At 40.5% G+C, this 72,089-nt stretch overlaps 1 protein-coding gene and 1 long non-coding RNA gene across 25 annotated transcripts; both read left to right on the top strand.

The window, feature by feature from the left end:
- The first annotated feature begins 28,896 nt into the window (after nt 1-28,896).
- On the top strand, nt 28,897-47,731 carry LOC125972514 (uncharacterized). Of its 22 annotated transcripts, none has more exons than XM_068651294.1 (12): nt 28,897-28,978; nt 30,208-30,227; nt 31,389-31,436; nt 31,810-32,154; nt 32,343-34,262; nt 34,380-40,104; nt 40,207-40,287; nt 40,397-40,522; nt 40,664-40,773; nt 40,851-45,581; nt 45,657-46,070; nt 47,472-47,731. In XM_068651294.1, the coding sequence occupies exons 5-6, from the start codon at nt 32,421-32,423 to the stop codon at nt 39,270-39,272; spliced, it is 6,735 nt and encodes a 2,244-aa protein (XP_068507395.1). In that variant the 5' UTR covers nt 28,897-28,978; nt 30,208-30,227; nt 31,389-31,436; nt 31,810-32,154; nt 32,343-32,420; the 3' UTR covers nt 39,273-40,104; nt 40,207-40,287; nt 40,397-40,522; nt 40,664-40,773; nt 40,851-45,581; nt 45,657-46,070; nt 47,472-47,731. The 22 variants fall into 22 exon arrangements, 21 of the variants coding, with proteins under 21 accessions (XP_068507395.1, XP_068507393.1, XP_068507391.1 ...); XM_068651292.1 differs by having other exon boundaries at nt 32,332-34,262; XM_068651290.1 differs by having other exon boundaries at nt 31,810-32,210.
- A 709-nt stretch (nt 47,732-48,440) lies between these two features.
- Nucleotides 48,441-52,384, top strand: LOC137840434 (uncharacterized). 3 transcript variants are annotated; one of them, XR_011087078.1, is made up of 4 exons: nt 48,441-48,728; nt 49,116-49,462; nt 49,985-50,016; nt 51,615-52,384. It is a non-coding gene; the product is annotated as an uncharacterized lncRNA (long non-coding RNA). The 3 variants fall into 3 exon arrangements; XR_011087079.1 differs by lacking the exon at nt 48,441-48,728 and having other exon boundaries at nt 48,921-49,219; nt 49,349-49,462; XR_011087077.1 differs by lacking the exon at nt 48,441-48,728 and having other exon boundaries at nt 48,921-49,462.
- Nucleotides 52,385-72,089: the final 19,705 nt, after the last annotated feature.

Below are 72,089 nucleotides of genomic sequence, written 5' to 3'. Positions count from 1 at the left end.
CGAACCGGAAGTGACCTTAGGTAAACAGGAAGTGACCTTAGGTAAACCGGAAGTGACCCCAAATCAAACCGGAAGTGTCCTTTTTAAACCGGAAGTGACCTTTTTAAACCGGAAGTGACCCCAAATAAACCGGAAGTGACCTCAGCTAGACCGGAAGTGCCTCTAATCAAACCGGAAGTGACCCAAATAGACCGGAAGTGACCCAAATCAAACCGGAAGTGACCCCAAATGAACCGGAAGTGACCTCAAGCAAACCGGAAGTGACCCCAAATCAAACCGGAAGTGACCTTTTTAAACCGGAAGTGACCTTTTTAAACCGGAAGTGACCCCAAATAAACCGGAAGTGACCTCAGCTAGACCGGAAGTGCCTCTATTAAAACCGGAAGTGACTCAAATAGACCGGAAGTGACCCAAATCAAACCGGAAGTGACCCCAAATGAACCGGAAGTGACCCCAGGTAAACCGGAAGTGACCCCAAATCAAACCGGAAGTGACCTTTTTGAACCGGAAGTGACCTTTTTAAACCGGAAGTGACCCCAAATAAACCGGAAGTGACCTCAGCTAGACCGGAAGTGCCTCTAATCAAACCGGAAGTGACCCAAATAGACCGGAAGTGACCCAAATCAAACCGGAAGTGACCCCAAATGAACCGGAAGTGACCTCAAGTAAACCGGAAGTGACCCCAAATCAAACCGGAAGTGACATTTTTAAACCGGAAGTGACCTTCTTAAACCGGAAGTGACCCCAAATAAACCGGAAGTGACCTCAGCTAGACCGGAAGTGCCTCTAATCAAACCGGAAGTGACCCAAATAGACCGGAAGTGACCCATATCAAACCGGAAGTGACCCCAAATGAACCGGAAGTGACCTCAAGTAAACCGGAAGTGACCCCAAATCAAACCGGAAGTGACCTTTTTAAACCGGAAGTGACCCCAAATAAACCGGAAGTGACCTCAGCTAGACCGGAAGTGCCTCTAATCAAACCGGAAGTGACCCAAATAGACCGGAAGTGACCCAAATCAAACCGGAAGTGACCCCAAATGAACCGGAAGTGACCTCAAGTAAACCGGAAGTGACCCCAAATCAAACCGGAAGTGACTTTTTTAAACCGGAAGTGACCTTCTTAAACCGGAAGTGACCCCAAATAAACCGGAAGTGACCTCAGCTAGACCGGTAGTGCCTCTAATCAAACCGGAAGTGACCCAAATAGACCGGAAGTGACCCAAATCAAACCGGAAGTGACCCCAAATGAACCGGAAGTGACCTCAAGTAAACCGGAAGTGACCCCAAATCAAACCGGAGGTGACCTTTTTAAACCGGAAGTTACCTTCTTAAACCGGAAGTGACCCCAAATAAACCGGAAGTGACCTCAGCTAGACCGGAAGTGCCTCTAATCAAACCGGAAGTGACCCAAATAGACCGGAAGTGACCCACATCACCCCGGAAGTGACCTTATTCCAACATTAACTGCCCTAAATAGCTACATTAGTCGCTAACTTTTGCATTTTTTGTCCAATTGAACCCATTTCAACATTTTAACTCCAAAAGTGAACCTCCTGAAGCTATTTATTTTCGTTTTGTTCCAAATTTCAAAATATTTTGGCGCAATTGCTTTTTCTTTTAATTCCCATTCATTCTCTATGGAGATTCAACATTTGCTCTCACGTCTACATTTTTTAACCGATTCAACCCGTTCCAACATTCAACTGTTCATCTTTTGCCTACCTATTCCACAACCTCCCACTTACCACAAATTCCAAACTTCAAATTTGAAATTCAACCAAATTCTCCAAAATTTAGTATTACACTTCTATTTTCCACATTTCTCAAGAAATTCAACTCATTTCAACATCATTCGCCATCATTCCCCAAGAAGTGATTCAAAGTCTTCGCCTTCACACGCAATTTCTCCAGAAATTGCATTTTCTAGTTATTATTATTATATTTTATTCTCCACACTTTTTTGTCCCGCTTCTTCTTCCACATAATTCATCCGATTCACTCCGTTCCACTTTTCACGTATTCCAAATATTCACGAGATGAGCGCTTCCATTTTTCTCGTTCCGAAAATTTTCCGATTTCGCAAAATTCGCGAATTTACGACAAATTTTTCCCCATTCATTCTCAATGGCAGATTCTACATTTCACATTTACGTCATTCCCCTTTTAAATTCACCTCATTCAGCACATTCAAACCACATTCGGAATGATTCTCGACATTCCCAAAATTCCCAAATTCAAAAATTTCACGTTTTCACGTTAAAAATTCCGACAAAATTTCACGAAATTTCGTTTTTCACCTCTAGTTTCTACATTTTTCAACCGATTCAACCCATTCCAATTTTCAACTGTTCATCTTTTGCCTGCCTATTCCACAACTTCTCACCTACCAAAAATTCCAAAATTTCAAATTTGAAATTCAACCAAATTCTCCAAAATTTCGTTTTTCTACTCTAACTTCTACGTTTTTCAACCGATTCAACCCATTCCAACTTTCAACTGTTCATCTTTTGCCTACCTATTCCACACCTTCCCACTTACCAAAATTTCCAAATTTTCAATTTTGAAATTCAACCAAATTCTACAAAATTTGGTTTTTCTACTCTAATTTCTACATTTTTCAACCGATTCAACCCATTCCAACTTTATTCACTTTGGTCACCTCATCCTTACCATATTCACCCCCTTCACCCCCACTTTCACTATGCTTACACAATTCAACCCTTGACCCCCACTTCCAGTGTGGCGGCCATCTTGGATTAACCCTGAAGTGCTCCCAATGACCCTAGAATGAACCGGAAGTGCCCCAAATCGAACCGGAAGTGACCTTAGGTAAACAGGAAGTGACCTTAGGTAAACCGGAAGTGACCCCAAATCAAACCGGAAGTGACCTTTTTAAACCGGAAGTGACCTTTTTAAACCGGAAGTGACCCCAAATAAACCGGAAGTGACCTCAGCTAGACCGGAAGTGCCTCTAATCAAACCGGAAGTGACCCAAATAGACCGGAAGTGACCCAAATCAAACCGGAAGTGACCCCAAATGAACCGGAAGTGACCTCAAGCAAACCGGAAGTGACCCCAAATCAAACCGGAAGTGACCTTTTTAAACCGGAAGTGACCTTTTTAAACCGGAAGTGACCCCAAATAAACCGGAAGTGACCTCAGCTAGACCGGAAGTGCCTCTATTAAAACCGGAAGTGACTCAAATAGACCGGAAGTGACCCAAATCAAACCGGAAGTGACCCCAAATGAACCGGAAGTGACCCCAGGTAAACCGGAAGTGACCCCAAATCAAACCGGAAGTGACCTTTTTAAACCGGAAGTGACCTTTTTAAACCGGAAGTGCCCCCAAATAAACCGGAAGTGACCTCAGCTAGACCGGAAGTGCCTCTAATCAAACCGGAAGTGACCCAAATAGACCGGAAGTGACCCAAATCAAACCGGAAGTGACCCCAAATGAACCGGAAGTGACCTCAAGTAAACCGGAAGTGACCCCAAATCAAACCGGAAGTGACTTTTTTAAACCGGAAGTGACCTTCTTAAACCGGAAGTGACCCCAAATAAACCGGAAGTGACCTCAGCTAGACCGGTAGTGCCTCTAATCAAACCGGAAGTGACCCAAATAGACCGGAAGTGACCCAAATCAAACCGGAAGTGACCCCAAATGAACCGGAAGTGACCTCAAGTAAACCGGAAGTGACCCCAAATCAAACCGGAAGTGACCTTTTTAAACCGGAAGTGACCCCAAATAAACCGGAAGTGACCTCAGCTAGACCGGAAGTGCCTCTAATCAAACCGGAAGTGACCCAAATAGACCGGAAGTGACCCAAATCAAACCGGAAGTGACCCCAAATGAACCGGAAGTGACCTCAAGTAAACCGGAAGTGACCCCAAATCAAACCGGAAGTGACTTTTTTAAACCGGAAGTGACCTTCTTAAACCGGAAGTGACCCCAAATAAACCGGAAGTGACCTCAGCTAGACCGGTAGTGCCTCTAATCAAACCGGAAGTGACCCAAATAGACCGGAAGTGACCCAAATCAAACCGGAAGTGACCCCAAATGAACCGGAAGTGACCTCAAGTAAACCGGAAGTGACCCCAAATCAAACCGGAGGTGACCTTTTTAAACCGGAAGTTACCTTCTTAAACCGGAAGTGACCCCAAATAAACCGGAAGTGACCTCAGCTAGACCGGAAGTGCCTCTAATCAAACCGGAAGTGACCCAAATAGACCGGAAGTGACCCACATCACCCCGGAAGTGACCTTATTCCAACATTAACTGCCCTAAATAGCTACATTAGTCGCTAACTTTTGCATTTTTTGTCCAATTGAACCCATTTCAACATTTTAACTCCAAAAGTGAACCTCCTGAAGCTATTTATTTTCGTTTTGTTCCAAATTTCAAAATATTTTGGCGCAATTGCTTTTTCTTTTAATTCCCATTCATTCTCTATGGAGATTCAACATTTGCTCTCACGTCTACATTTTTTAACCGATTCAACCCGTTCCAACATTCAACTGTTCATCTTTTGCCTACCTATTCCACAACCTCCCACTTACCACAAATTCCAAACTTCAAATTTGAAATTCAACCAAATTCTCCAAAATTTAGTATTACACTTCTATTTTCCACATTTCTCAAGAAATTCAACTCATTTCAACATCATTCGCCATCATTCCCCAAGAAGTGATTCAAAGTCTTCGCCTTCACACGCAATTTCTCCAGAAATTGCATTTTCTAGTTATTATTATTATATTTTATTCTCCACACTTTTTTGTCCCGCTTCTTCTTCCACATAATTCATCCGATTCACTCCGTTCCACTTTTGACGTATTCCAAATATTCACGAGATGAGCGCTTCCATTTTTCTCGTTCCGAAAAGTTTCCGATTTCGCAAAATTCGCGAATTTACGACAAATTTTTCCCCATTCATTCTCAATGGCAGATTCTACATTTCACATTTACGTCATTCCCCTTTTAAATTCACCTCATTCAGCACATTCAAACCACATTCGGAATGATTCTCGACATTCCCAAAATTCCCAAATTCAAAAATTTCACGTTTTCACGTTAAAAATTCCGACAAAATTTCACGAAATTTCGTTTTTCACCTCTAGTTTCTACATTTTTCAACCGATTCAACCCATTCCAATTTTCAACTGTTCATCTTTTGCCTGCCTATTCCACAACTTCTCACCTACCAAAAATTCCAAAATTTCAAATTTGAAATTCAACCAAATTCTCCAAAATTTCGTTTTTCTACTCTAACTTCTACGTTTTTCAACCGATTCAACCCATTCCAACTTTCAACTGTTCATCTTTTGCCTACCTATTCCACACTTTCCCACTTACCAAAATTTCCAAATTTTCAATTTTGAAATTCAACCAAATTCTACAAAATTTGGTTTTTCTACTCTAATTTCTACATTTTTCAACCGATTCAACCCATTCCAACTTTATTCACTTTGGTCACCTCATCCTTACCATATTCACCCCCTTCACCCCCACTTCCACTATGCTTACACAATTCAACCCTTGACCCCCACTTCCAGTGTGGCGGCCATCTTGGATTGACCCTGAAGTGCTCCCAATGACCCTAGAATGAACCGGAAGTGCCCCAAATCGAACCGGAAGTGACCTTAGGTAAACAGGAAGTGACCTTAGGTAAACCGGAAGTGACCCCAAATCAAACCGGAAGTGACCTTTTTAAACCGGAAGTGACCTTTTTAAACCGGAAGTGACCCCAAATAAACCGGAAGTGACCTCAGCTAGACCGGAAGTGCCTCTAATCAAACCGGAAGTGACCCAAATAGACCGGAAGTGACCCAAATCAAACCGGAAGTGACCCCAAATGAACCGGAAGTGACCTGTTTAAACCGGAAGTGACCTTTTTAAACCGGAAGTGACCCCAAATAAACCGGAAGTGACCTCAGCTAGACCGGAAGTGCCTCTATTCAAACCGGAAGTGACTCAAATAGACCGGAAGTGACCCAAATCAAACCGGAAGTGACCCCAAATGAACCGGAAGTGACCCCAGGTAAACCGGAAGTGAGCCCAAATCAAACCGGAAGTGACCTTTTTAAACCGGAAGTGACCTTCTTAAACCGGAAGTGACCCCAAATAAACCGGACGTGACCTCAGCTAGACCGGAAGTGCCTCTAATCAGACCGGAAGTGACCCAAATAGACAGGAAGTGACCCACATCACCCCGGAAGTGACCTTATTTCAACATTAACTGCCCTAAATAGCTACATTAGTCGCTAACTTTTCCATTTTTTGTCCGATTGAACCCGTTTCAACATTTTAACTCCAAAAGTGAACCTCCTGAAGCTATTTATTTTCAATTTGTTCCAAATTTCAAAATATTTTGGCGCAATTGCTTTTTCTTTTAATTCCCATTCATTCTCTATGGAGATTCAACATTTGCTCTCACGTCTACATTTTTTAACCGATTCAACCCGTTCCAACATTCAACTGTTCATCTTTTGCCTACCTATTCCACAACCTCCCACTTACCACAAATTCCAAACTTCAAATTTGAAATTCAACCAAATTCTCCAAAATTTAGTATTACACTTCTATTTTCCACATTTCTCAAGAAATTCAACTCATTTCAACATCATTCGCCATCATTCCCCAAGAAGTGATTCAAAGTCTTCGCCTTCACACGCAATTTCTCCAGAAATTGCATTTTCTAGTTATTATATTTTATTCTCCACACTTTTTTGTCCCGCTTCTTCTTCCACATAATTCATCCGATTCACTCCGTTCCACTTTTGACGTATTCCAAATATTCACGAGATGAGCGCTTCCATTTTTCTCGTTCCGAAAATTTTCCGATTTCGCAAAATTCGCGAATTTACGACAAATTTTTCCCCATTCATTCTCAATGGCAGATTCTACATTTCACATTTACGTCATTCCCCTTTTAAATTCACCTCATTCAGCACATTCAAACCACATTCGGAATGATTCTCGACATTCCCAAAATTCCCAAATTCAAAAATTTCACGTTTTCACGTTAAAAATTCCGACAAAATTTCACGAAATTTCGTTTTTCACCTCTAGTTTCTACATTTTTCAACCGATTCAACCCATTCCAATTTTCAACTGTTCATCTTTTGCCTGCCTATTCCACAACTTCTCACCTACCAAAAATTCCAAAATTTCAAATTTGAAATTCAACCAAATTCTCCAAAATTTCGTTTTTCTACTCTAACTTCAACGTTTTTCAACCGATTCAACCCATTCCAACTTTCAACTGTTCATCTTTTGCCTACCTATTCCACACCTTCCCACTTACCAAAATTTCCAAATTTTCAATTTTAAAATTCAACCAAATTCTACAAAATTTGGTTTTTCTACTCTAATTTCTACATTTTTCAACCGATTCAACCCATTCCAACTTTATTCACTTTGGTCACCTCATCCTTACCATATTCACCCCCTTCACCCCCACTTCCACTATGCTTACACAATTCAACCCTTGACCCCCACTTCCAGTGTGGCGGCCATCTTGGATTGACCCTGAAGTGCTCCCAATGACCCTAGAATGAACCGGAAGTGCCCCAAATCGAACCGGAAGTGACCTTAGGTAAACAGGAAGTGACCTTAGGTAAACCGGAAGTGACCCCAAATCAAACCGGAAGTGACCTTTTTAAACCGGAAGTGACCTTTTTAAACCGGAAGTGACCCCAAATAAACCGGAAGTGACCTCAGCTAGACCGGAAGTGCCTCTAATCAAACCGGAAGTGACCCAAATAGACCGGAAGTGACCCAAATCACCCCGGAAGTGACCTTATTTCAACATTAACTGCCCTAAATAGCTACATTAGTCACTAACTTTTGCATTTTTTGTCCGATTGAACCCGTTTCAACATTTTAACCCCAAAAGTGAACTTCCTGAAGCCTTTTTTTTTTCGTTTTGTTCCAAATTTTAATTATTATTTTTTCTTTTCATTCCCATTCATTCTCTATGGGGATTCACCATTTTCTCTAACTTCTACATTTTTTAAACCAATTCAACCCGTTCCAATGTTCAACTGTTCATCTTTTCCCTACCTATTCCACAACCTCCCACTTACCAAAAATTCCAAACTTCAAATTTGAAATTCAACCAAATTCTCCAAAATTTAGTATTACACTTCTATTTTCCACATTTCTCAAGAAATTCAACTCGTTTCAACATCATTCGGCATCATTCCCAAAGAAGTGATTCAAAGTCTTCGCCTTCACACGCAATTTCTCCAGAAATTGCATTTTCTAGTTGTGTGAAGGCGATGGCCTTCACACATATGTTATTCTACACCATTCTCTATTATTATTATTATTGTGTGAAGGCGATGGCCTTCACACATATGTTATTCTACACCATTCTCTATTATTATTATTATTATTATTATTATTATTTTTCTATTTTATTCCCGCCACTTTTTTGTCCCGCTTCTTCTTCCACATAATTCATCCGATTCACTCCGTTCCACTTTTGACGTATTCCAAATATTCACGAGATGAGCGCTTCCATTTTTCTCGTTCCGAAAATTTTCCGATTTCGCAAAATTCGCGAATTTACGACAAATTTTTCCCCATTCATTCTCAATGGCAGATTCGACATTTCACATTTACGTCATTCCCCTTTTACATTCACCTCATTCAGCACATTCAAACCACATTCGGAATGATTCTCGACATTCCCAAAATTCCCAAATTCAAAAATTTCACGTTTTCTCGTTAAAAATTCCGACAAAATTTCACGAAATTTCGTTTTTCACCTCTAGTTTCTACATTTTTCAACCGATTCAACCCATTCCAATTTTCAACTTTTCATCTTTTGCCTGCCTATTCCACAACTTCTCACCTACCAAAAATTCCAAAATTTCAAATTTGAAATTCAACCAAATTCTCCAAAATTTTGTTTTTCTACTCTAACTTCTACGTTTTTCAACCGATTCAACCCATTCCAACTTTCAACTGTTCATCTTTTGCCTACCTATTCCACACCTTCCCACTTACCAAAATTTCCAAATTTTCAATTTTGAAATTCAACCAAATTCTACAAAATTTGGTTTTTCTACTCTAATTTCTACATTTTTCAACCGATTCAACCCATTCCAACTTTATTCACTTTGGTCACCTCATCCTTACCATATTCACCCCCTTCACCCCCACTTCCACTATGCTTACACAATTCAACCCTTGACCCCCACTTCCAGTGTGGCGGCCATCTTGGATTGACCCTGAAGTGCTCCCAATGACCCTAGAATGAACCGGAAGTGCCCCAAATCGAACCGGAAGTGACCTTAGGTAAACAGGAAGTGACCTTAGGTAAACCGGAAGTGACCCCAAATCAAACCGGAAGTGACCTTTTTAAACCGGAAGTGACCTTTTTAAACCGGAAGTGACCCCAAATTAACCGGAAGTGACCTCAGCTAGACCGGAAGTGCCTCTAGTCAAACCGGAAGTGACCCAAATAGACCGGAAGTGCCCCAAATCAATCCGGAAGTGACCTTAGGTAAACAGGAAGTGACCTCAAGTAAACCGGAAGTGACCCCAAATCAAACCGGAAGTGACCTTTTTAAACCGGAAGTGACCTTTTAAAACCGGAAGTGACCCCAAATAAACCGGAAGTGACCTCAGCTGGACCGGAAGTGCCTCTAATCAAACCGGAAGTGACCCAAATCAAACCGGAAGTGACCTTATTTCAACATTAACTGCCCTAAATAGCTACATTAGTCGCTAACTTTTGCATTTTTTGTCCGATTGAACCCGTTTCAACATTTTAACCCCAAAGGTGAACCTCCTGAAGCTGTTTTTTTTCGTTTTGTTCCAAATTTTACAATATTTTGGCGCAATTATTTTTTCTTTTAATTCCCATTCATTCTCTATGGGGATTCAATATTTGCTCTAACTTCTACATTTTTTAACCAATTCAACCCGTTCCAACATTTGACTGTTCATCTTTTGCCTACCTATTCCACAACCTCCCACTTACCAAAAATTCCAAACTTCAAATTTGAAATTCAACCAAATTCTCCAAAATTTAGTATTACACTTCTATTTTCCACATTTCTCAAGAAATTCAACTCATTTCAACATCATTCGGCATCATTCCCAAAGAAGTGATTCAAAGTCTTCGCCTTCACACGCAATTTCTCCAGAAATTGCATTTTCTAGTTATTATTATTATTATATTTTATTCTCCACACTTTTTTGTCCCGCTTCTTCTTCCACATAATTCATCCGATTCACTCCGTTCCACTTTTGACGTATTCCAAATATTCACGAGATGAGCGCTTCCATTTTTCTCGTTCCGAAAATTTTCCGATTTCGCAAAATTCGCGACTTTACGACAAATTTTTCCCCATTCATTCTCAATGGCAGATTCTACATTTCACATTTACGTCATTCCCCTTTTAAATTCACCTCATTCAGCACATTCAAACCACATTCGGAATGATTCTCGACATTCCCAAAATTCCCAAATTCAAAAATTTCACGTTTTCACGTTAAAAATTCCGACAAAATTTCACGAAATTTCGTTTTTCACCTCTAGTTTCTACATTTTTCAACCGATTCAACCCATTCCAATTTTCAACTGTTCATCTTTTGCCTGCCTATTCCACAACTTCTCACCTACCAAAAATTCCAAAATTTCAAATTTGAAATTCAACCAAATTCTCCAAAATTTCGTTTTTCTACTCTAACTTCTACGTTTTTCAACCGATTCAACCCATTCCAACTTTCAACTGTTCATCTTTTGCCTACCTATTCCACACCTTCCCACTTACCAAAATTTCCAAATTTTCAATTTTGAAATTCAACCAAATTCTACAAAATTTGGTTTTTCTACTCTAATTTCTACATTTTTCAACCGATTCAACCCATTCCAACTTTATTCACTTTGGTCACCTCATCCTTACCATATTCACCCCGTTCACCCCCACTTCCACTATGCTTACACAATTCAACCCTTGACCCCCACTTCCAGTGTGGCGGCCATCTTGGATTGACCCTGAAGTGCTCCCAATGACCCTAGAATGAACCGGAAGTGCCCCAAATCGAACCGGAAGTGACCTTAGGTAAACAGGAAGTGACCTTAGGTAAACCGGAAGTGACCCCAAATCAAACCGGAAGTGACCTTTTTAAACCGGAAGTGACCTTTTTAAACCGGAAGTGACCCCAAATAAACCGGAAGTGACCTCGGCTAGACCGGAAGTGCCTCTACTCAAACCGGAAGTGACCCAAATAGACCGGAAGTGACCCAAATCACCCCGGAAGTGACCTTATTTCAACATTAACTGCCCTAAATAGCTACATTAGTCGCTAACTTTTGCATTTTTTGTCCGATTGAACCCATTTCAACATTTTAACTCCAAAAGTGAACCTCCTGAAGCTATTTATTTTCGTTTTGTTCCAAATTTCAAAATATTTTGGCGCAATTGCTTTTTCTTTTAATTCCCATTCATTCTCTATGGAGATTCAACATTTGCTCTCACGTCTACATTTTTTAACCGATTCAACCCGTTCCAACATTCAACTGTTCATCTTTTGCCTACCTATTCCACAACCTCCCACTTACCACAAATTCCAAACTTCAAATTTGAAATTCAACCAAATTCTCCAAAATTTAGTATTACACTTCTATTTTCCACATTTCTCAAGAAATTCAACTCATTTCAACATCATTCGGCATCATTCCCCAAGAAGTGATTCAAAGTCTTCGCCTTCACACGCAATTTCTCCAGAAATTGCATTTTCTAGTTGTGTGAAGGCGATGGCCTTCACACATATGTTATTCTACACCATTCTCTATTATTATTATTATTATTGTGTGAAGGCGATGGCCTTCACACATATGTTATTCTACACCATTCTCTATTATTATTATTATTATTATTATATTTTATTCTCCACACTTTTTTGTCCCGCTTCTTCTTCCACATAATTCATCCGATTCACTCCGTTCCACTTTTGACGTATTCCAAATATTCACGAGATGAGCGCTTCCATTTTTCTCGTTCCGAAAATTTTCCGATTTCGCAAAATTCGCGAATTTACGACAAATTTTTCCCCATTCATTCTCAATGGCAGATTCTACATTTCACATTTACGTCATTCCCCTTTTAAATTCACCTCATTCAGCACATTCAAACCACATTCGGAATGATTCTCGACATTCCCAAAATTCCCAAATTCAAAAATTTCACGTTTTCACGTTAAAAATTCCGACAAAATTTCACGAAATTTCGTTTTTCACCTCTAGTTTCTACATTTTTCAACCGATTCAACCCATTCCAATTTTCAACTGTTCATCTTTTGCCTGCCTATTCCACAACTTCTCACCTACCAAAAATTCCAAAATTTCAAATTTGAAATTCAACCAAATTCTCCAAAATTTCGTTTTTCTACTCTAACTTCTACGTTTTTCAACCGATTCAACCCATTCCAACTTTCAACTGTTCATCTTTTGCCTACCTATTCCACACCTTCCCACTTACCAAAATTTATAAATTTTCAAATTTGAAATTCAACCAAATTCTACAAAATTTGGTTTTTCTACTCTAATTTCTACATTTTTCAACCGATTCAACCCATTCCAACTTTATTCACTTTGGTCACCTCATCCTTACCATATTCACCCCCTTCACCCCCACTTCCACTATGCTTACACAATTCAACCCTTGACCCCCACTTCCAGTGTGGCGGCTGTTAGAGATTTGCTCACTCCAACTTATTTTGCAAGAACCAAAACAGGAGACAAGCAAGTTCTTTTAGACACCTGCAGGTGGAGAGTCCATTCGTCGCTGTCTGAACAGCGATTATCGAATGAAGTCTGAACTCTCCTTCCTGCGAGGGCATATTTATTAGGAGGAACAGAGTGGGGGTGAGAGTGGGGGTCAGAGTAGACAAATGGCCGAAGCCCCTGGCTGATCAAAGCACAGCAGGGGGTCCTTCACGATGTTGTGTGAACTAAACAACTTTGATTGCTTCCTCTGCAGCTAGTCACTTTGTTCTACTACTTTTGTTAAGACAGGACAGGCGAGTTTAATTATTACAGGTTACATTCTAACATAATCATAGGATCAAGATAACCTGGAAAACCCTAACATCTCCCTCCTGTTTTATCATATGATTATGTCACCCCAAACAACAAAGACAAGTAAGAAAGAAAAACATATATATATGTATAATGAAGAAAGAAGAATAGTAAAAATAAAAACAACAAACAATGATAGCAACACTTTCCAGTGAAATTGAGGCATTACCTCAACACCCCAGATCAAACTTATTGTGTAAGCGAAAAACCTGCTGGCCAGATGTTATTAGCAGGAAAATTCTTACACGGTCCCTTTGCCTTAAGGCGACCAGAATGCTATCAATAAAAACAAAAAGAAAAACAAAGAAACAGTACATCAGCGTATCCATTACTTGCGAAGCATATTTGATGGTCAAATCAACAAGTTTCCGTAATACATGCTCAACAGAACAGCATCTACGCAATCCACGTCTCATTATCATTATCACATCTGTCACGTCTAAGAAGTTGTATATGTGCTCGCATTTTCGTCAGCTGCTGATGTTCTAGTCTGTAGGTGAGGTCTGTCACACACACTGGCGCACACACTCGTGTCCAGTTGGCAGGCAGCATCGGACAACTCTCGTGACCACAAAACCATGATCCGTACTGAACAGGTACGTGCACTCATAGGATGCAGGTGAGGCAGTGCCTCTGAACTTCTGGCTGAAGTAGGTCCCGTCCGATGGTGCAGCCATGTTGGTAGTAGAGCCCTTACACCTTGAAAACGGCTCTCTCATCCTGGCACACAGCGGTGATGTCCAAAGCTCCCATCCAGTTTCCTCCTGGAGAGCAGTCGTCGTTAATGCATTTGTGGGTCCTGCAACCTTGGGTGCAACATGTGTAGTCAGCAAGACTTGGAATGGTCCCTCCCGTCGTGGCTGGCCCAGTTCCTTCCTTTGATGACCTCGATGTAGACCCAGTCTCCTGGATTGATGGGGTTGTCGACCTGTGAGGAGGAAAGATCAAGCGGCAGTAAATTTGTCTTTGACACAGTTTGAGCGTCCTGATCATATAATCTGCCAAGGACTGCTCTTCATCTGTTGTTTGCAACTCTCGTAGTCAATTGTAGTGCCCATTTAACTGGCAAATAGGAATGTTTGCGGGAAGAGTTTGAACACTTCCTAATGATTCCCTTTAACCAAAAACTATTTATGACAGGGGCGTTCCCATTTATTGCCTCCTGGTTTAAAAGAGATTGTCTTACCCATGCCTTCTTTCTCCTCACACGCTCGCATCCACACAGGGTGTGAACACACACACACACGCACACGCACCCACGCAGACAAAGAGATTCTAATCCATCTCTCATGCAGCTTCTCTTGATAGAATCTCCTATTGGTAACTGTATAGCAGACGTTTTAGCATATAATCCCATACTCTGCTCTCTCACTTCTACTTTTTCATGTCGGTGCAGTCGTAGGTGGCCCCTATTGCAGTCATTGTCTTGTTAACTGTCGCCTTGTGACTCCTATGCATGATTGTGTGAATGTCAAAAATTGAACGTACCTAACTTTCTGACCATCCAACCTCCACTGTGGTATAAAAAACCTTACTATTGTATTGAGTAGGTACATTGAGCAACCTAGCTTCCTCCTGACTGCCAAATGTCCTGTTCTAAAATTTATATAACTCGACCTCTACGTCTTAAGCTTGATGAGCCAAAATATCAGATCTTGCTCTTGTTTCCTACCGTTTTAGCCTATTTGTTTTATCCAAATCCGTTCAATCTCTGATTATAATCTGTACCCCTACGTATTTTCCAAATTTTTATTTATTTATTTATCAAATCTCCTCAGTTCTGTCAAACTCAGTGCACAATGAACCTCCCTTCCACTTTGAACCAAGCTCCACCAAATTTGGGAACGCCGTAGCAAGGAGTGCGATTTGGTTGTCAGACACTCCAAGTCCATATCTTTTTGCCGCACTTCACCCTATCAAGTTGGTGTTCTTTTGTTGTTGCTTCAGAGTGACCCCATCCATCACTCTTGAATGAGTCCATTGTTCAAATGAGTCAATTTTCATCATTGTGAGTTCCTCCGCTTTCCACTGTCTTTTCTCGTCCCCGAGGATGTTGTATTTCCTCTGGAGTGTACTTGTCCTCCTCCAAGCACAACAGCAGTCTTTTCTTGTCCTTCGCCAAAGGTCAAAGGTGCTTCAGAGCCAGGCACCATTTTGTGGTTGTTCACGGCTGCAGGCGAAGACTCGGCTTGGGTTTCAGGGGCCCTGACACTGAGAATGACAGGCTGGTTTGAACACTTGTAAGACTATCTCCAAATGTAGCTGCTTCCATCAATTTGCTGGTAATGTTTGTTTACCAAACTTCAAATTCTTCTAATAACAGCGGTCTCGTTTTTATATCGTAAATCCTGCAACTCATCCTATTTTTGAGCTACATTTTATCTATAGTTCCAATTTAATCAGACAGTATGTTGTCTTCTGTATCATTATTGAAGATCAACTCATCGAGGTCTGCTTTCCACATCAAGCCCTGATCTGTATGTCTTGACCTCTCACATGTTATTGTCATGCTTGCTCAAAAATGTGATTTAGAGTATGGTGCTGTGAATTCTCAATCTCCCCAATGAAATTGGATCTCCCCTCGTAGTTCTTATCGTTCTCATGTTCCTGTTAGCCTGCAATTGTCCAAATCAAAAATGTTTTCTTTTAACTGTCTTTCTTTTGAACCTCTAAATCTCTCGTGTTGCTAACCTATCTACACCAGAACAAAAAAATTACCACAATATAACACCAAATGTATTCGAAAATTCATTGTCATAAAGTGTTGTATTATTACTATCTTCCACTATCTGTCCTACTCACTCCCCCCCTTTTGAGGCTTGGCAACGCCCATGCCTCACACCTTGACAAACTTTTTGGGAGAATGCGTTCTTTACTACATACGATTCCATCATCATTTAATTTGACTTTCTTTCCAAAACGCTTCTCAATTTCTCAGTTCACACATCTTCTACATGTGTTACTGGTTCTCCAGTTTTTTTTCTCTAGTTAATTATCAATCCAAAAGCTACGTGTTTCTTTCTAACATTCAACCTGCTCAAAATCACTCTTTCATCAAAGTCGCTCTACTAATTTTCTATAGTAGTTGCCAACAACTTGAACCATTCAACCTGTAATTTCTTTTCATTCAGGCTATCATTCATCAATGTTCATTTGCATCTCACACGCAGTCTCCAAAAAGGAGTCTTTCTATCACATTGGTCCCAATTCATCCAAGCTCACCACACAACATTCATATATCATTTCCAACTTAGGTTTCCTGGTAGAGCAATCCACCAATTCAAAAAAGACTTAACTAAAACAACCAACTGGCAAATTAATCTGATTTTTTCCTTTGTTTTTAAATTTGAAGAACTCAATCTCTCAGATTTAGCTTGCATTTAGAATTTTGTATAATCTTATAACACAACCAATCAATTATTCCTATTAAATGTAGCATTGCAAAATCTTAAATTCACAATTTAGCTTCTTCCAATTCTTGAAAGCATGTTCTGTCATTTTTTTTTTTTTTTTTTTTTTTTTTTTTTTTTTTTTTTTTTTTTCCGAATTTCTCATGTGGGCTCGACACTTTACATGCACTAGTGTGGATTAGTTTCTGCTTGCAAACAGATTTCTTTTTCCTCTCATTTTTATCTTTCAAAATCATTTCTGTTCTGCGGTGCAAATTGGATAGACCACAGTCTAGCAAATTTTTTTTATACTAAAACTTTAGCCAATGTTCATCATTTTAACATATACGCACACACATGCACAGCTCTCGCATGCAAAAGGTAGTTCCCAGCAACAATGATTCGTCACAGGCTGGCCATTTCCTGTGGTCGATCATGAGCTGGTCCCTCCCATGCACACGAGGACAGCACATTCTAATTTTATTTATTTATCTTCTAGAAGCAAGTTGCATTTCTTTACCACTTGATTTGCATATTTTAACTTCAGTGTAACACAATTTGAGCTCTAGTCATTTGTAATTTGGGCATACAAACAGCATTGTCATACTTCTTGGATGGACAGGACTTCTAATAATCAAAAAAAATTCTAATAATCTGACAATGACATGTTTTGCTGTCATATGGGCATCTATTCTTTCTTTCTCTGTATGAGCATAAGCGGTCAAAGAGGAGGAAGCTTGTCATGCTAAACATTTGGCTTCTCCTCTGCTCTTTCCTCCACCCTTTGATTGATATTGTTTTGCAAAACGACACTCTCGTGTGAAGTGTCCTCGTCTCCCACAGTTCCAACAGTTGTCAGAATCTCGTGGGGGTTTTGAATTATATGGCGGCCTGCGACCTTGTTGGCCTCTACCTCTCCCTCTGCCTAGCTGGGACCCTTGGAAGAAGACTGTTGTATCTTCATCTAGTTCATCATCATCATTATCTAGATGAAATACATCAGAACTTTTGCCTTTTTTGATCACCTTTTCAGCATGTCTGGCCCATTGCATAGTTGTTGTCACACTTGCAACATCCACTTCCACCAAATGTTTCCTCACCAAGTTGCCTATTTCAGGGCGGAAATTAGTGAGGAGCGCATTTTTAAGCTGTTGTTGATAAGCACTCTCAGCTGTATCATTGAATGGGATGCCACTATGTACCCAGAATTCTTTTTCAAATCTCAATTGAATGGCGGCCTCATCACTTTTCAACTTTCTATCTTTTGTCTTTTGGATTTGTTCTCTTCTTTCTTGTGAAGCTTTCAACCACATTTTAGCACAATCCACTTCTTCCACATTTCAAATTTCCTTGTACTCCATACATTTTCTTCCACTTCAGCATGTATTGCATACAATTAAGAAATCTACTTGCCATGAACCTCTCGTTTTAAAGAAGAGCAGAGCAAGAGATTTACCATTCTTATTTCCCATCTTAATTTTAGTAGCTTAAGGTTTTACAATTTTTTTTCAATTTTTTTTTTTCTTTGAGGATCCTCAATGCAGGTTTAAATTGACCTTTCAACAAATTACTAGCCTGTTTTATTGCCGTGGATCAACGCTAGAACTGCTTTTTAGTCAATTTATCCTACCAGTCACACACTCAATCACACAAACGCCAGCGCTTTTTTAGGCCTATCCAGGGATGGGTGTAAAACCCTCCCAAACAGCTTTGGAAAAACGGACAAAAGAAAAAATCTACGCCCTTCTTCAATTAAGAAAAAGAAGCTCTGTTTTTCTTAGCCCGTTTCTTCCACTGGGACTTGAACCCAAGCTGTTCTTTGGCTTGGAAAAACATACAAAGAAAAATCTACGCCCTTCTTTGATTAACAAAAAAGAAGCTCCGTGTTTCTTAGCACGTTCCTTCCACTGGGACTTTAACCCAAGCCAGATCCCTCAGCTCGGAAAAACAGACAAAGAAGGGTCTACACACTTCTTCGATGAACGAAAAAGAAGCTCTGCCTTTCTTAGCCTGTTTCTTCCACTGGGACTTGAACCCAAGCTATCTCCCGTGCACCTCTATGTGTTACGCGTTTAACAACACAACACAATTTCAAGCCTTTAACTTACTTGTCCCCTGGTTCGTTGCACTGCCGGGTCCCGTCAATCCACCTCTGTCAGACGAAGGCAGACCTAAGATGCTGGCCCAGCGAAGAATTCTCTTCCCAGGACTTTCTTTTCCAGGTCCTCCAAATGGACGCTGGCTTGTCGACAATGCAGCACGTCCTCCTTCGCCGGTCAGATGGTGGGTATGAGGGTCCCGGGTTTCGGCACCAAAATGTTAGAGATTTGCTCACTCCAACTTATTTTGCAAGAACCAAAACAGGAGACAAGCAAGTTCTTTTAGACACCTGCAGGTGGAGAGTCCATTCGTCGCTGTCTGAACAGCGATTATCGAATGAAGTCTGAACTCTCCTTCCTGCGAGGGCATATTTATTAGGAGGAACAGAGTGGGGGTGAGAGTGGGGGTCAGAGTAGACAAATGGCCGAAGCCCCTGGCTGATCAAAGCACAGCAGGGGGTCCTTCACGATGTTGTGTGAACTAAACAACTTTGATTGCTTCCTCTGCAGCTAGTCACTTTGTTCTACTACTTTTGTTAAGACAGGACAGGCGAGTTTAATTATTACAGGTTACATTCTAACATAATCATAGGATCAAGATAACCTGGAAAACCCTAACAGCGGCCATCTTGGATTGACCCTGAAGTGCTCCCAATGAACCTAGAATGAACCGGAAGTGCCCCAAATCGAACCGGAAGTGACCTTAGGTAAACAGGAAGTGACCTCAGGTAAACCGGAAGTGACCCCAAATCAAACCGGAAGTGACCTTTTTAAACCGGAAGTGACCTTTTTAAACCGGAAGTAACCCCAAATAAACCGGAAGTGACCTCAGCTGGACCGGAAGTGCCTCTAATCAAACCGGAAGTGACCCAAATCAAACCGGAAGTGATCTTATTTCAACATTAAGTGCCCTAAATAGCTAAATTTTAGCTAACTTTTGCAATTTTTGTCCGATTAAACCCGTTTAAACATTTTAACCCCAAAATGGAACCTCCTGAAGCCGTTTTTTGTCCTTTTGTTCCAAATTTCAAAATATTTTGGCGCAATTGCTTTTTCTTTTAATTCCCAGTCATTCTCTATGGGGATTCAAGATTTGCTCTAACTTCTACATTTTTTAACCGTTTCAACCCGTTCCAACTTTCAACTGTTCATCTTTTGCCTACCTATTCCACAACCTCCCACTTACCAAAAATTCCAAAATTCAAATTTGAAATTCAACCACATTCTCCAAAATTTAGTATTACACTTCTATTTTCCACATTTCTCAAGAAATTCAACTCATTTCAACATCATTCGGCATCATTCCCAAAGAAGTGATTCAAAGTCTTCGCCTTCACACGCAATTTCTCCAGAAATTGCATTTTCTAGTTGTGTGAAGGCGATGGCCTTCACACATATGTTATTCTACACCATTCTCTATTATTGTGTGAAGGCGATGGCCTTCACACATATGTTATTCTACACCATTCTCTATTATTATTATTATTATTATTATTATTATATTTTATTCTCCACACTTTTTTGTCCCGCTTCTTCTTCCACATAATTCATCCGATTCACTCCGTTCCACTTTTGACGTATTCCAAATATTCACGAGATGAGCGCTTCCATTTTTCTCGTTCCGAAAATTTTCCGATTTCGCAAAATTCGCGAATTTACGACAAATTTTTCCCCATTCATTCTCAATGGCAGATTCTACATTTCACATTTACGTCATTCCCCTTTTAAATTCACCTCATTCAGCACATTCAAACCACATTCGGAATGATTCTCGACATTCCCAAAATTCCCAAATTCAAAAATTTCACGTTTTCACGTTAAAAATTCCGACAAAATTTCACGAAATTTCGTTTTTCACCTCTAGTTTCTACATTTTTCAACCGATTCAACCCATTCCAATTTTCAACTGTTCATCTTTTGCCTGCCTATTCCACAACTTCTCACCTACCAAAAATTCCAAAATTTCAAATTTGAAATTCAACCAAATTCTCCAAAATTTCGTTTTTCTACTCTAACTTCTACGTTTTTCAACCGATTCAACCCATTCCAACTTTCAACTGTTCATCTTTTGCCTACCTATTCCACACCTTCCCACTTACCAAAATTTCCAAATTTTCAATTTTGAAATTCAACCAAATTCTACAAAATTTGGTTTTTCTACTCTAATTTCTACATTTTTCAACCGATTCAACCCATTCCAACTTTATTCACTTTGGTCACCTCATCCTTACCATATTCACCCCCTTCACCCCCACTTCCACTATGCTTACACAATTCAACCCTTGACCCCCACTTCCAGTGTGGCGGCCATCTTGGATTGACCCTGAAGTGCTCCCAATGACCCTAGAATGAACCGGAAGTGCCCCAAATCGAACCGGAAGTGACCTTAGGTAAACAGGAAGTGACCTTAGGTAAACCGGAAGTGACCCCAAATCAAACCGGAAGTGACCTTTTTAAACCGGAAGTGACCTTTTTAAACCGGAAGTGACCCCAAATAAACCGGAAGTGACCTCAGCTAGACCGGAAGTGCCTCTAATCAAACCGGAAGTGACCCAAATAGACCGGAAGTGACCCAAATCAACCCGGAAGTGAACTTATTTCAAAATTAACTGCCCTAAATAGCTACATTAGGCGCTAACTTTTGCATTTTTTGTCCGATTGAACCCGTTTCAACATTTTAACCCCAAAAGTGAACCTCCTGAAGCTTTTTTTTTACGTTTTGTTCCAAATTTCAAAATATTTTGGCGCAATTGCTTTTTCTTTTGATTCCCATTCATTCTCTATGGGGATTCAACATTTGATCTCACTTCTACATTTTTTAACCGATTCAACCCGTTCCAACATTCAACTCTTCATCCTTTGCCTGCCTATTCCACAACTTTCCACTTACCAAAATTCTCTACAATTTCGTTTTTCTACTCTTTTTTCCACATTTTTCAACCGATTCAACCCATTCCAACTTTATTCACTTTGTTTACCTTATGCTTACCATATTCACCTCCTTCACCCACACTTCCAGTGTGGGGGCCATCTTGGATTGACCCTGAAGTGCCCCCAATGAACCCAGAATGTACCGGAAGTGCCCCATATCAAGCCGCAAGTGACCTTAGGTAAACAGGAAGTGACCTTAGGTAAACCGGAAGTGACCCCAAATCAAACCGGAAGTGACCTTTTTAAACCGGAAGTGACCTTTTAAAACCGGAAGTGACCCCAAATAAACCGGAAGTGACCTCAGCTGGACCGGAAGTGCCTCTAATCAAACCGGAAGTGACCCAAATCAAACCGGAAGTGACCTTATTTCAACATTAACTGCCCTAAATAGCTACATTAGTCGCTAACTTTTGCATTTTTTGTCCGATTGAACCCGTTTCAACATTTTAACCCCAAAGGTGAACCTCCTGAAGCTGTTTTTTTTCGTTTTGTTCCAAATTTTACAATATTTTGGCGCAATTATTTTTTCTTTTAATTCCCATTCATTCTCTATGGGGATTCAATATTTGCTCTAACTTCTACATTTTTTAACCAATTCAACCCGTTCCAACATTTGACTGTTCATCTTTTGCCTACCTATTCCACAACCTCCCACTTACCAAAAATTCCAAACTTCAAATTTGAAATTCAACCAAATTCTCCAAAATTTAGTATTACACTTCTATTTTCCACATTTCTCAAGAAATTCAACTCATTTCAACATCATTCGGCATCATTCCCAAAGAAGTGATTCAAAGTCTTCGCCTTCACACGCAATTTCTCCAGAAATTGCATTTTCTAGTTATTATTATTCTTCTATTTTATTCTCCACACTTTTTTGTCCCGCTTCTTCTTCCACATAATTCATCCGATTCACTCCGTTCCACTTTTCACGTATTCCAAATATTCACGAGATGAGCGCTTCCATTTTTCTCGTTCCGAAAATTTTCCGATTTCGCAAAATTCGCGAATTTACGACAAATTTTTCCCCATTCATTCTCAATGGCAGATTCTACATTTCACATTTACGTCATTCCCCTTTTAAATTCACCTCATTCAGCACATTCAAACCACATTCGGAATGATTCTCGACATTCCCAAAATTCCCAAATTCAAAAATTTCACGTTTTCACGTTAAAAATTCCGACAAAATTTCACGAAATTTCGTTTTTCACCTCTAGTTTCTACATTTTTCAACCGATTCAACCCATTCCAATTTTCAACTGTTCATCTTTTGCCTGCCTATTCCACAACTTCTCACCTACCAAAAATTCCAAAATTTCAAATTTGAAATTCAACCAAATTCTCCAAAATTTCGTTTTTCTACTCTAACTTCTACGTTTTTCAACCGATTCAACCCATTCCAACTTTCAACTGTTCATCTTTTGCCTACCTATTCCACACCTTCCCACTTACCAAAATTTCCAAATTTTCAATTTTGAAATTCAACCAAATTCTACAAAATTTGGTTTTTCTACTCTAATTTCTACATTTTTCAACCGATTCAACCCATTCCAACTTTATTCACTTTGGTCACCTCATCCTTACCATATTCACCCCCTTCACCCCCACTTCCACTATGCTTACACAATTCAACCCTTGACCCCCACTTCCAGTGTGGCGGCCATCTTGGATTAACCCTGAAGTGCTCCCAATGACCCTAGAATGAACCGGAAGTGCCCCAAATCGAACCGGAAGTGACCTTAGGTAAACAGGAAGTGACCTTAGGTAAACCGGAAGTGACCCCAAATCAAACCGGAAGTGTCCTTTTTAAACCGGAAGTGACCTTTTTAAACCGGAAGTGACCCCAAATAAACCGGAAGTGACCTCAGCTAGACCGGAAGTGCCTCTAATCAAACCGGAAGTGACCCAAATAGACCGGAAGTGACCCAAATCAAACCGGAAGTGACCCCAAATGAACCGGAAGTGACCTCAAGCAAACCGGAAGTGACCCCAAATCAAACCGGAAGTGACCTTTTTAAACCGGAAGTGACCTTTTTAAACCGGAAGTGACCCCAAATAAACCGGAAGTGACCTCAGCTAGACCGGAAGTGCCTCTATTAAAACCGGAAGTGACTCAAATAGACCGGAAGTGACCCAAATCAAACCGGAAGTGACCCCAAATGAACCGGAAGTGACCCCAGGTAAACCGGAAGTGACCCCAAATCAAACCGGAAGTGACCTTTTTGAACCGGAAGTGACCTTTTTAAACCGGAAGTGACCCCAAATAAACCGGAAGTGACCTCAGCTAGACCGGAAGTGCCTCTAATCAAACCGGAAGTGACCCAAATAGACCGGAAGTGACCCAAATCAAACCGGAAGTGACCCCAAATGAACCGGAAGTGACCTCAAGTAAACCGGAAGTGACCCCAAATCAAACCGGAAGTGACATTTTTAAACCGGAAGTGACCTTCTTAAACCGGAAGTGACCCCAAATAAACCGGAAGTGACCTCAGCTAGACCGGAAGTGCCTCTAATCAAACCGGAAGTGACCCAAATAGACCGGAAGTGACCCATATCAAACCGGAAGTGACCCCAAATGAACCGGAAGTGACCTCAAGTAAACCGGAAGTGACCCCAAATCAAACCGGAAGTGACCTTTTTAAACCGGAAGTGACCCCAAATAAACCGGAAGTGACCTCAGCTAGACCGGAAGTGCCTCTAATCAAACCGGAAGTGACCCAAATAGACCGGAAGTGACCCAAATCAAACCGGAAGTGACCCCAAATGAACCGGAAGTGACCTCAAGTAAACCGGAAGTGACCCCAAATCAAACCGGAAGTGACTTTTTTAAACCGGAAGTGACCTTCTTAAACCGGAAGTGACCCCAAATAAACCGGAAGTGACCTCAGCTAGACCGGTAGTGCCTCTAATCAAACCGGAAGTGACCCAAATAGACCGGAAGTGACCCAAATCAAACCGGAAGTGACCCCAAATGAACCGGAAGTGACCTCAAGTAAACCGGAAGTGACCCCAAATCAAACCGGAGGTGACCTTTTTAAACCGGAAGTTACCTTCTTAAACCGGAAGTGACCCCAAATAAACCGGAAGTGACCTCAGCTAGACCGGAAGTGCCTCTAATCAAACCGGAAGTGACCCAAATAGACCGGAAGTGACCCACATCACCCCGGAAGTGACCTTATTCCAACATTAACTGCCCTAAATAGCTACATTAGTCGCTAACTTTTGCATTTTTTGTCCAATTGAACCCATTTCAACATTTTAACTCCAAAAGTGAACCTCCTGAAGCTATTTATTTTCGTTTTGTTCCAAATTTCAAAATATTTTGGCGCAATTGCTTTTTCTTTTAATTCCCATTCATTCTCTATGGAGATTCAACATTTGCTCTCACGTCTACATTTTTTAACCGATTCAACCCGTTCCAACATTCAACTGTTCATCTTTTGCCTACCTATTCCACAACCTCCCACTTACCACAAATTCCAAACTTCAAATTTGAAATTCAACCAAATTCTCCAAAATTTAGTATTACACTTCTATTTTCCACATTTCTCAAGAAATTCAACTCATTTCAACATCATTCGCCATCATTCCCCAAGAAGTGATTCAAAGTCTTCGCCTTCACACGCAATTTCTCCAGAAATTGCATTTTCTAGTTATTATTATTCTTCTATTTTATTCCCGCCACTTTTTTGTCCCGCTTCTTCTTCCACATAATTCATCCGATTCACTCCGTTCCACTTTTGACGTATTCCAAATATTCACGAGATGAGCGCTTCCATTTTTCTCGTTCCGAAAATTTTCCGATTTCGCAAAATTCGCGAATTTACGACAAATTTTTCCCCATTCATTCTCAATGGCAGATTCGACATTTCACATTTACTTCATTCCCCTTTTAAATTCACCTCATTCAGCACATTCAAACCACATTCGGAATGATTCTCGACATTCCCAAAATTCCCAAATTCAAAAATTTCACGTTTTCACGTTAAAAATTCCGACAAAATTTCACGAAATTTCGTTTTTCACCTCTAATTTCTACATTTTTCGACCGATTCAACCCGTTCCAACTTCCAACTGTTTATCTTTTGCCTACCTATTCCACAACCTCCCACTTACAAAAAAATTCCAAATTTTCAAATTTGAAATTCAACCAAATTCTTCGTAATTTCGTTTTTCTACTCTAATTTCTACATTTTTGAACCGATTCAACCCATTCCAACTTTCAACTGTTCATCTTTTGCCTGCCTATTCCACAACTTCTCACCTACCAAAAATTCCAAAATTTCAAATTTGAAATTCAACCAAATTCTCCTAAATTTCGTTTTTCTACTCTAACTTCTACATTTTTTAACCGTTTCAACCCGTTCCAACTTTCAACTGTTCATCTTTTGCCTACCTATTCCACAACCTCCCACTTACCGAAAATTCCAAGATTCAAATTTGAAATTCAACCACATTCTCCAAAATTTAGTATTACACTTCTATTTTCCACATTTCTCAAGAAATTCAACTCATTTCAACATCATTCGGCATCATTCCCCAAGAAGTGATTCAAAGTCTTCGCCTTCACACGCAATTTCTCCAGAAATTGCATTTTCTAGTTGTGTGAAGGCGATGGCCTTCACACATATGTTATTCTACACCATTCTCTATTATTATTATTATTATTATTATTCTTCTATTTTATTCTCCACACTTTTTTGTCCCGCTTCTTCTTCCACATAATTCATCCGATTCACTCCGTTCCACTTTTCACGTATTCCAAATATTCACGAGATGAGCGCTTCCATTTTTCTCGTTCCGAAAATTTTCCGATTTCGCAAAATTCGCGAATTTACGACAAATTTTTCCCCATTCATTCTCAATGGCAGATTCTACATTTCACATTTACGTCATTCCCCTTTTAAATTCACCTCATTCAGCACATTCAAACCACATTCGGAATGATTCTCGACATTCCCAAAATTCCCAAATTCAAAAATTTCACATTTTCACGTTAAAAATTCCGACAAAATTTCACGAAATTTCGTTTTTCACCTCTAGTTTCTACATTTTTCAACCGATTCAACCCATTCCAATTTTCAACTGTTCATCTTTTGCCTGCCTATTCCACAACTTCTCACCTACCAAAAATTCCAAAATTTCAAATTTGAAATTCAACCAAATTCTCCAAAATTTCGTTTTTCTACTCTAACTTCTACGTTTTTCAACCGATTCAACCCATTCCAACTTTCAACTGTTCATCTTTTGCCTACCTATTCCACACCTTCCCACTTACCAAAATTTCCAAATTTTCAATTTTGAAATTCAACCAAATTCTACAAAATTTGGTTTTTCTACTCTAATTTCTACATTTTTCAACCGATTCAACCCATTCCAACTTTATTCACTTTGGTCACCTCATCCTTACCATATTCACCCCCTTCACCCCCACTTCCACTATGCTTACACAATTCAACCCTTGACCCCCACTTCCAGTGTGGCGGCCATCTTGGATTAACCCTGAAGTGCTCCCAATGACCCTAGAATGAACCGGAAGTGCCCCAAATCGAACCGGAAGTGACCTTAGGTAAACAGGAAGTGACCTTAGGTAAACCGGAAGTGACCCCAAATCAAACCGGAAGTGACCTTTTTAAACCGGAAGTGACCTTTTTAAACCGGAAGTGACCCCAAATAAACCGGAAGTGACCTCAGCTAGACCGGAAGTGCCTCTAATCAAACCGGAAGTGACCCAAATAGACCGGAAGTGACCCAAATCAACCCGGAAGTGAACTTATTTCAACATTAACTGCCCTAAATAGCTACATTAGGCGCTAACATTTGCTTTTTTTGTCCGATTGAACCCGTTTCAACATTTTAACCCCAAAAGTGAACCTCCTGAAGCTGTTCTTTTACGTTTTGTTCCAAATTTCAAAATATTTTGGCGCAATTGCTTTTTCTTTTAATTCCCATTCATTCTCTATGGGGATTCAACATTTGCTCTCACTTCTACATTTTTTTACCGATTCAACCCGTTCCAACATTCAACTGTTCATCTTTTGCCTGCCTATTCTAGAACTTTCCACTTACCAAAAATTCTCTACAATTTCGTTTTTCTACTCTTCTTTCCACATTTTCCAACCGATTCAACCCATTCCAACTTTATTCACTTTGTTTACCTTATGCTTACCATATTCACCTCCTTCACCCCCACTTCCAGTGTGGCGGCCATCTTGGATTGACCCGGAAGTGCCCCCAATGAACCCAGAATGACCCGGAAGTGCCCCATATCAAACCGGAATTAACCTTAGGTAAACAGGAAGTGACCTCATGTAAACCGGAAGTGACCCCGAATCAAACCGGAAGTGACCTTTTTAAACCGGAAGTGACCTTTTTAAACCGGAAGTGACCCCAAATAAACCGGAAGTGACCTCAGCTAGACCGGAAGTGCCTCTAATCAAACCGGAAGTGACCCAAATAGACCGGAAGTGACCCAAGTCAAACCGGAAGTCACCTTATTTCAACATTACGTGCCCCTAATACCTACATTTGCGCTAACTTTTGCCATTTTTGTCCGATTAAGCCCGTTTCAACATTTTAACCCCAAAAGTGAATTTCCTGAAGCCGGGTTTTTTTTCCGTTTTTTTCCAAATTTCCACGTTTTGGCGCTATGTTTTATTTCCCATTCATTGTCTATGAGGATTCAACATTTGCTCTAATTTTGCAATTTTTGTCCGATACAATCCTTTTCAACATTTGAACCCCAAAAGTGAACCTCCTGAACCCGTATATTTGTATACGTATTCACGTATAGACGTGAACATTACATTTATTCCGGTGTTGCCGCTGCTACGTGACGACGGTAAGTCGCAACACAACGCCCTAAGAATTCAAATGGCCAAATGTTCTCAATAATGGTCTAATCTACTATAAACTATTATGTTTACGTCCATATGTTTGTCTGCCTGTGAGTGTAGGAAACCTTGCCTCAAACGGTCCTCGCGTCTTCATGCTATTGTTAGCACGCTCAAGTACAACCGGCAAGACGCATTCAAGTTTGCTCGAAGAATCAAAAACCCGCTTCATTGTATTCATCTCTGAATACAGACAGCAAACAAGAAACGTATCCACAATGTACCCAATCGAAGTGCATGTGCGTCTATCGTTAAGGGTAGATAACTGATAACAGCCCAAGATTATTATTACAAAAGTCGTGTCCAAAACAACCACAGACAACACTGCCTCGCCACATTGCAAAATTATCACAGAATTGTCCAAACTCTACTTTTGATGTTCAACCAGCAGCACATCGTCATTTTTGTGACTAGATACGTGGCTCAAAACACGGTAATTTAATAAGCTTACCCCAGGGACTTGAAATTTTGATTTTCCCATTGCCTTAAATGCCTCACGAGCGCATGTACGCTTTACGACGCGAACATTACATTCATTCCGGTGTTGCCTTTGCTGCGCGACAACGGTAAGGTGGCGACACGACGCCGTCTTAAGAATTCAAATGGATAAATGTTCTCCAATATGGTCTAATCTACTTTAAACTATCATGTTTAAGTCCATTTGGTGTTTGTCCGCGCGTGTTGGCAACTTAGCTTCAAACGGTCTGTGCGTCTTCTTGCTATTGTTAGCACGCTAGCATCTGCGTTTGTTACAGTTAGCTTGTTAGCGCGCGCGTAAACAACATTCGTATATTCTTCAACCGTTGAGCGTTATAGTCCTTGCGTCCTAAGACGCTTTAACGTGAGGGGTGATTAGACTCAGCAAAATAAGGACGATTGGTGTCATGTTTGTACATTGTAAATAAGATTGGTTCAATGTCCATTTGTTGTTTAGGTTGCCTTGTGTTTGGTTTATAAAGTCATCATACGCCCCCCATTTAAATTTCTTTACGGCAAAAATGTATGGCGTCTTTCTCCCTGAAGTTATTCAATAACAACGGGGAACTCAAGATTTGTTGAGTTACTTCTGACAACCTGGTGTTTTTATTAGTGTCAAAGTAATTTCTGTTTAGAAAATGAGGCATTTGAGGCGTGCTAACTCAGTCATGTATTCACATTTATTGAAAATGTTCAGTGGCTCTATACTTATTCATATACATATAAATACACACATAGTTTTTGGGTCATAACAAAATATTTGTTTTTACATGCACGTTTTTGGTTGAATGATTTTTTTTTGAAAATATGAGACTCAGGCGATTCGGAAGTCTGTCTCATGTTCGATAAATTTACTTTTGTATGCCTCATTAAGGCATTGCTATCTGTATGATTGGTCTGTATGTGTGCAGTGAGGTTCTCACCGTGAGAACCCTGAAGGCGATGATGAACGATGATGAATCGTGATAGAGTAGTTTAATAATGTATTTGAATTGCACCAATTTTCATGAAAATTGGCTGATCATGATAGGAGCATCCCTGGTTCTGACCATTTTGCGGATGTGGTAAAAGTGTGTTGTGGGTTCTGTGGAAGTTTGAACATTTTCTCCAAACAAGAAAATTCACGTTTTTATGCTGTATTGTATCTTTTTGTTTGGGAGCGATTGTGTGCAAGAAGTATTAAAAAATTCCAATCCCAAATATTTTTTGTAATTAAAAATGATAAATAATGCATTTTAAAACATTTTTTACATTTGATGCAAATTTATGTTGAAGTACAGTAACTGATTTCTCTCTCTCTCTTCCTCTCTATCTGCAGCTGAATTGCTTTGATCAAAGGTAAGGTGTGGATTATGATTTAATTTCACGAATGGCATCAGACTTTTTCAGACAGATTTGTAGTTTTTATCGTCAACAAAATACTCCTTCATGCTCTTTATTTTTACTGGATTTTGAAAATACACGACTGAAGAGGATTGCAAAGTAGGTATTGGTGTTACATAGAAAGTACCCTGACAAAATATCACAAAGATTTGAGGTTTTTTTTGTGGGGGATATTTGTCATGTATTACGTTTGTTGTTGTGGTGCTTGACGTACTGTTACTTCCCAGTTTGAACACTAAGTGTCACCCAAGTAACATTAAAAACGGATGCGGTGCTGTCGCTCCGTTGCAGCGTAAACAATAAATGAAAAAAGCAATATAAGAATAATTATTGAAATTACTGCAAGTGTCAAACTTGTTTGTCAACATCATACATCAACCCCTCACATTTTGAAACATTTTACGGCCATTGAATACCTGCCGAGCTATACTGCAATGAAGACGAGGCGGGGAGTGTCTATTTTTCATCGCCACTGCAAGTCCTTTGAAAACAAGTGGCAGCTTGTCCAATTTTCAACGACTTTTATGAGGCAGCTTTTTTTACTTCTGCTATCATTATAAAGCATGTATAGATCCGTTCCCGTTTATTTTCTTTGAGATGCTGATGAAAGCCAAAGCAGCGCTGCAGAGACACTGCGTATCGTGTTTGTAGCTATCGCCACTAATAATGCATCACGTGGTGTAATACATTTGCTGTATTACGACGAAAGGATGTTAATGCATGTTTTATGTGTGTTTATGTTACCATTGGTTGAATATGTGTCATATTCAAATGTAATATTAAGCTAACCCTTTGGGTTTTCTAACAAATTGTGACCTTCAGTCGTGTTGTGTGTGAATAGTGACTATTCCTCTAATTTTTTGTATCATTGGTTTGTTTGGTGACATCAGCATCCTTAGTTGTGACCACTGTGTGGATGTGTTTGAAGTGAAGAATATTCAAATTTGTATGTTCTGTTCTTGCTTAATTTTGATTAAGGAGATTGTGTGCTAAAAAATATTTAGAATATCAAAATATTTGTATATTTTAAATAGTCCTGCAACATTTTGTATGATTTTTGTACGCAGATGTATGTTCAAGTACAATAACTGATTCTCTTTTTGTCTCTGTTTGCAGAGTTCATTCGCTTTGACCAAAGGTGAAGTGCGGATTGTATCCAGCCAGGTAACCATGCTTCCACCCATTAGGCCATAAATAAATGCTATTGTTAGGAATATAACTACAATCTTTAAGCATTTACTGCTGTGCATTTTATCATTCATTTTATGTGGCCACATAATTAACATGATTTTCTATACAGAATTGCTCGTCGAATTTCACATTTTATTATAAATTGTCATGGCAATTTAATTTTAGTCAATTTCTCATATACGGCGGGTCAGTGGTCACAGTACAAATAAGACTGCAGTGCTACAATTTTTTAAAGCTGACCTGAATTATAAGAGTGGTAGGAAGATGGTACCGTTGTAACAACTATTTGAATTATGTGGTTGACTTGAATTAATGCTTTTATGCTTTTTGTACCCCTTCTCTCCAGGCTGTCGACTGAGTCCCACCCCAACCCTCTTTATCGCTGCTCCACCTTGTGTCTCTGACTTCTTTCAATTACTGTCCCTCTCGTGGTGTTGATAAGACGATTTGTGGTGTGGATAAGACAAAACCCCTTTTTGGGCTGTTCATGAAAAAACCCTTTTTGGGCTGTGCATTGAAAGATATCCCCTTGCATCGGGGCCTGACTCTTGAGACTTCTTTATTACCTGTTGTGCGGAATCCAGTTGAGAAAAGTACAACACACGAGCCATGCCACGCAAAAGCAAGAAGGCGCAAGCTCTCAAAGTAAGCTGGCAAAAGCGTAAAAACAACACAGACTCTGGAAGTGCAGGTAAACCAACAGCCGCCAAAGAATTGATGGCCATTGAACCTGAAAACTCTATGGAGGTAATGATGTCTACATCTCATGATCCTGTAACATGTGTTTTGGCATCCTACAGTCAAGATCATCCAAAGTATACTGATTCCAGAAACAGTCAGTGTGCTGCAAACTCTGTTACATTTCTAGCTTTCCTGCAGGAGACAGACAATGTGACCAGTGCTCACCTGGACCTTGTGCTCGATCGAGGCAATGAGCTCTATGTGGCTACTGTGGCTATGCTGAAAGCAGAAGGACGGTACGAACATCATCATTTGGCAACCGATGAAATTCCATCCATTGTGCGTGGCTTTCACAAACAACATGTGTTAATAAAGTACCAGTCAATGTATGGTCTTTTCAATTCCTCTATTGCTGATGTGGCATTTATGATGCTCCGTGACGGACTTCAGTGCCTGGTGTCAGAGGTAAATTGTGCTCTTTTGGTTATGAATTCATTGTTTATTGCAGTTTTCCAAAACCAAGGAAGATATGGCTATTTTGATCCACACGCCAGAGAACGTGATGGGCTCCCTCTGCCCGCCGGTGCACCACATGGTACAGCTGTCATGATGCTTTTTACACGTTTGAACGATCTGATAGATAAGCTCATACAGGTTTTCACTCTGGCTGGGGCCGCTCCCACTACTCAATATGAATTGATGCCGGTAAGTTTTCAACCTATTGACAATCCAAGTGACCGTGAAATGGCGACTGATGGAGAATCGTCTCTTATGAGAACACACAATGATGATGCTATGTTAAGCCAGTCTGCTGCTGAGATGACACAGCGTGTGGTGACGGGTGAGTCCAGACCATGTGCTAGCAAACACTACGAGTCCATTGAGGAGGCGCATGACAACAGTAAGGTGGAATGTACACAACAAAAACAAACACGAGATGTGTTGAAAATTGCGAAATCCAAAAGGAAAACATTTGAAAGACGAACTCAAGCCCATAAGATAATTGATAAAGCTATGGCGAGAGTCACAAAACAAGAAACAAGGCGAATAAACACAAACCTGAAAAAGAAGGAAAGTTACAGCCAAACTCCAGAGATTAGACAACGTAAAAAGTCCTACATAGTGACTCGCTACCAGCAAGACCCTAATTTCCGTGTGAAACAAAAGTCGTTTGCAGTCGACCGCTATTGCAAACATGACACAATTAAGATGAAACAGCGTTCTTATAGCAAACAGAAATATAGTCATGACGATGAATATCGAGCAAAAAAGTGTTATTCTATTAAACAGAAATATAGTTATAATGTTGAGTATCGGACCAGAAAATGCTCATATATCAATCAGAGATATGGTCATGACGATCAATTTCGGAACAAACAACGTTCCTATATCAAGCAGAGATATGGTCATGACGATCAATTTCGGAACAAACAACGTTCCTATATCAAGCAGAGATATAGTCATGACGATCAATTTCGGAACAAACAACGTTCCTATATCAAGCAGAAATATGGTCATGACGATCAATTTCGGAACAAACAACGTTCCTATATCAAGCAGAGATATAGTCATGACGATACATTTCGGAACAAACAACGTTCCTACATCAAGCAAAGATATGGTCATGACGATGAATTTAGGCGTAAACAACGATCTTATATCAAAGAACGTTACGCACTTGATCCTGTATTCAGATCCAAGCAGAAAGAAAACACGAGTTTGGTCTGGAAAGCCAAACATGATTCATCAATGAAGGCAAATGCAAATCGCACTGCATTGAAACTGCTACAAAAATACAGAGTCATCAACAGATTATGTAAAGAGAGAAACGACTGCGCAATCATGAAAGCTGTTGCGCTATTCCAAGTTCAGGTAAAAAATGGACCGACTTTTGTTTGCACAGTTTGCCACAGAGCATTATTTCCCAATCAAGTACGCCAGCTGATCCAATATAAGAAAAACAAGGACGTTGTTGCAAGTTGCCTTACACGAAGGTTTGTTCATGATTGTGATCGTGAATGTAACACATGCTGCAAAGTACCGGATGAGAGAAAAATGGAGTGGATATGTCACACCTGCCATGCACATCTCAAAGATGGTAAAATGCCAGCACTTGCTGTAAATAACAATCTCCAACTTGCAGACATTCCCACTGAACTGTGTGATCTGAATATTCTGGAAAGACATCTTGTTTCAAAATGCATTTCATTTGCCAAAATTGTCCCTCTGCCAAAGGGTCAACAACGAGCCATTCGTGGGAATGTTGTGTGTGTACCATCTGAAGTGGAAGAAACGGTCAATGTCTTGCCCAGACTAAGAAGTAGGTCTCAGGTGTTGCGAGTGAAACTGAAGAGACGACTCTGTTACAAAGGGCATCAGATATTTCAAACTGTCACTTGGTCCAAGCTAATGAGTGCCCTGATAAAACTGAAACAAATTCATCCGCAGTACAGAAACATAACCATTCGCGACGATGCTGACCTTTGTGACCCGACGCTCGCTGATGACGAGAGCAGCTCTGATGGAGACGAAATGAACGAAAGTGACTACAATGAGGAAGACCTCGAGGCAATCCACACATTTGAGAGGGATGCTCTTTGTGAATTGAACAGTGACTCACAGAATGATCCTTGTGGTAATGTGCAAAACCAACAGAGTGCTGACAATGTGGAAGAAGGTGATGCACCAAACGGTGGGGTTATCCTGGAGTCATGTCTCCAACCAAATGATGTGTCAGAGGAAATTATGAGTTTTACTCAAGGCATTTACTGTGTGGCTCCTGCAGAAAGAAATAACCCTGTAAGCTTTTTCAGGACACCGAAACTTGAGGCCATGGCATTTCCAGTGCAGTTTCCAACTGGAAAAAACACCCTTGATGAAGGGAGACAAGTAAAACTCACACCAAGCAAATATTTCAAAACACGTCTGTGTTGTGTGGATGAACGTTTTGCTCGTGATACAAACTACTTGTTCTTTGCTCAGTTTGTGACTGAAATTTACCAGGCAACATCAAGCATGAGAATCCAGCTACGCAAAGGTAAACCTTTTACCAGGGATGGTCGAAGGATAAACAATGCTATGCTGCAGGACAAACGTGAAGTTGAAAAACTGGTGCGCAGCAAAGATGCCGTCCGTTTTATGACTCCCCTGAGAGGGACGCCAGCCTATTGGGAAAGAACCACCAAAGATCTCTTTGCAATGATCCGACAGCTGGGTACACCCACATTTTTCTGCACATTTTCTGCTGCCGAAATGCGTTGGGAAGAGGTCATCACTGCCATTAAAGCGCAACAAGGTGAGGTGGTGAATTTTGCTGAACTTGACTGGGCTACCAAGTGTGAGATTCTGCGCAGCAATCCAGTGACGACAATGCGCATGTTTGACAAACGTGTGGAAGCTCTGTTCAGAGATTTGATCCTCTCTCCGGCACAACCGATTGGTGAAGTCGTTGACTACTTCTACAGGTTAGAGTTTCAGCACAGAGGAAGTCCTCACATTCATTGTCTCATATGGGTTAAAGGTGCCCCTGTATTTGAGGAAGCCTCAGAAGGAGCCATCTGTGAATTTGTGTCTCGCTACATCTCGGCTCAGCTGCCGGACCCAGAAAAGGAACCCGAATTGTATAAAAAAGTCACAGAAGTTCAGATGCACAGCAAAAGTCACTCCAAAACGTGTGTCAAACACCAAGGTGCAAACTGCAGATTTGGTTTTCCCAAACAACCGTGCGAAACCACAATGATCATCACACCTGTAGCCTGTGAAAATCAAGATCAACAGAAGGAGAAGCAGGTGGTGGCAAATGACAAGCTTGTTCGTGTGCAGCGTTTGCTGAATGAACCTGAAACCTCATCCCTGACTTTGCCACAGCTTTTGGCTAAATGCAAGCTCACTGATGCTGAGTACATGGAATGTTTGTACATGACCGCCTCAAAGAGTTCGGTTGTGCTCAAGCGAGATCCAAAAGACTGCTGGGTGAACAACTACAACCGCCATTTGCTTCTTGCCTGGGATGGCAACTTGGACATCCAGTACATTCTGAATGCCTATTCGTGCATCGCATACATCTGCAGCTACATCAGCAAAGCTGAACACGGTCTGAGTCAATACTTGAAATCTGTTATTGAAAACTCACGCAATGATAATGTCAATGAGAGTGATGAAATGAAACAAATCATGCAAGCGTACTCAAAAAAAAGAGAAGTGAGTGCTCAGGAGTGTGTCGCACGTGCGTGCGGCTTGCATATGAAACAGTCCTCCCGCAGTATGATATTTGTACAAACGAGTGACAATGCGCTGAAAATGAGTTATCCTCTCTCTCTCCTTGAGGGCAAAACGCAGGAGTCTCATGAAGTGTGGATGACTGGCCTGCCAGACAAATATAAATGCAGACCCCAAACGAAGGACTTTGAAGTGATGTGCTTGGCTGATTTTGCATCAACATGCAGAATTGTTTATGGCAAACAGGTAAAAGGCAAAAATGTTTTGCGTCTGCTGAATGACATGGGGTTTGTCCAGAAAAGAAAAGAAAAACCTGCAGTCATCAAATATTGCAAATTCTCAGAACAAAAGAATCCAGAGGAATATTATTGCTCCTTGCTCAAGCTGTACCTGCCTCATCGTGCTAATTGCCAGTTAAAATCTGAACGCTGTCCCTCATATCAATTGTTTCATGATCATGCCTGTGTACAGTTACCATATAGTGACTCTGTGGAGCGTGTGTGCGAAATTGTCAAAAGGAACAGAGAAAGGTATGAGAAACACAGTAAAGACATTGACGATGCCATCCAAGAGGTGGAGGAGAGTGGGCTTGTCATAAACGAATGGTGCCACCTGGCTCCTGAGAGTGAGTTGCAAAGACTCGAATGCATTGAGGAAATCAACGCAAGAGATGAACCAAATGACAACGCAGAGGAAAATGTTCCGGACTATAACGTAAGGTCAGAAACAACAGAAATTTCCATTGTGACAGAGGCTGCTGCCATCGATCCCACAGTGTTACGTGACATGTATCGGAACCTGAACCAAAAGCAAGCGGCTGTCTTCTACAAGGTCAGAGATTGGTGCATAAAACGTGTGTGTAACTCAAAGCCAATCGAGCAGTTCTTCTACTACATCAACGGTGGCGCCGGGACCGGCAAATCACATCTGATCAAATGTATCCATGCAGAGGCTACCAAAATACTGAACAGACTACCACGGCTGGCTGAGGAGGCCGACATTTCCAAACAGACGGTTGTTCTCGCAGCCTTCACTGGCACGGCGGCTTTCAACATTTCTGGGACAACTTTGCATTGTCTGCTCAAACTGCCGAGATGTCTCAAACCCCCATACCACGGCCTGGGCAATAAACTGGACGAAGTCAGAGCCGAGCTGTCAATCGCCGAAATACTCATTATCGACGAAATTTCCATGGTGTCCAAAGACCTCTTTGCCTATGTGAATGCCAGGTTGAAACAAATCAAAGGCATCAATTTACCTTTTGGTGGCATGTCTGTTGTTGCTGTTGGAGATTTCTTTCAGCTCCCTCCCGTGAGACAGTCCAAACCTCTATGCGTGTACGATCCCACTCGGCTGGACCACTGGCGTGACAACTTCAAAAAGATCACGCTCACCACCGTCATGAGGCAGAAAGATGATGTTGCCTTTGCTGAACTCCTGAACCGACTCAGGGTCAAAGAAAAGTCTGATGAACTGTCGGAACTGGACAGAGCTCTGCTTGCCACAAGGTACACTTCTCCAGAAATGTGTCCAAGTCATATTCTGCATGTTTTTGCCACCAATAAACAGGTAGATGGCCATAACTCTGCGATGCTGACTCTGCTTCATAAGGACATTGTACAAATTGATGCAGATGACTACAAGAAGGACAAACGAACTGGCAGAATGGCGAGGCAAACTTTCCCTGTGCAAGGCGCTAAGAGCGAGCTCCCGGACTCAATCAAAGTTGCCCTCGGTGCTCGGGTTATGCTCACACGTAATATTGATGTTCAAGCAGGTTTGTGCAACGGGACGTTTGCAAAAATTGTGGAATTGGTCAACTATCCGAACGAAGCCCGTGTCCAGAAACTTGGGTTGGAACTTGATCATGTGAGTAACACAGCGCGTGCCGCTAACCGTGTGTACATTGACAGACAGGAGGAAAAGCTGAAAAAGGCTGGAGTGATGCGTCGACAGTTTCCTATCAAGCTTGCTTTTGCCTGCACGATCCACAAGGTACAAGGCATGACAACATCAGAGGCTGCTGTTTCGCTGAAAGGCGTTTTCGAACATGGTATGGGGTACGTAGCTTTGAGTAGAGTGACTTCGCTCAGTGGTCTGCATATTCTGCATATGGATGAGAGAAGACTTCATGCAAATCCAGAAATCACTGCTGCTCTTGCTGAGATGGCAGAGGATTCTTTGGAGAGCGTAATGCCCCTCCTTAACGTGATGCCGTCGGTAGATCGGGCAAATCACCTGGTTGTCATCCATCATAACACCGAAGGGCTGTCTTGTCATGTGCAGGATATCAGGTGTCACCACGAACTGCATTTTGCTGATGTTTTGTGCTTCACAGAGACACACTTTCAAGGATCTGTGGCTGATGGACGTGCCTGCTTGGAAGGCTTCACAATGTTTCACAGGAACCGAAGAGATTCTTACACAAACTGTCCTGACTTGGCAACAAAACTTGGTGGCGGCGTAGGTATTTGTGTCAAAAGTCACATCGCGGCCCAGGAAAAGAAATACATACAGGGTGTGACCGACATTGAATTTGTTGTGGTGAAACTTGAAGCTCCCCTCAATGTGTTGATTGCTGCCGTTTACCGGCCTCCAGGCAACAGTCTGCGCACATTTCTGCCAAGCCTGGGAAATCTGTTAAGGTATCTTGAAGTAATGGACCATCATCAGATCTTGGTATGTGGAGATTTTAATGAAGATATGCTATCTGCCTCATTCAAGCCCATTCTTGATTTGTTTCGCTCAACAGGTTACACACAACTCATAACCACTGCTACCACTGACAAAAACACATTGCTTGACCTAATTTTTGTCTCTCGACCTCAGTGTGCTCTTCATTCAGGTGTCTTGCAAACGTACTACAGCTATCACAATCCTGTTTTCTGTGTTTTGACCACTGAAAGGTAAGCCACAGCTAAATCATGTCGTTCAGCATTTGCAAAAAGGATGGAAATCAAAACGTGAACGTCGTCGTAAGTGTATAATATTAGTGGTGGGATGTGGTGGGTGATTTGTTGCCTTTATGGTAGATGGGATCTGGGACGAAGGTTGCTCAAAATGACAAATGAAAGAAACCATTAGATTCAAAATAAAACATAACTACAGACCTATGTATGACATACTTTATGTTTTCTGCAGATAGTATAAATGTAGCTGACCTCATGTCTATGGTGGAAAGATAGTCCTGTAGGTTGAGATGGATAGTGGTTGGTGGTTGGTGAGGAATCAAGTTGAGTTAAGGGAAGGCAAAGGCTTTTTTAAATTTCAAAAAGCCTTCCCTCAACTCAACTTTTTAATTTTTAAAAATTTTACTTTTATTTTTTTTAATTTTAACTTTGAAAACTTTTAACTTTTTACATTTTTAAATTAACTTTGAAAACTTTTAACTTTTTAACTTTTTACATTTTTAAATTAACTTATGGTTGAGATAAGGGGGGACTTTTTAACTTTTTCAATTTTACAATCAAATTTTACAGAAGAGTTAAGGGAAGGCCTTTTAAACTTTAATTTTTTAATTGTTTTTAATTTTTATTTTGAATTTTTTTGAATGTCATAATCACGAGGCGAGAACAGAAAACAGATGAGGTAAGTTGCTCGTCATGAAACATGTTTTTTCCTTTCTTTCTAACGACAGTAAATGCTGCTATTTCACTCTTTTGTATTTTAACAGTTTTTATCTTGTGAGAGCAGTTCATCCCAGAATGGAGGCCAGAGGCATGACATATCACCTTATTGTAATGTAATTATAACATTGTAACATATAGTTAAGCTTGTGTAAGCCCTCTATAGAATCATACATTTTCAATCAATTTTGCTGGATTGTCCTTTTTTCTCCACAAAGACCTTGCGCATGCAAAAACATTCATCATGGACCAATGACTCCCAAGCCAGGGTGGCAAGAAGCAGGACTTCTCATTCCTCTGTAAGTAGCCAATTATTATTGACTATTGTCACAAAACACCCTCTTTAATTTTGAATGTCTTTTTCAACTCATGTCGTCAACCACCTCTGTGTTTTTTCTTCTTCTTCAGTTTTTTATGTTGCGTGTGGCTCCACATGCTCCATTTGACCAGGCCTGTCTAGCCAAAGAAATGACCGACATTTTAAGAAGATCCATGGGACCAATGTTCTCCTTTTCTATTGACTCCAAGCAACACGTAAGTAACTGTCATTCCAAATTGAATGTGTTCATGTCATTCACTCTTTAGTAGATGGACGCAAGTTGTACATATGGCTGACGTATGACTGTATTGTAATGTGATTTTTATAAATGAATTAATTATGATGTTATATTATAGCACAGGGAGAGCCCAGCCTTTCAAAAAGACCTGTACAAGGGAGGCCAGCATCATGAAACACAAACTCCCAAAACAGCATGGTAACACACAGGACTTCTTCTTATTCTTCTGTGAGTAACCAACAAGGAACATTTTCATGAATCATTTTGCTCCTTTTCCTCAACACCTCTTTCATGATTTTTTTTAGTATGTTCTTGGGTATTGCCTGTGGTTCTACACGCATCCAGAAATGCAGACAAAGAACAGCTTGGCCTTTAACAGTTGGAAGCCTCTGATTTTACTCTACTAAGCCTCACATGCAGTCTGTTTTCTGTTCTCATTTATTCATTTATTTATTTATTTATTTATTTATTTATTTATTTATTTGTTTGTTTATTTATTTATATAAAAGGAATATTTTCATGAAGCATTTTGCTCCTTTTTCTCAACACCTCTTTCATGTTTTTTTTAGTATGTTCTTGGGTATTGCCTGTGGTTCTACATGCATCCAGAAATGCATACAAAAAACAGCTTGGCCTTTAACAGTCGGAAGCGCAGACAAAAGAACAGCTTGGCCTTTAACAGTCGGAAGCTTGTCCCTCTGATTTTACTCTACTAAGCCTCAGATACAGTCTGTTTTCTGTTCTCATTCGTTCATTCATTCATTCATTCATTCATTCATTCATTCATTTATTTATTTATTTATTTATTTATTTATTTATTTATTTATTTATTCATTCATTCATTCATTCATTCATTCATTCGGTTAATTTGTTATTTTGGCAGTGCTTTAAACTCTGAAGTTGTAACCATTTTGAGTTGCACAGTTGTTGAACATTCTATATTTTTATTTATTGCCTCAAATTATGTTTGCATTATCTTTTGTAATAAATAAAAAAAAATTGCATCCCCATGCACAAGCATGGCTTTCTTTATGGCATATTTTTTGCCCCACTGCCGTCTTTGATTCAGCTGGAAAAATAATCATACTGCATTTTTGTCCTATAAAGCACGCTTTTTCTTTTCTTGTGTTTGGTTCATTATGTTTGGTGTGTCCAATGTTTAAACGTACATTTGAAGACATTTAAGTCTTTATTCATTATTGTTTATTATTACTGTGTTTATTATTTATTGAATCAGTAAAACATTTAATATGTTTTCTATTTTTGCTATTTCTTGAGAGTTTCTAAAAGTTATATTATTTCTAGCATTACATGTTTGATTCAGCTAAAAAAAAAGAACATTGTATTTTGCCCCAAAAAGAACCCATTTTTTTTCTTTTGTTGGGCTTGCTTTATTGTTTATTTCTTCCAATATTTAAACGTGAATTTGAACACATTCAAGTCTTTATTCATTCTTGTTTATCATTTTTATGTTTATTATTTATTGAATCAGTAAAATACTTGATATATGTTTTTATTTGTATTTCTGCAGAGTTTCTGAAAGTTATTTATATTATTTCAAGCATTACTTCTTTGATTCAATTAAAATAAAAACTGTATTTTGTCCCAAAAAGCACCGTGTTTTTATTCCCCTTGTGATTGGTTTATTATGTTTTCTGTTTCCAATATTTAAACATGAATTTGAACACATTCGAGTCAAGTCCAATTTATTCATACTTGTTTATTATGTTTTCTGTTTCCAATATTTAAACATGAATTTGAACACATTCAAGTCAAGTCCAATTTATTCAATTATTGTTTATTATTTTTCATGTTTATAATTTTTTAATCATGTTATATTTTTTTATCCATCCATTTTTTTATATTTTTGTTATTTCTCGCGTTTCTAAAAGTTACTTCTATTCCAAGTATTACATAATTTTGACATTTTCTATGCTTCTTTAAACACTATTAACTTTTTTATAATGCATATCTTATTTTTTTTATTTCTTATTACCATTTTAGAGCACTGTCGATTTTTTCTGTGTGAAAGTGAAAATGTAGTTGAATAGATTTTCATTTGTGTTTTGTTTTTACTTTCACATTGTCATCGAACTGCTGAACACAAGACAGTTTCCGGGTTAACGTAATAAGTCAGTGAGCGATTGGCTAAGGCAGCGACCAATTACGTGAGCGGTTGGCAAAGGCAGCGTCCAATTACGTGACCGGTTGGCTAAGGCAGCGTAATGGTAGCCAATCAGACCCAGTGCTCTGTAAACCATTGCGTTACTGTTATTGTGGAAATTAGTATTCGCCACTTTAAACGTTGTGAAAATTAAGTATTCCTATATCCTCACATTTAATTTACTAGACATCCGCGTGTACATGCCTTTTCAAATTGCCCATTTCTTTTACCACTTAGTCATTGCCAATTTATACTTGGTGAACAACATCTGGCCGCAGAGAATGGCGTTTAGAACCGAGATCAGAACTGTAGTCATGGTGAAAAATATATTTTGACCATGACTGACAGCTCTCAATCGTAGAATCACATTTCACATGAGGTGTTTAGCTGTTAGTATTTTTATTTCTTGCGTGTGTAATTAATATCATATTGGTCAATACTATTAAAGTTGCATGGGGGCGGGGGTTGGGGGTTGTGATACGTCCAAAGAAATCTGAATTCACAAGGACTATGATCGTAGTATGTATATCATATCATGAACATCAGCTTAAAATGCTGTAACATGTTCACTCAATCGTATAGTCACATTTCACACGAATTTACAGGCATATATCTGACACTCTTTTTATTGCTCGCATACGCAAATGTTGCATATCTGTTTAGCCTGCACTGTAGTTGAAGTTTCCCACTACCCTCAAACATGTTGGGGCGCACGGTTCCCGCCAGAGCTTCCCAGACATCGAAAGAGGTAAGTCGCTCTTTATCAATGTCACCCCGATCCGAAATTAGATTTTCCCAAAACATTTATAAACACTTTGTAGTCTATTGTTGTACTGTACACCATTGTGTTACTGTGTAAATTAGTATTTGCTACTTTAAACTGGGTGAAAATTAAGTCACATCCTCACTTTTTAGCGTGTACAGACAGGCCTTTTCAAATGTTCCTAAAAAGCCTGTACACGCGAATTTTAGTAAGACGTCTTCAGGTTCGTTTCTTACAAGGTATAATAACAATTGTACCGATTTGGTTGAAGAAGAGCTGGAATTCTAGCACGATGGAAAAAAGAAGCAAAATAAACCTCGCGCACGACGGCAAGTGTAAAACTATTACATGAGTCCTATGACCTTAAACATGTATATTATTATATCTATTATAAGAGTCCTATGACCTCAAAAAATGTATCCATTAGTAAGCATCTCTCGAACAATATATTTCTTCATATGGTTTAGTTTTTAAGACAGACAGAGAATGTACATCTTGGTGCATTTTGTGTGTCTTGACTAATTATCATTTAGTAGTGCGTACTCTAAAACGAAATGAGCAAATAATCCGAGTCACATTGTATAAACTTATTTGTACAATTATAAATGGGCAATATTGTTTTATCCGTGTAACATTGTGATGCCGCCTTAACAAGGCTGGACACCTCTTTTGATCCGTACCGCATGAGGGAAAAAAATCCTGGGAACGAATGAGCGGCCAGAAAAAAAAAAGGTGGCGCTGTCAATCATGCGAGTTGCGCGGCTAGATAAAAGAGTCAACTCTCAGCACCGTTTCTGGCAGTAGTATGCAAATGTTTATTTCACTATAACAAATAGAAAATAATCAGTCTAATTAATTTCTCAAAATGAGGCTTTTAATGATGATTATTAATACTTTTACACTGATGTTTTTCAGTGAAATTGAATGCGATCAGATGTAAAATAAGCAATGTCTCCGTGCAAATTGTACATGAGAAAATGAAGGCAGTCATGTTAAATTGGTTTAAAATTGATGTTGGATTTATCAGTTTTGTACACAAATGTTATTTTGTGAGGAATTATAGTTTTAAATTGTAAGATTTACAGGTTGTGTAATGTGTTTTACAATTCGCTGTATTTTTTCTCGTAAAAGCGTTTTATTTTCTTAGAGTGCACATATAAATGTATAATCACACATTTTAGAGTGCTAATTTATTAGAATATTTGCTTACCGTGGGAACAAATGCACAGGCGCCAACATGATATGAGCTTCCTAAATTATGTAGGGAATGAAATTGTAGATCAAAGGAGTCAACTCTTAACAACTTCCAAAATACACAAAACTGGAAGTAATTCATTGGAAAATAATAAATAAATAAATAAATAAATAAATAAATAAATAAACAGACAGACAGACAGACAGACAGATAGATAGATAGATAGATAGATAGATAGATAGATAGATAGATAGATAGATAGATAGATAGATAGATAGATAAAAACAACAAAAAACAATTCTACAATAGCCATTTGGGGAAGGGTATACACATTTACCATAGTCCTTCCAAAGGGGTAGGGCTGCTATTTTATGAAATCAATTTCTGTCATCATGTAGACTAATTAAACCATATATAAGTGCTGTAGTAATTATGTCTCTGTTGATCAGTTATTTTTTTTATTAATTTTTTTCAGAATGGAAAACCTATGGACCCTACACCAGTTGCCAGCGGCGCTCACGGCCAAAGTAGTGGCGTTAAAAACGATTACAAAATACTCTCAATGGCTCTTAAAAGAGGATGGGACAGTGGAGGCTGGGACCTCCCACTACAACACAGTGGTCGCCCTCTGTGACGGCCACCGTGTGTGTAAATTCATTTTGTTTCCGAATTTAGCCTCCGACGTCTCTGTCGGAGGTACATTCCGTTTTATAAATTTTGGCCGGGGAAGAGAGGAAGGGGTCCTCCTCTCCCGGCACAACACCTCCATCTATGTGGCTGGGAGGATGGAGGTGACGGCCCATTTGGAGGAGAAGGGGACAGCTCTCTTGTACCCTTCAAGTATCGCCAAAGAATTGAAGGACATTTACCACGAGGAGGGTGTCCTCTTTACAACAGATGGCATTGTCTCTGCTGTAAGATCAATCTCTCTCTTTTTGTTCCCTCTCCTTCATGAAGTATTGAGGTTTAATCTGTCTTTCTTTTTTTAGATCCGCCCCATCAGGATGGTGTTTGCACGTGGGATGCCGATCCCATTGGGCATTTTTTTTTTTAAAAAAGTAAACTGATTGTTCTCTCTCTCTCACACACTACGTATATGTGCGTGTGTATGTGTACATGTGTGTGTGTGTCTAAATATTGATATATATCACACTCTCATTTCACCTGAGTAAGGTCCCTTAGGGCATCATGTTGCCTTCGTAATTGTAGCCTAGATCTACATTTCAACAGCTAGTACTAATTTGACATCTTCATTATAGGATCACAGGGAAATAAAAGTGCTCAGGTGGCGAGAGAGCAACTTTTTTCAAGTAAAAGTTGGACAGCGGCTATCTATGACGCACATGAAGACAGCTTGTTCTGGTGGTGTGGAGCTCCACTCCACAGAAAATACTGTGATAAAGGTACCTAAAGCATGCAGTTTTTTTCCTGTGTATAGACAAACTGTTATTTACTTGACAAAAAATGCTATCAGTGGCTCATCATCATCAAGGCTGAAGTCAGATTCATGCTTTAGGAGTTTTCTCTAAATCTGGATCACCAATTTTATAAGATTTTGTCTCAGATACAGCCCTACAGACATATAATTTCACTTGCTTCCTTGACTGTATAAAATCATTGTGGTTGTGGTTATGGTCATGAAATTAATCAAATTGTTTTAGGTTTTAAGTTTTTTTATCTGTCTGTCTGCCTGCCTGCCTGCCTATCTATCTATCTATCTATCTATCTATCTATCTATCTATCTATCTATCTATCTATCTATCTATCTATCTATCTATCTATCTATCTATCTATCTATCTATCTATCTATCTATCTATCTATCTATCTATCTATCTATCTAAGCAACCTACCCACCTACCTACCTACCTACCTACCTACCTACCTACCTACCTACCTACCTACCTACCTACCTACCTACCTACCTATCTATCTATCTATCTATCTATCTATCTATCTATCTATCTATCTATCTATCTATCTATCTATCTATCTATCTATCTATCTATCTATCTATCTATCTATCTATCTATCTATCTATCTATCTATCTAAGCAACCTACCCACCTACCTACCCATCTACCTACCTACCTACCTACCTACCTACCTACCTACCTATCTATCTATCTATCTATCTATCTATCTATCTATCTATCTATCTATCTATCTATCTATCTATCTATCTATCTATCTATCTATCTATCTATCTATCTATCTATCTATCTATCTATCTATCTATCTATCTATCTATCTAAGCAACCTACCCACCTACCTACCCATCTACCTACCTACCTACCTACCTATCTATCTATCTATCTATCTATCTATCTATCTATCTATCTATCTATCTATCTATCTATCTATCTATCTATCTATCTATCTATCTATCTATCTATCTATCTATCTATCTATCTAAGCAACCTACCCACCTACCTACCCATCTACCTACCCATCTATCTATCTATCTATCTATCTATCTATCTATCTATCTATCTATCTATCTATCTATCTATCTATCTATCTATCTATCTATGTATCTATCTATCTATCTATCTATCTATCTATCTATCTATCTATCTATCTATCTATCTATCTATCTATCTATCTATCTAAGCAACCTACCCACCTACCCACCTACCTACCTACCTACCTACCTACCTACCTACCTACCTACCTACCTACCTACCTACCTACCTACCTACCTACATACATTCCCAACCCCATCCATCCGTCCGTCCATCCATCCATCATGTTTTCTTGTGGTGTTTTAAACACATAATAAATTGTCATTAAATGTCTTTGCGCAGGAACTGGAAGACGAGGCGTTTCACGTGATGGCCTTTAAAATAAAAGGCGAACACGTGGAGCTTGTCGACGCCAACAATGCTACCAAAGATGTTCCTTTGAATAAGTGGAACCAAAGATTCCCCGATGGCCCTAATTTTCCCCCAGAGGGGTTTTTGTGGTAATTTTGTTTTATTTTTTTTGTTTTATTGTTTGTATTTCTTGTTACTTGTTTGTTGTTCTGTTTAAAATGTTCTATGATTAAAGTTATATGCACAAAATAGTCATTGTTTATTTTCTTTATTTTTATTAAATTGAATTAATTTAATCTAAATTATAAGTAAATAATTATGTCACCACTTAGTTATATTTAGTTGTCTGTGTATAAATTGTGTGTTGTGTCATTATAATAAATGTATTAGTTGTATCAATGCAATAGATACTTTAATTCCCCCCCATATTTTTCCTACTGTTTTTTTTTAAATTATGATGAATTATTATTGACAATTCCTACACCAAAATTCAAGTTATTTAGACATATTTAGTTTTCCTTTCATACGTAGGTTGGCTTGATAACCACATAAGCTACAACAAAACCAGAAAAAAAGTAAGTAGGTCTTTACTAAACTTTGCTAAATGTGCAATATGTTGGGTGATAAGCAGTATCTTCCCTATCTGTTGATTCTGTTGCTCAGCACCTGGTGGATGTTGAAAATCCTTACCAGCAAAGTCATCCGTGTATTTAAGCGACCCAGTTTATTATATTTCTATTGCAAATAAGAGCCCTATCTTGATTTAGTCATTCAACACTGACATCTAGTGGCTGTATGAAATAATTACAAGCAACGTCTTCCGTGGATTTAGGTGACCCGTTTTATTAAATTACCGTATTTATTCTAATTATCACCCATTATTGTCCGATCTACAAGGGGCACTGAAATGGGCGATAATATGTATATTTTCCTTATGTAGTGTCTCACTGGTGTTCTTAACACTAGAACAGCGGCTGTTCTGATCTACCTCGAACAGCGGGATGCGTCCATTGACGCGCCATCGATGCGACACGTTACCGTCGCACATCACGTGTTGCCCACGTCATATTATCGCGATCGTCTTGTTCGAGCGCATGCCTCGATACGGTAATTGTGTGAGGATATTGTATGTATAATTGTATCATAATTTACGGAGAAAAACAATTTAAAAGGGACACACAACGTGCTGTCAAATCAGTTATATTGAAACTTGCGCAATTACGTCGGCATGCGGTCACGGAGGAAAACGTAAGTTTTGGAAGGAATTTTTAGCAGCATGGGCGATAATTAGAGGTACCAATGTTTTTTATTTATCCCATCGCTAACACACACTGGGCGATTATTAGAATATGGGCGATAATTAGAATAATTACGGTATTGCAAATAGATTCACAATCTGTTGATTGTGTCGCTCAGCACTGACACTTCGTGGATGTTGGATATCATTACCGGCGACGTCATCCGCCGATTTAGGCGACCCAGTTTATTTATTTGTTTATAGCAAATACAGTCGCTAAAGTATTGTTTTAATGTATAGTTAATGGTATTAATGTATCGTATATGGTTCTCATGTATAGTATATAGTATTTTACCTATGTCTTATTTTAGGATATTTGCAACTTCTGCTGTCTTTAGTTTATTATCTCATTGGTTGAAGTGCAGTGGCACCGCAAAGTAGATTGCAGAAGTTAACTCAGCAGCATGGACGCGTTCCAGGCAGTTACTGCGACCGCAAGGGGGTAAGTATTACTTAAAAAAAAAAAAGCACACAAGTTTCAATCTTGCCGAGAGGACGGTGAAGCAGAAAATAGATGTGTCAAAAAGTGTGAGGAAAATATGCACTGTCTGCCGACGCACATTTTCCATAGTCCATGTGGAACTGACTCACGTTAAGGAACATGCAACACGGTGGACGCGAACGAAAAAACGCAAGACTAAGCAGGGGGGAACCTGGACAGATCCATCAGGCAACTACAAAGATGGTATGTAAATACTTTTTTTAAAACCCTCTGATCAAGGTGAATATGAGAATGTATGTGAATGAGAATGGATGTCTGCACCGTATGGAAAAAGCTATAATACATTTTGGGTGTAATAAACGACCAGGTAAACAGATAGATAATACATAAAAACTATTCGTTTGCATACATTGATAAATAAAAGATCAACATTATGTGGCACTTGCCTCCCCAGAATTTTTGGTTTATAGGAAGGTTTTTTTCTATTGAGAGGAAGAAACCTGTGCGTCCAAGTGGAATATGTATTTTTGCCAGTAGAGGACGCTGAAAATAAATATGTTGCACGGCGGATGAGCCGGCTTCATCATTTCTGTCTGTTACAATTGCACACACAGCCTTACATTTGTAACAAGTTTTAAGAGATGTACATATTTTTTCGTTGTACATGCAATGTAATTCTGTCAACTTTTAAAGAAACTCAATGTTATTTTACTTTTAATGTGGATAGAGGATTTATTTTTGGTGTTGTTTTCGATTTTGCTGCAGATTATCCAGACATCCCCAACGTTGAAGCAGCAGTATCCTTTCACTGGGCTTTGTGGACAGGAATGTCTTTTTCGACATGTTCCAAACTTAAACTGTTCATCTTATGTCTAATAACTGTGGCTCAGCACTGACACCTGGTGGATGTTATGTTGTCATGCAGATGTTATGTTATGCCGAATAAGGACAGATTCAGATTTGATTCTTACTAGTTATCTTGCTGACTGTTTCTAATTGTTGACTAATATTTCTTGCGCATCTACTGTTTTTACTCGCCTACTGGTTTTCTTGCTTACTGTTTTTTCTAAAATGTACATATTCACCTGCAGTTTCCATTTTTTTAACCTATTTGTATTGTTCCAACTTCAACAGGTTCAGCTCAATCCCACTTCATGAATTTCAATTTTGAAATTCACCACAAATTCTCCAAAATTTCGTTTTACACTTCTACATTTCTCAAATAATTCAACTCATTTCAACATCATTCGGCATCATTCCCCAAGAAGTGATTCAACCAAATTCTCCAAAATTCCGTATTACACTTCTATTTTCCACATTTCTCAAGAAATTCAACTCATTTCAACATCATTCGGTATCATTCCCCAAGAAGTGATTCAAAGTATTCGCCTTCACACGCAATTTCTCCAGAAATTGCATTTTCTAGTTATTATTATTATTCTTCTATTTTATTCCCGCCACTTTTTTGTCCCGCTTCTTCTTCCACATAATTCATCCGATTCACTCCGTTCCACTTTTGACGTATTCCAAATATTCACGAGATGAGGGCTTCCATTTTTCTCGTTCCGAAAATTTTCCGATTTCGCAAAATTCGCGAATTTACGACAAATTTTTCCCCATTCATTCTCAATGGCAGATTCGACATTTCACATTTACGTCATTCCCCTTTTAAATTCACCTCATTCAGCACATTCAAACCACATTCGGAATGATTCTCGACATTCCCAAAATTCCCAAATTCAAAAATTTCACGTTTTCACGTTAAAAATTCCGACAAAATTTCACGAAATTTCGTTTTTCACCTCTAATTTCTACATTTTTCGACCGATTCAACCTGTTCCAACTTCCAACTGTTCATCTTTTGCCTACCTATTCCACAACTTCCCACTTACAAAAAAATTCCAAATTTTCAAATTTGAAATTCAACCAAATTCTTCGTAATTTCGTTTTCCTACTCTAATTTCTACATTTTTCAACCGATTCAACCCATTCCAACTTTCAACTGTTCATCTTTTGCCTGCCTATTCCACAACTTCTCACCTATCAAAAATTCCAAAATTTCAAATTTGAAATTCAACCAAATTCTCCAAAATTTCGTTTTTCTACTCTAACTTCTACGTTTTTCAACCGATTCAACCCATTCCAACTTTCAACTGTTCATCTTTTGCCTACCTATTCCACACCTTCCCACTTACCAAAATTTCCAAATTTTCAATTTTGAAATTCAACCAAATTCTACAAAATTTGGTTTTTCTACTCTAATTTCTACATTTTTCAACCGATTCAACCCATTCCAACTTTATTCACTTTGGTCACCTCATCCTTACCATATTCACCCCCTTCACCCCCACTTCCACTATGCTTACAAAATTCAACCCTTGACCCCCACTTCCAGTGTGGCGGCCATCTTGGATTGACCCTGAAGTGCTCCCAATGAACCTAGAATGAACCGGAAGTGGCCCAAATCAAACCGGAAGTGACCTTAGGTAAACAGGAAGTGACCTCAGGTAAACCGGAAGTGACCCCAAATCAAACAGGAAGTGACCTTTTTAAACCGGAAGTGACCTTTTTAAACCGGAAGTGACCCCAAATAAACCGGAAGTGACCTCAGCTGGACCGGAAGTGCCTCTAATCAGACCGGAAGTGACCCAAATAGACCGGAAGTGACCCAAATCAACCCGGAAGTGAACTTATTTCAACATTAACTGCCATAAATAGCTACATTAGGCGCTAACTTTTGCATTTTTTGTCCGATTGAACCCGTTTCAACATTTTAACCCCAAAAGTGAACCTCCTGAAGCTGTTTTTTTACGTTTTGTTCCAAATTTCAAAATATTTTGGCGCAATTGCTTTTTCTTTTAATTCCCATTCATTCTCTATGGGGATTCAACATTTGCTCTCACTTCTACATTTTTTAACCGATTCAACCCGTTCCAACATTCAACTGTTCATCCTTTGCCTGCCTATTCCACAACTTTCCACTTACCAAAAATTCCAAAAATCAAATTTGAAATTCAACCATATTCTCAAAAATTTAGTATTACACTTCTATTTCCCACATTTCTCAAGAAATTCAACTCATTTCAACATCATTCGGCATCATTCCCCAAGAAGTGATTCAAAGTCTTCGCCTTCACACGCAATTTCTCCAGAAATTGCATTTTCTAGTTATTATTATTATTATATTTTATTCTCCACACTTTTTTGTCCCGCTTCTTCTTCCACATAATTCATCCGATTCACTCCGTTCCACTTTTGACGTGTTCCAAATATTCACGAGATGAGCGCTTCCATTTTTCTCGTTCCGAAAATTTTCCGATTTCGCAAAATTCGCGAACTTACGACAAATTTTTCCCCATTCATTCTTAATGGCAGATTCGACATTTCACATTTACATCATTCCACTTTTTTCTACATTGTTCAACCGATTCAACTCATTCCAACTTTCAACTGTTCATCTTTTGCCTACCTATTCCACAACTTCCCACTTACCAAAAATTCCAAATTTGAAATTCAACCAAATTCTCCAAAATTTCGTTTTTCCACTCTAACTTTTACGTTTTTCAACCGATTCAACCCATTCCAACTTTCAACTGTTCATCTTTTTCTAACTATTCCACAACCTCCAACTTATGAAAAATTCCAAATTTTCAAATTTGGAATTCAACCAAATTCTCAAAAATTTTGTTTTTCTACTCTAATTTCTACATTTTTCAACCGATTCAACTCATTCCAACTTTCAACTGTTCATGTTTTGCCTACCTATTCCACAACTTCCCACTTACCAAAAATTCCATATTTGAAATTCAACCAAATTCTCCAACATTTTGTTTTTCTACTCTAATTTCTACATTTTTTAACCGATTCAACTCATTCCAACTTTCAACTGTTCATGTTTTGCCTACCTATTCCACAACTTCCCGTTTACCAAAAATTCCAAATTTGAAATTCAACCAAATTCTCCAAAATTTCGTTTTTCTAATCTAATTTCTACATTGTTCAACCGATTCAACCCATTCCAACTTTCAACTCTTCATCTTTTGCCTACCTATTCCACAACTTCCGACTTACCAAAAATTCCAAATTTGGAATTCAACCAAATTATCAAACATTTTGTTTTTCTACTCTAATCTTTACATTGTGCAACCGATTCAATCCATTCCAACTTTCAACTGTTCATGTTTTGCCTACCTATTCCACAACTTCCCGTTTACCAAAAATTCCAAATTTGAAATTCAACCAAATTCTCCAAAATGTCGTTTTTCTAATCTAATTTCTACATTGTTCAACCGATTCAACCCATTCCAACTTTCAACTCTTCATCTTTTGCCTACCTATTCCACAACTTCCCACTTACCAAAAATTCCATATTTGAAATTCAACCAAATTCTCCAACATTTTGTTTTTCTACTCTAATTTCTACATTGTTCAACCGATTCAACCCATTCCAACTTTCAACTCTTCATCTTTTGCCTACCTATTCCACAACTTCCGACTTACCAAAAATTCCAAATTTGGAATTCAACCAAATTCTCAAAAATTTTGTTTTTCTACTCTAATTTCTCCATTTTTTAACCGATTCAAGTCATTCCAACTTTCAACTGTTCATGTTTTGCCTACCTATTCCACAACTTCCCGTTTACCAAAAATTTGAAATTCAACCAAATTCTCCAAAATTTCGTTTTTCTAATCTAATTTCTACATTGTTCAACCGATTCAACCCATTCCAACTTTCAACTCTTCATCTTTTGCCTACCTATTCCACAACTTCCCACTTACCAAAAATTCCATATTTGAAATTCAACCAAATTCTCCAACATTTTGTTTTTCTACTCTAATTTCTACATTGTTCAACCGATTCAACCCATTCCAACTTTCAACTCTTCACCTTTTGCCTACCTATTCCACAACTTCCGACTTACCAAAAATTCCAAATTTGAAATTCAACCAAAATCTCCAAAATTTCGTTTTTCTACTGTAATTTCTACATTGTTCAACCGATTCAACCCATTCCAACTTTCAACTCTTCATCTTTTGCCTACCTATTCCACAACTTCCCACTTACCAAAAATTTAAAATTTGAAATTCAACCAAATTCTCAAACATTTTGTTTTTCTACTCTAATCTTTACATTGTGCAACCGATTCAATCCATTCCAACTTTCAACTTTTCATCTTTTGCTTACCTATTTCACAACTTCCCACTTACCAAAAATTCCAAATTTGAAATTCAACCAAATTCTGCAAAATTTCGTTTTTTGACTCTAATTTGTACATTTTTCAACCGATTCAACCCATTCCAACTTTCAACTCTTCATCTTTTGCCTACGTATTACACAACTTCCCACTTACCAAAAATCCCAAATTTGAAATTCAACCAAATTCTCCAAAATTTCGTTTTTCTACTCTCATTTCTACATTTCTCTACCGATTCAACCCATTCCAACTTTCAACTCTTCATCTTTTTCTTACCTATTCCACAACTTCCCCTTACAAAAAATTCCAAATTTTGAAATTTGAAATTCAACCAAATTCTCCAAAAATGTGTTTTTCTACTCTAATTTTCACATTGTTCAACCGATTCAACTCATTCCAACTTTCAACTCTTCATCTTTTTCCTACCTATTCCCCAAATTTCCACTTGCCATAAATTCCAAATTTTAAGATTTTAAACTCAACCAAATTCTCCAAAATTCTGAAATTCCACCAAATTCTCCAAAATTCCGTTTTTCACCTCTATTTTCTACATTTCTCAAGTAATTCAACTCGTTTCAGCATAATTCGCCAGCATTCCCCAAGAAGTGATTCAAAGTCTTCGCCTTCACACGCAATTTCTCCAGAAATTGCATTTTCTAGTTATTATTATTCTTCTATTTTATTCTCCACACTTTTTGTCCCGCTTCTTCTTCCACATACTTCATCCGATTCACTCCGTTCCACTTTCGACGTATTCCAAATATTCACGAGATGAGCGCTTCCATTTTTCTCGTTCCGAAAATTTTCAGATTTCGCAAAATTCGCGAATTTACGACAAATTTTTCCCCATTCATTCTTAATGGCAGATTCGACATTTCACTTTTACGTCATTCCCCTTTTAAATTCACCTCATTCAGCACATTCAAACCACATTCGGAATGATTCTCGACATTCCCAAAATTCCCAATTTCAAAAATTTCACGTTTTCACGTTAAAAATTTCGACAAAATTTCACAAAATTCCGTTTTTCACCTCTAATTTCTACATTTTTTGACCGATTCAACCCATTCCAACTTTCAACTGTTCATCTTTTTCCTACCTATTCCACACCTTCCCACTTACCAAAATTTCCAAATTTTCAATTTTGAAATTCACACCAAATTCTACAAAATTTCGTTTTTCCACTCTAATTTCTACATTTTTCAACCGATTCAACCCATTCCAACTCTATTCACTTTGGTCACCTCATCCTTACCATATTCACCCCTTCACCCCCACTTCCACTATGCTTTCACAATTCAACCCTTGACCCCCACTTCCAGTGTGGCGGCCATCTTGGATTGACCCTGAAGTGCTCCCAATGAACCTAGAATGAACCGGAAGTGCCCCAAATCAAACCGGAAGTGACCTTAGGTAAACAGGAAGTGACCTCAGGTAAACAGGAAGTGACCCCAAATCAAACCGGAAGTGACCTTTTTAAACCGGAAGTGACCTTTTTAAACCGGAAGTGACCCCAAATAAACCGGAAGTGACCTCAGCTGGACCGGAAGTGCCTCTAATCAGACCGGAAGTGACCCAAATAGACCGGAAGTGACCCAAATCAACCCGGAAGTGAACTTATTTCAACATTAACTGCCATAAATAGCTACATTAGGCGCTAACTTTTGCATTTTTTGTCCGATTGAACCCGTTTCAACATTTTAACCCCAAAAGTGAACCTCCTGAAGCTTTTTTTTACGTTTTGTTCCAAATTTCAAAATATTTTGGCGCAATTGCTTTTTCTTTTAATTCCCATTCATTCTCTATGGGGATTCAACATTTTCTCTCACGTCTACATTTTTTAACCGATTCAACCCGTTCCAACATTCAACTGTTCATCTTTTGCCTACCTATTCCACAACCTCCCACTTACCACAAATTCCAAACTTCAAATTTGAAATTCAACCAAATTCTCCAAAATTTAGTATTACACTTCTATTTTCCACATTTCTCAAGAAATTTAACTCATTTCAACATCATTCGGCATTATTCCCCAAGAAGTGATTCAAAGTCTTCGCCTTCACACGCAATTTCTCCAGAAATTGCATTTTCTAGTTATTATTATTCTATTTCATTCTCCTCACATTTTTGTCCTTCTTCTTCCACATAATTCAACCGATTCACTCCATTCGACTTTTGACGTATTCCAAATATTCACCAGATGAGCGCTTCCATTTTTCTCGTTCCGAAAATTTTTCGTTTTTGCAAAATTTGCAAATTTACGACAAATTTTCCCCCCCTCATTCTTAATGGCACATTCAACATTTCACATTTACGTCGTTCCAGTTTGAAATTCACATCATTCAGCACAGTCGAATGACATTCGGAAAGATTCTTGACATACCCAAAATTGCCAAATTCTAAAATTTCACGTTTTCACGTTTAAAATTTCCACAAAATTTCACAAAATTTTGTTTTTCACCTCTCATTTCTACATTTTTCAACCGATTCAACCCATTCCAAGTTTCAACTGTTCATCTTTTTTCTAATTATTCCACAACTTCCCACTTACCAAAAATTCCAAATTTTCAAATTTGAAATTCAACCGAATTCTCATAAATTTCGTTTTTTTACTCTAATTTCTACATTTTTCAACCGATTCAACCCATTCCAACTTTCAATTGTTCATCTTTTGCCTAGCTATTCCACAACTTCCCACTTACCAAAAATTCCAAATTTTCAAATTTGAAATTCAACCAAATTCTCAAAAATTTCATTTTTCTACTCTAATTTCTACATTTTTCAACCAATCCAACCCATTCCAACTTTCAACTGTTCATCTTTTTTCTACCTATTCAACAACTTCCCATTTACCAACAATTCCAAAATTTGAAATTCACGCAAATTCTCCAAAATTTGTTTTTTCCCTTCTAATTTCTACATTTTTCAACCAATTCAACCCATTCCAAATTTATTCACTTTGTTCACATCATGCTTACCATATTCACCCTCACTTCCACTAAGCTTACCAAATTCACCCCTTCACCCCCACATCAACAAATTGGATTGACCCAGAAGTGCCCCAAAATGAACACAAAGTAAACTGGAAGTGCCCCAAAACAAACAGGAAGGGCCCCAAAATGAACAGGAAGTGACCCACTATGACCAGGAATTGAACCGGAAGTGCCCCAATTTTAACAGGAAGTGAAACGGAAGTGCCCCAATTCAAACCGGAAGTGCCCCAAGTCAAACCCGAAGTGACCCAAATCAAACCTGAAGTGACCCAAATCAAACCGGAAGTGACCTCAGCTGAACCGGAAGTGCACTAAATTAAACCGGAAGTGACCCAAATAAACCGGAAGTGACCTTATTTCAACAAGAAGTGCCCTAAATGAAACCAGAAGTGACCTAAATATAACATTTGCTCTAACTTTTACAATTTTTGTCCGATTTAACCCGTTTCAACTTTTCAACTCCAAAGTGAACCTCTTGAACCTGTACTTTTTGTTTTGTTCCAAATTTTAAAAATTTTGGGCGCAATATTTTTTTAAAATTTCCATTCACTCTCTATGAGTCATTCAACATTTGCTCTAACTTCTATTTTTTTTAACCGATTCAACCCGTTCCAGCTTTCAACTGTTCATCTTTTTCCTACCTATTCCACAACTTACCACTTACCAAAAGTTCAAAATTTTCAATTTTGAAATTTACGCCAAATTCTTCAAAATTTCGTTTTTCAACTCTAATTTCTACAGTTTTCAACCGATTCAACCCGTTCCAACTTTCAACTGTTCATCATTTTCCTACCCATTCCACAACTTCCCACTTACCAAAAATGACACATTTTCAATTTTGAAATTCACCACAAATTCTCAAAAATTTCGTTTTTCACTTCTATTTTCTACATTTCTCAAATAATCCACCTTGTTTCAACATCATTCGGCAGCATTCCCCAAGAAGTTATTCATAGTCTTCGCCTTCACATGCAATTTCTCCAGAAATTGCATTTTCTAGTTTCTAAATGCATTCAGAGTGCCATTTGTTCTTAATCTACTTTGTATGTTTACTTTGCTATTGTCTAAGTTCTTATGTTTACATTCATGATAACAAACACCAGGAGATGGTTAGTGATATCGTTTATTAATAATCCACTTTCTAAATTACTGGTCATATTATTAGTAAGAATATTGTCTATTACTGATGCTGAGTGGGTGGTAATTCTGCTTGGTTTGGTTATGCTAGGATATAAGCCTTTACTATACATTGCATCTATAAAATCTATCGCAGGTGTTCTATTTTGATTTAAAAAGTCTATATTATAGTCCCCACATAAAAAGGCTACCTTCTGCTCGGTGTTTGAAACCATGGCCTCGAATGCTTCTTTGAAATTTTCAATACTAGAGTTGGGTGCTCTATAAACACAGCTAACAATGACATTCTTCTTTTTACCCATATCAATTTCAACAGTAATACATTCACATAAGTCATAAATAACAGTTATCATACTTTCTACAATCCTATACTTTAACCTACTGTCTATATACAGTGCAAGTCATCCACCATTTTTATTTGCCCTATTCACAAAGTTGAAATTATAACCTTCTAATTCAAAATCGGTCCCTTTGTCATAGCTAAGGCAACTCTCAGAAATGGCAATTATATTGAATTGCATGGTGTAATGCTGTAAATAGGTTTAATCTTATCAAAATTTGCGTAAAAACTCCTACTGTTGAAGTGTATTATTGATATATCTTGCTCTAAGTTGATTTTCTCCTTGAATTGATTTTTAGTGTAATAACAACAGTTGCTAGTTACATAGTCAAAGAAATTGCTTTCCGGGTCTATATCTATGTCCTGTTCCTGCATGGTAATTATTTAAGGTGAACGCAAACAGTTGTCTTCCCATCTACACACATCCAATTTTGAGCACATACACACCAAGAGCTCCACGTCCACTCACACACGCACCCGCACACGCACATGCATACGCATGCGCATGCACAAATATTTGTAATGGCAGCCAAATAGTTGAGACAATTTCACCAAAATAAGTCCAGCAAAAAAGTTGTGTAATGGTGGTATATATAATCGGCAGATGTATTTATGAAATACAAGTCCAGTTTGAGTTCATAGGGGATATTGAAAGAAAGTGTGATTGTGATAGAGTCAGTCGACGCTCTTAGCCCAAAAAAAAAACCCCAGTAATCCGGCATAGTACGTATGTACGTAGCAAGACACCTACTCACCACTACCAAGCCGTGCTCTTCAAGTGCGAAAAAGGTATCCACAAGATGAAAAAAAGAGTACTTCCAAGATGAGTCCAGCGACAATACGATAGAACTGTTTCCAGCAATTCCAAAAAACAATTGGCAGAAGGACACCGAATAGTGACAAAAATAATAAATCTGGGCAGCTAGAGGTTGTTCTATTCGGCTATGCAGTTTCATATTTCTCCAGGTCTTTGAGGTCCCGGATAAGCAGGACCCTCGCCTCCTCACCGAGTGAACCATTTGTGCGAATCCAGATTTTACAGTCTCTTGTCCATGTTGAATAGATTTTCTTTTGTTGCTTCAGAACCCTTGCACGTTTGGCTATCTCGGCGTTCCTCTTCGTAAGGTGTTCGTTCACGTACACCTGCGTGTTCTTCAGTTTCCTTCCTTGTTTCAAAAAATCCGTTTTGTGTCTTCTGTTTACAAATCTCTAAATGATGGTTCGCTCTGATTGTACATTTCTTTTGGGAAGAGTATGGCAGGCAGCGATACTCTCCTTATGAATGGAGATGTCGTTTCTGTTGAAGAACTGAATCACCTGTTCTTCCAGCGACTGCTTTTCTCCCTTGGTCAAGTCCGCATCGTTGTTCTCTCCTCGGGTGACGTTGGAGTATGTGCGGTGTGTTGTTTTCAGACTGCTGATGATCACGTCCTCTTTCCATGTATATTGCTCCAACTCGTCAACTCTGTTTTCCAACTCTGCAATGTTCTCATCCTTCAGCGCGAGTAGGTTGTTTAGTTTCCTCACATCTTCAACCAGACCGCTTATTTTTCCTACATTTTCCACCATTCCATCCATTTTCTTTGCCAGGTCTTTCAAGGCCTTCTTAATCTCCTCCATTTTATCGTCATCATCGTCGTCGCTGTCCTGGGACGCGCGCCTCCTCCTTTGCCGCCGGTCCGCCATCTTTCAATCAAGTCACTCCGGCGTTTTAGGAGAACCGCTTGGAGCTATATATTATTTCCATCTCTACCTCAGTAGCCTTCAAACTGAACAAAGCACTAAGCTTCTCAGCAGTGGAAGTTACGTCTACATATATGAAAGAGTTTGTAACAAATGACACGCATGGTTCAAGGTTCTCAGGGCAGGGACGTGCGGTCAGAGGAGGCAAGGGTTAGGGTTACACTACTCCTCCCCTGCCATCATGAAAAGGGGAAAAACAAATTCAATTGGTTTTATTATAAAGTCATTTTCCTTTTAATTTCAATAGTTTTGTATCATTTTGAACCAAAATCGCTGAATTTTTATAGATATTTTAAAACCGAAGACGAGTCGCTCGGAGGAGCCAACTTCCTGTCTAGCCTCCTCTGAGGATTGCGTAATCACACGGCTGCCTATGTTGAGTCAACATTGTTGACAGGCTATGCAGTGTGGTGTTCAAGTTCAAGTTCAAGTTCAAGTTTACTTTATTGTCAAAGATCTCTGTAACAGGGTTACCACAGAAGTTTGAAATTGCGTTTTACCAGTCTCCAATGTGCAGATTAACTAAAAACATGCTGATAAACATGTGCAGTACTATACAATAAAATACTCTCTCTCACATTCACACGCACGCACACACACACACACGGTGTGTAATAAGAGTATTGACAATACAGACCCACATACACACACATACATACACAGCAGCAGAAGTACAATCAGTGGTCATAGAAGTAAAGTGAAAAAGTGTATAACTGTATATAAGGTGCAAGAGTAAAGTGCCAAGTGGCATGGTGACTTGGAATGTTCAAGTGGTTTTCCTCAGTGTGTTCATGAGTCTGATGGGTTGAGGAAAGAAGCTGTTACTCAGTCTGCTTGTGCGGGACCGCAGGTTGCGGTACCGCTTCCCTGATGGTAGAAGGGAGAACAGTCTGTGTGCAGGATGAGTAGTGTCTTTGATGATGTTCATTGCCCTCTTGGTACAGTGTGAAGTGTACAGTTCCTGAATGGCTGGAAGGGGTGACCTGATGATCTTTTCTGCTGTCCTCACCACCCTCTGCAGCGCCTTTTTGTCTGCAGCTAGGCAGCTGCCATGCCAAACAGAGACGCTGCTGGTCAGGATGCTCTCAATAGCACCTCTGTAGAAGGTGGTGAGAGCAGAGGTGGGGAGGTCGGCTCTTCTCATCCGTCTCAGGAAGTGGAGTCGTGTCTGCGCCTTCTTGACCAGCGCAGTGGTGTTGGTAGTCCATGAGAGGTCATCAGTGATGTGCACTCCCAGGAACTTTGTGCTTTTCACAGACTCTACTGCACTGCCGTTGATGATGAGTGGGATGTGTGTTGGTTGTTTCTTTCTGAAGTCCACAGTGATTTCTTTTGTTTTGTTTACGTTGAGAAGCAGATTGTTCCTATCACACCAGGTGATGAGTTGCTGTACCTCCTCTCTGTATGCTGAGTCATCGTTGTCTTTGATGAGGCCCACCACTGTTGTGTCATCTGCAAATTTGATGATGTGATTCGTTTCAAATCTGGCAGAGCAGTCGTGGGTCATCAGCGTGAACAGCAGGGGGGATAGCACACATCCTTGCGGCACCCCGGTGTTTATGACGGTGGTCGCTGAGGAGTTATTTCCGACTCTGACTGTCTGCGGTCTGTTCGTTAGAAAGTCCAGCAGCCAGTTGCACAGTGGAGTGCTGACGCCTATTGTACTCAGCTTGTTCACCAGATGTTGGGGGATGACTGTGTTGAACGCAGAGCTGAAGTCAATGAACAGCATCCGCGCGTGACTGTTTTTGTTCTCCAGATGAGCCAGGCAGAGGTGGAGTGCTGTTGCTATGGCGTCATCAGTGGAGCGCTTGGGGCGGTAGGCAAATTGGTATGGGTCCAGAGTAGTGGGGAGGGTGGATGTTAAGTGGGTCTTCACCAGTCTCTCAAAGCACTTCATCATGATGGAAGTGAGTGCTATGGGTCTGTAGTCATTCAGTGATGATGCCGGTGACTTCTTGGGTAGTGGTACGATGGTGGTAGCTTTGAAAATTGCTGGTATGATGGCTTGGTTCAGAGAGGTGTTGTAGATGTCTGTGAGGACGTCAGTGAGTGAGTCTGCACAGTCTCTGAGCACGCGCCCGGGTATGTTGTCTGGACCTGCAGCTTTCCTGGGGTTCACCTTGAGTAGGGTCCTCTTCACGTCCGCTGGGTCCAGTTGAAGTGTTGTGCTGTCTGGGTGTACTGGGGTTTTTGTGGGTGTTGTGGTGTTGTTTTCTTCAAACCGGCTGAAGAAGGTGTTGAGAGAGTTGAGGAAGTCTATGTTGTCCTCACACGGTGGGGGGGATGGTTTGTAGTCTGTGACTGACTGGATGCCTTGCCACAGGCGTCTTTTGTGTCAGTGAAGTGTGAGTTGATTTTTTGACCGTATGCACGCTTGGCTACTCTCACGCCCCGGTGCAAGTTGGCCCTAGCAGTCTTGAGGGCCTCCTTGTCCCCAGACTTGAAAGCAGCGTTGCGTGCCCTCAGGAGCTCACGTACCTCCCTGGTGAACCAGGGTTTTCCGTTTGCTCTCACTGTAATGTTATTGTTAATAACAGCTCTTATGTTGAAATCCCCAGAGGGGGCACGGAAGGATGACGTCAGAGACTGGGGACAGGGGGTGGGAGGATTGCAGAGCATGAGATTGGAAGTTAATAAAGTGGCTCTCGTCACATCAAACTACAGTTGAACTCACTGGTATCTTTGATAACACGATATGGTATCAGAAGTCCTGTAGATGTGGCGTGGTAGTGTGGAATGTCTGGTAGAGACAGCGTGGAATATTTAGGGGACCCAAGTTTCTTTTCTTTTAGAGGTGGACGCAGTGAGCGACAAAGAGCGCCTGTGGCGATGGCGGGACCGAGTGCCAGTTTCAGTATCCAGCCGCCTGAACCCTTCGATTTTTTCAAGCCACAGGAGTGACGCAGATGGATAAGGAGGTTTGAGAGATTTCGAGTGGCAACTAGCCTACATGCTAGTCCGGAGGAAAATCAGGTAAACACACTAGTGTATTGCATGGGCGATGAAGCTGATGATATTTTGCCTGGACTGGCTCTGAGGATGAAAGGCTTGAATATGCAGCATGCCGGGATGGGCTGGAGAGCTTCTTTGTGGTGAAAAGGAATGTGATCTACGAGCGGGCTAAATTCCACCTGCGCAAGCAGGGGGAGGATGAAATGGTGGACTCTTTTCTAACTTCTCTTTATGCGCTGGCTGAACATTGCAATTACGGGCAGCTACATGACCGGGCTAATTAGAGATAGACGTGTTGTAGGGCTGTTGGATGCCAAGTTGTCAGAACGAATGCAGCTGGATCCTAAGCTGACGCTAGAGAGCGCTACAATCATGGCAAGACAGAGTGAAGAGGTGAAACGGTAACAGTCTGCTCTTCGAGGGGCCAAAGAAACAAGTGGCGCTTTGTCTGTAGACCGAGTGAGTAAGAGCGGCAATAGGTCAAATTTCAGAGTGCCCCAAATTGCTAACAGCCAGGCTAGGGCACAGAGCGTGAAATAGGAGAGGGGGAGAGGGATACAGTGCTACAAATGTGGAAGCTCACAGTCCCACTCACTGCGAGAGTGCCCCGCAAATGATGTAACATGCCATTCATGTGGCAAGAAGCGCCGCATGTGCAAGTCTGCTAAGGCTGTCCATGAGGTAGAAGAGGAGGACGACGAACGCTTTCTTGGTAGCGTGTCAGCAGAGCAAGGTGATCCATGGTTGGTTGACATAGACATGACCAGCTCAGTGGCCTAGTGGTAGAGTGTCCGCCCTGAGACTGGAAGGTTGTGGGTTCAAACCCCGGCCGGGTCATACCAAAGACTATAAAAATGGGACCTATTGCCTCCCTGCTTGGCACTCAGCATTAAGGGTTGGAATTGGGGGGTTAGGTCACCAAATGATTCCCGAGCGCGGCACCGCTGGTGCTCACTGCTCCCCTCTCCCCCAGGGGATGGATCAAAATCACGCGGGGATGGGTTAAATGCAGACAAATTTCACCACACCCAGATGTGTGTGTGACAATCATTGGGACTTTAACTTTTTAACTTTTAGTGACAGGCAGGTGCAGTTCAAGATTGACACCGGCGCTGACGTCACAGTCATACCTCAGACTGTGTTCAAGGAGATCTACAGAGACAAAGATCCACCCACTCTCCGAGAGACAACAAAAACCCTGAAGGGACCAGGGTCACTTGATGTTGTGGGCATGGCTGAACTGTTGCTGAGGAGAGGAGAGAAAGAGGTGAGAGAGGGCGTGTATGTCCTCACAGTACAAGATGGACTCTTGCTCAAAGGAAGCAGGCTTGTTATTCCTGCAGCGATGAGAAACCAGGTTCTCGCAAGGCCACTTGGGAGTGGTTAAGTGTCGTGAGCGTGCACGACAATCAGTATGGTGGCCTGAGCTGAGTCAAAAGCTGAATGAGTTGGTTCTCAATTGCCGGACATGCTGCAAGGAGAGACAGAACAGCATAGAGCCAATGATGCCGTCAGAATACCCAGAGCAACCATGGCAGAAGGTAGGAGCAGACTTGTTCACACTGGGAAGGGACAACTACTTGCTGGTTGTTGATTATGTTTCCAGATTTGTAGAAATTGCTCTTCTTACCCCTACAAGATCAACAGATGTCATTACTCACCTGAAATCAATCTTTGTACGCCATGGCATCCCAGAGATAGTGGTGACAGATAACGGGCCTCAGTTCTCAGGTGCAGCCTTTGCAGCATTCGCAGGGTCATATGGCTTCGGGCATATCACAAGTAGCCCGAGATATTCCCAGAGCAACGGGGAAGCCGAGCGTGCGGTCAAGACCGTTAAGGCTCTTTTGAAGAAAGCAGCTGACCCTTACCTCGCGCTGCTAGCGTACAGGGCGACCCCACTGTGGAATGGTTACAATGGTTCCGGCACTCCCAGTGCTGCTGACTCTGATGTCATTCACAAGGAGAGGGAGAAAAGGAAGAGTGATGCGCAACGCTACAACCTGCGACACCGGGCGCGGAATCTTGACAAGCTCGATCCTGGGAAGGAAGTATGGATCACAGATCAACGAGCCACAGGCGTTGTGGTTGACAGTCACCCTACTCCACGTTCATATATCGTGGAGGGACCCGACGGGATTGTTAGGCGAAACCACCGTCATCTCATCCGTATGAGGTCATCACCAGAGCGGCATGACGATACACCGCAATCCCTTGAGGGTGTTCCTGGACAGAGTTCCTCAGAGCCACCGCAGCACACCGCACCTGAACCACCACCTACTCCTAGAACCAGGTCTGGGAGAGCGGTGGTGAGACCAAACAAGCTGAACTTGTGAGAGAGAGATTCAGAACATTTTATGTTTGATGTTGGGAGTGAATTTTTGTTTAAGTAGCAAATGTTTACCTAAAGGTCTAAAGTAAATGTTTAGTTATTTGTTCAGGTTCAGGTAGTCACAAACCTCCCAGCTATAGAGGCAGAATGATCCTCTGAGGTTTGTGGAATCAATGGTAGTCTACCCATTAATTCAGGGAAAGGGACATATGGTGTTATTGTTAATGACAGCTCTTATGTGGAAATCCCCAGAGGGGGCACGGAAATATGACGTGAGGGACTGGGGACAGGGGGTGGGAGGATTGCAGAGCATGAGGTTGGAAGTTAATAAAGTGGCTCTCGTCACATCACACTACAGTTGAACTCACTGGTATCTTTGATAACACGACATGCAGTTAGACAGAACTGCTCTCTGTCTTACTGTCCCGTTTAAGGGTTCAAACACTGTGGCTATATTAACTAATCCGAGTCGATGCTCCTCGGTTGGAAAAGGGTGGAATTCCCTCTCCGGATTGGGGGTGAGATCCTGCCCCAAGTGGAGGAGTTCAAGTATCTTGAGGTCTTGTTCACGAGTGAGGGGAGGATGGAGCGCGAGATTGACAGGCGGATTGGTGCAGCGTCAGCAGTAATGCGGACTCTGTACCGGTCTGTCGTGGTAAAGAGAGAGCTCAGCCAAAAGGCAAAGCTCTCAAGTTACTGGTCGATTTACGCTCCTACCCTCACCTATGGCCACGAGCTATACAAGCGGCCGAAATGAGTTTCCTCCGCAGGATGTCCGGGCTCTCCCTTAGAGATAGGGTGAGAAGCTCGGTCATCAGGGAGAGACTCGGAGTAGAGTCACTTTTCCTCCACGTTGAGAGGAGCCAGATGAGGTGGCTCAGGCATCTCATAAGGATGCCTCCTGGACGCCTCCCTGGGGAGGTGTTACGGGCATGTCCCACTGGTAGGAGACCCTGTGGACGACCAAGGACGCGCTGGAGAGACTATGTCTCTCAGCTGGCCTGGGAAAATCTTGGGATCCCCGGGATGAGCTGGATGAAGTGGCTGGGAAGAGGGAAATCTGGGAGTCCCTCCTAAAGCTGCTGCCCCCGCGAACCAACTCCGGATAAGCAGAAGAAGATGGATGGATGGATGGATGGATGGATGGATGGATGGATGGATGGATGGATGGATGGAACCTCACGGTGTCATTTTTGACCCACTTATGCATCTAAGGCAGGGGTCACCAACACGGTGCCCGCGGGCACCAGGTCGCCCGTGAGGACCGCATGAGTCGCCCGCAGGACTGTTCTAAAATTAGCTCAAATAGCGGCACTTGTCAGTGAGCTGCATCTGTTTATTTTACAGTCAAACCTCGGTTTTTGAACGTCCTGGTTCTCGAACAAATCGGAATTCGAACAAAAAGCTGGGCCTCAGTACCTCCCTCTGCAACTGGCTACTGGACTTCCTCTGTCAGAGGCCTCAGGTGGTGCGTGTTGGCGACAAAATCTCCGCCAGCATCATGCTGAGCACGGGGGCCCCCCAGGGCTGCGTGCTCAGTCCATTGCTCTTCACCCTGCTGACGCATGATTGCACTGCGACCTCCAGCGACAACCGCATAGTGAAGTTTGCTGACGACACGACTCTGGTGGGTCTCATCACGAAGGGCGACGAGACTCGGTACAGGTCGGAAGTTGACCTTCTGACCACGTGGTGCAGGGACAACAACCTCCTGTCAACAAGACCAAGGAAATCGTTGTTGACTTCCGGAAGGGTCACACAAAACACCTGCCGCTGATCATCGATGGTGCTGTGGTGGAGAGGGTGAGCTGCACCAAGTTCCTGGAGGTGCACATCAGTGAGGACCTCTCCTGGTCCGCAAACACCTCGTCACTGGCAAAGAAAGCTCAGCGCCGCCTGTACTTCCTGCGGAAGCTCAGGCGTGCATGTGCTCCTCAGGCAGTCCTGTCTACATTCTACCGTGGCACCGTTGAGAGCGTCCTCACCAGTTGCATCGCTGTCTGGGGTGGTAACTGCACTGAACAGAACTTGAAGGCCCTGCAGCGCATAGTGAATACGGCTGGTAAGATTATTGGTGCTTCGCTCCCCTCCCTGAAGGACATTTACACTTCCCATCTCGCCCGCAAGGCAACCTCGATTGCGAGAGATGTGAGTCACCTGGCTCACTCTTTGTTTGACCTTCTGCCCTCTGGGAAGAGGTACAGGAGCCTGCGCTCCCGCACCACCAGACTCGCCAACAGCTTCTTTCACCAGGCTGTTAGGACCCTGAACTCGCTACCCCCTTCTGCGTAGCGTGCGGCACTGTTGCGCCATTTTCTGGAATGTCTGCTGTACGCGCACTTGCTCCTTTTTTTGCTCCTCTTATTAATTAATTTATTTATTTATTGTGTTATTTATTCATTATTTATTCAGTACGCTGTTGTTATACTTGTTTACTTGTTTGTCTGTTATGGGCCATGTCTTGTCACCGTGGGATAGGGGGGAACGAAATTTCGGTTTCTTTGTGTGTCTTTGGCATGTGGAGAAATTGACAATAAAGCTGACTTTGACTTTGACTTTGAAGTTCGAATTTTTTGCTTCGGTTGTCGAACAAAATTCGAAGGTCGAACATCGCGAGATGAGCCGGGAGGACACGAGAAAACCCGACCACGCGGCCCGGATGCCGACTGACTCCATTGTTATTGTATTTTCGTTACTTTGAGGATTGTATTAACCCCTAATCATGCCTCCAAAGAAAGCAAGTGGGAGCAGTAAAGCCCTCCTAAAACACAAAGACGCTCTTAAAGCATCGCAACAGTGAGCGCCCGGCGCGCTGCTGTTGCGTTATCGGACCAAATTAAGCTCCCTGCGCACTGAGGTCCACTTAAATTTTGGAAAGTACATCAGGACTTTAAAAATATTTTCTAAATTTTAGCGACGGCTCTGTCACAATAATGCAACCAGCGCGGTGCAGTTGCGTGGTCGGCGACGCATTAGGGTTGCGTGTTCGGCGGTGCGCTGCAGTTGCGCAATCGAACAAAATCAACCTCCCTGCACTTAGGCCAACTTAAATTTTGGAAAGTACATCAGGAATTTAAAAATATTTTCTAAATTTCAGCGACGGTTCTGTCACAATAATGCGACCAGCGCGGTGCAGTTGCGCGGTGGGCGACGTGCTACGATTGCGCGTTCGGCGGTGCGCTGCAGTTGCGCGATCGGACAAATATGCGCAAATGAAAAAATGCTTAAAAAAGTCGGGGTTTTTTTTGTCTTGAAACTGATTACATTTTTTTTTCCATTATTTGTAATGAGAAAAAATAGATTCGGAATTCGACCGATTCGCTTCTCGAACCGCCTTCTGGAACGGATTTTGGTCAAAAACCAAAGTTTGACTGTATTTTTGCTTGTCTTGTTAAAATCACACTTACATGTGAACTGGAAATGACAATAATAACACATAGTAAAAGCCAAATTGAGCAAATTGTAGCCCTTTGCCTTAATCAGTACCCAGGAAGTAGCTCTCGGTTTAAGAAAGGTTGGTGACCTCTTGTCAGGAATGAGTTGAGCCAGGGCGACCAAATGCAGCTTGAACCATGAATTTATTGCAGGGAAAAGGAGTTGGAAGGGAGGCAGGTGGGGAACCGACGACACAGACGGGAGGGAGACTCACGGCCAGCAAAACAGACAGACTGACCGACATGAAGTCCCCTTGGACAAGGTTAAAATTCTGACCATGAGCCTTCAGACAGACCAAGGGAAAACCAGATGACAAGAACAGGAACACTGGGCACGAACAGGAATGGACACAACAGTAGACACCGACCGGGAGAAACACACGGGCAGGGCTTAAATACACAGGGTAACAAGAGGAAGCAGGTGACAGACATTACGGTAACGAAAGGGGTGTGGCCGAGTGAAGTGCAGGCCGAGCGTGCTGTGGCACGGGCGTGACACCTCTGATCTAAGTGCTAACAAGAGAAATGAACGATCACGTGTCTAAACTTTAGGACAATGTAGTATTGCTCCAAATGTGCGTTTACTTTCCTTAAGAGGTCCGTTTTCACGTTTTAGCATTATCGCGAATTACCATCTTTCCGTTAACTCGTTAGCCTGCCCAGTACTTCATGTTAACGTCTGTGTTATTCACCTCGTCACATCTTGGTTTTTGGAACCAATTATCCGCGATAAACGAGGGATTACTGTATATTAAAACCACAACACACTGGCTCAATTATTCCCAAATATAAACTAGTTTTCATAACCAGAATAAGTGCATATGAACATGAGGATATAAAAAAATAGGCAATAATTAGACCAATTAACATGTTTGGAGCTTTTCATTTAAACATTATTTTATCCATCATCAAATACATTATGAATAAAAAAGTGACCGTTAAATTAGACTGAATACTTTTACTGATGACACACACTCAAAAACATGGATTTTATATATTGCAACACAACTTCATGAGTCCTTCCTACACACAATTGAATAAGGTATAAAGCCTTGATGTCTATTCATATGTAAATGAGGTAGGGGGTCATAAAATGTTGCGGCCTTTTATGGTTTGTTATGGTATCATAAATCAACCTCAAACTCTTTTGGATTGGGGAGGGGTATGTCCTCCAGTCTGGCGGGCGTCAAGATGGCGCCAGTCGTGACGGCTCCATCTTTGGCTGGCGCCATTTTGATTTGCTGGTGCCATTTTTGGATGTGGACATGTATGGGCATGCATTTTTGTGAATCAAACCAGATGCAGCACCTGAGCCAGTACGTTTAGGGATGAAGGGGAGAGTTTTGTTGAAAAAAGGGGGAGGGGGGTCAAGGGGGATGTTTTGTTGAGAAAAACGTATCTGAATGAGATAGTCAAGGTGTTGTCGCATGTAATTTGACAAACAATAGTAAAGTCAACATTATTGGTGCCAAAGTTATCTGAAAGTGAAAGAGAAAAAAATCAAGGAGTTGTCGCATCTAATTTGGGGAGCCAGTAGAGTCAGCATTATTGGTGCCAAAGTTATCTGAAAGAGACTGAATGAGATAGTCAAATGAGATCGAGTCATTGAAGGCCTCTGTTTTTATGAAGGTTGTCTACGTTTAAAACACATTCTGATTAAAAACACGTGATACACAGAGGTGTGGTTTGAGAGAGGGGCTGGACCCGTTGTTGGTATATTACGCCAGAGTATCGTGCTGCTTGTTAGATAAATTGTATATATATGTTATCATGCGTTCCCTAATGAGTACTTATTAATAAAGTTATTGCGCAGAATGCTTGCTGTTTCTTCTTGCAGACATCACCCAGTCCACAGCAAGTCAAACGATGCTGTCTGGAGCTTCCTGACCTTCTACACATCTGGGAATCCAAGAAAGTTGTTGATGTCTGCACATGTCATTTTGTCTATGCACTCTTTTCTCCTGACTACTTTGTTTCCCATAACATTCACTTTTCGTTTCTCATGGGATCCTGTCCGCGACTTCTAGTTTCACATAGAATCTCGTTTCTTCACTCTTGAGACTAGCCCACGCTTTCCCCCCCACCTATCAGGGGCTAGTCTCACATTGTAGGTAGGGCATTCCTTAATAAAAAGAGAGGGGTGTAACCATGACCTTTAGTGTATTTTGGATTGCTGTAAGTCTGGATGCACTCCTCGCGAGAAAAGATCAACATTCTGTCTCACTGGTTTTGTCTGCTGATCCTTTTGCTGAATCTGAACCTAACAGATTTTTGGGGGCTCGTCCGGGATCTCGATAGGACTATTTCTGGTTCCGGCCGACTTTTCGACGCAGGACAAGTCCTTGGCCAAGGCATATAGAAACCCTTTTCACGGGGCTGTCTCGATCAGTCGGTTGGACACCGGAGTGGTTGACGAGATCATCCGAGGAGAAGGCCCAGCAGACTGTGAGTACGAATCTTGATTCTGTTGAAGTAATGAAAGTGCAGTGACAAGAGGTCACTTAAAACCTTGACAATTCTAGACCCTATCAAGTGCAATTAGAAACAGTAAATTCTGCTGGGATGTTGGAGTCCCCTGACTGATGAGTCAGTTAAATTCCATGGGAAAGCGGACCCATCTGTTTTCTAGAGAAGTACAGGTAATTTGGAGCAGTTAAATTCCGCTGAGGTGTCGTGGGCCTCCTAGTTAACCTTCCTAGCTTTCTGCTGCCATCTGGGGTGTTTTCTTTTTACTCTTGTTT

The sequence above is a fragment of the Syngnathus scovelli genome, chromosome 7 (genome assembly GCF_024217435.2).
Source record: "Syngnathus scovelli strain Florida chromosome 7, RoL_Ssco_1.2, whole genome shotgun sequence".
NCBI lineage: Eukaryota > Metazoa > Chordata > Actinopteri > Syngnathiformes > Syngnathidae > Syngnathus > Syngnathus scovelli.
Note: the sequence above shows the minus strand (reverse complement) of the source record. Positions and strands in the feature narration are given on the sequence as shown.

What these genes read in the sequence shown, in the direction of transcription:
- LOC125972514 (XM_068651287.1), top strand. Translation starts at nt 32,073, where the DNA reads ATGCCACGCAAAAGCAAGAAGGCGCAAGCTCTCAAAGTAAGCTGGCAA. An exon ending in GTAAAATGCCAGCACTTGCT is followed by an intron (nt 34,263 to 34,379) that starts GTAAATAACAAT and finishes CCTCTGCCAAAG; the next exon opens with GGTCAACAACGAGCCATTCG.